The 72089-nt window shown below is 42.6% G+C and overlaps 3 pseudogenes and 1 gene segment (V, D, J or C); 3 read left to right on the top strand and 1 right to left on the bottom strand.

The window, feature by feature from the left end:
* The first annotated feature begins 8100 nt into the window (after window positions 1-8100).
* Window positions 8101-18594, top strand: LOC114229587 (L-lactate dehydrogenase A chain-like; annotated as a pseudogene).
* Window positions 18595-34231: 15637 nt separating this feature from the next.
* On the bottom strand, window positions 34232-34815 carry LOC129149016 (ribonuclease H2 subunit C-like; annotated as a pseudogene).
* A 28630-nt stretch (window positions 34816-63445) lies between these two features.
* On the top strand, window positions 63446-68917 carry LOC129149055 (T cell receptor alpha variable 19-like). The segment is given in 3 exon segments: window positions 63446-63494; window positions 63684-64078; window positions 68849-68917. Coding segments are annotated over 3 exon segments (513 nt in total).
* A 3079-nt stretch (window positions 68918-71996) lies between these two features.
* The window catches only part of LOC129149056 (nuclear prelamin A recognition factor-like), a 1285-nt pseudogene continuing 1192 nt past the window's right edge, over window positions 71997-72089 (top strand).

The raw sequence follows: 72089 nt of genomic DNA on the forward strand, positions 1-72089 counted from the left end.
CCCAGTCCTTCACCAGGACTGACCTTCCTTCTGGGCATCTTGTTGAATGTGGTACTCTCAGTGAGTGGTGCTGACTGAATGCTGATTAAGTCAGGAAACTACAGTTTCACAGACACTCCAGGGAATAACCTGAATGGCTCTGCCAAAGGGATTGACATCTGAAAGGGCAGGAAAGACAGGTTTTCCAATCCCCCCAGTTTCTCCAGATTAATGAGGGAGGGAGAACCTGTGAGGGGGAAATTCCTTTACTGAGTGCATGAGAAGTGGGAGCCAAAAGGGTGATCATAAAGGGGAGGAGACAAATCTGGGAAAAAGATTGGCCAGGATAAAAAGTCAGGAAAGAGATTGGATAGTTTTAAAGAAAGCCTGCCCTCTCCCAAGCACAAGAAAGCATAATATAGGCCCCAGTCTCCTTAGCATCCTGATGGGCTAGAAGGCAATGCTAATTGTGGCCCTTGCACCATCGAGCCTTGGTTGTGGATTATCATTGTAATAATCTGGTTATTATTTGACAGGAAAGGAGTAAAGGTAATCTATATCTATACTAATAAAAGGGTAATATGCTAATTAGACCGGATGTCATTCCAGACATCCTTCCTGATGAAGTTGGGGCCCGGGTGAAACCAGCCGCAACCCAGTTGCCTGTTGGTGGCAGGAGGAGGGAAACCAGATCCCAGGTGCCAGAGGGAGCCCGTGTTGGCAGCTGGGGGAAGGAAGGCCTACTCTTACACGAATTTTCGTGCATTGGGTCTCTAGTCCTATCTAATAAAAAAGTAATATGCAAATTAACCATAACTCCACTATACCCACAAGCCACGCCTACCAGCAAAGCCCATCAGCCAATCAGGATCAAGTATGCAAATTAACCCCAACCAAGATGGATGCAACCACTGAGAGAGCAGGAGGGAGGCTTGGTTTTCCTTGGTAATGGAGGAAGCCTAGCTTTCCACACACCCTGGCAGGCCGAGGTCTCCACTCCAGGCTACAAAGTTTCAATTATAGAAGATAAATCCCAACAGAAATGGCAGCAGCCACGGAGCTGGAGAGAGCAGGAGGCTATGGTTGCCCCCGGCAACGGAGGAAGCCAAGATTTCCCCTCACCCTGGATGGCCCAGGCCTCTGCTTGAGGCTCCAAAGTTTCAATTATAGAAGATAAATAAATTCTACCAGAAATGGCTGTGCCCATGGAGTGAGCAGAAGGCTTGGCTCCACTCCAGGCTACAAAGTTTCAATTGTAGAAGATAAATAAATTCCAGATAACAGGGCCTCCGCTTGGGACACTGGGAAGTGTGGCCAGACTGCAAACCACCACAGGCCCCTTGTCCAGGCCACCCCATGCCCCAAGGGATCCCTCACCCTGATCTGGGACACCCTTCAGGGCAAACCAGCTGGCCCCCACCCATGCACCAGGCCTCTATCCTATCTAATAAAAGAGTAATATGCAAATTGACCATCACTCCAACACACAAGATGGCTGCCCCCATGTGGTCAAAGATCCTTCCCCCATGTGGACACAAGATGGCCACACAAGATAGCCAGCAGGGGAGGGCATTTGGGAGGAACCAGCCCTGCAAGGGAGGCAGTTGGGGGCGATCAAGCCTACAGGGGAGGGCAGTTAGGGGTGACCAAGCCAGCAGAGGAGGGACATTGGGGGCAACTGGGCATGCAGGGAAGGAAGTTAGTGGGGACCCAGGCCTACAGGGAAGAGTAGTTGCGGGGGACCAGGCCTGCAGGGGATGGCAGTTAGGGGTGACCAGGCCTGAAGGGGAGGGCAGTTAGGGGCAAACACGCTGGCAGGGGAGCAGTTAGGTATCAATCAGGCTGGCAGGGGAGTGGTTAGGGGGTGATCAGGCTGGAAGGCAGAAACAGTTAGGGGCAATCAGGAAGGCAGGCAGGCAAGCAGTTGGAAGCCAACAATCCTGGATTGTGAGAGGGATGTCCTACTGCCCATTTAGGGATCGGGCCTAAATGGGCAGTAGGACATCCCTCAATGGGTCCCAGATTGGAGAGGGTGCAGGCTGGGCTGAGTGACAACCTGCCTCCCATGCACAAATTTTGTGCACCAGGCCTCTAGTAAATATATAAAAGGCTAATATGCTAAGTGTACTTCCCACTGTCCGACTGGTCCCTATGATGTGCACTGATCACCAGGGGGCAGACGCTCAATGCAGGAGCTGCCGTAACGCACACTTGCCATTTACAGAGAAACAGCAGCTTGGACCTGGCCGACAAAGCAACACTCGGCTTCCCCAAAGTGAGATATAGGCACTGCCACCACTCCAGAGTGACAGCCCACCAAATCATAGCCACCACTGCCAAGACCCCATGGCTAGACAGGAAATGGTCGCTGTGGGTGCCAGGTAATGACATCACATAGCAACGCCTGGCTTCCTCTCCCTAGCTACTAGGCTCCTTGCAGTTTCTTCAGCCCAGGACCATGACTTGCTTTACAGTCAGGTGGAAACATTTCACACTTTAACCAAATGTCTGTGAAGCATTTTCCCATGCCTCATCTCATTTGATCCTCACAGAAGTCCTGGAGTAGGTAGATAGGAAACTCAGTGGAATCCTATTTTCTTTTCATTATCCAGAAAACGGAGATTTAGAAAGCTTAGAAACTTGACCTGACTAAAAAGAAATAAGAAATGGTGGAACTTGAAAATGACCTCAGGTTTTCTCACTGCACAGAATATAGTCAAACACTGTTGCAGTTAAATATTTTACCCTTTGTTCTCCCTGTGTGATCTACAATAATAATCTGTTTTGTGTTGATAATTACTGCTGTGTTGCTGACAAGTACCTGAAAGAGAAGTTGGGGTGCTTTACTGGGCTGAAAAAGTTTAGCTAAATCAGAAAGTAAGTCTAATTAAGCAAGTTCATTCTACATTTATAAAAGGCTAAGTTGACTCGCACATGCATGATACATATAAAGCTCTCGCTGGCTCTAATCGGATGCATGTGTTTCGATCTGTTATTGTCAATTGTGAATTTGGTTGACACTTCTATTACAGAGAGAGAGAGCAAATAACAATATTAAAACATTTTTTCTAATTAATTTCCTTTCAATGTGCACATATTTGTGCACAGAGCCACTAGTACTAGATAATACAGGAATGCCATTTACACAGCTTTGCTAATTTAACACTCTCCAAATCTGTTCCCCACTGATCGATGGGGTAAGGAACTGGGCAAGAGCAGTTTAGACACATGCATAGTAAGGTTCAAGTGATATGGAAGGATGCTTGTCTATCAGTCACACCTGGAAGTGAGTCAGTGGCCAGAATAGGTCATTATGTTTCATGTCTCCCAACTTCTTTCTTTCTTTGTTTTGTTAATTCTCATCTGATGATACTTTTTTCCGTTGATTTCTAGAGAGAGTGGAAGGAAGGGGGAGTGACAGAGAGAGATAAACTTTGATGTGAGAGAGACACAATGATAGGTTGCCTCCTGCTTCCCCCTGACCAGGGCTGGTAAGTGAGAGTCTGAAACTGATGTACTTGCCCCTGATCATAATTGAACCCAAACCTTTTGGTCAGCAAGCCAACACTCTAACCACTGAGTCAAAGTGGCCAGGACCCAGCTTATTTCTGTTTCAAAAATTATATTTTTAAGAGAGGAAGGGAAAGGAAGAGAGAGATAGAAATATCAATGATGAGAGAATCATTGATTGGCTGCCTCAGCTGCCTCAGCTGCCTCCTGCACAATCACAACCCAGGCATGTGCCCTGACCAGGAATTGAACCATGTCCTTCTGGTTGATAGGTCAATGCTCAACCACCAAGACACACTGGCTGGGCCAAACTTCTTTCTATAATTTTTATCTAGGAATCATCTCTAGTCCACCCCTAAGCTAATATCTCTACTTAATCTCTTGATAAGACAAAATGATCATATTCTCATTAAATCTTTGTCTAGCTGGGTTAATTATGTGATTTTTGGGGCTGCTACTTGATATATGCACACACACATACATGTTTGTCTTTCCTACTATATATACTGTAACAGCCTGTGATTAGAGACAAAGTTTTTTTAACTTCTTAAGACCTAGCACAAGTTCCAATTTATAGAAGACCTTCAATAAAGGTACGTGCACTTATTTTGAAACCAGAGGCCCAGTGCATGAAATTCGTGCGCAGGTAGGGTTCCCTAGGCCTGGCTGGCAATCAGGGCAGAGCAGGGCCTTCCTTCCCTGGCTACTGGCTCCCTGCCAAGGCCTTCCTTCATTCCATGCTGCTCCCTGGTGGTCAGCACATGTCATAGTGAGTGATCGAACTCCTGTCGGTCAAACTCCTGAAGGGACGCTTTTGCATATTAGGCTTTTATATATATACTAGAGGCCCGGTGCATAAATTCGTGCATCAGTGGGATCCCTTGGTCTGGCCTGCAGGATTGGATCGAAACCGGCTCTCCAACATCCCTTAAGGGGTCCCTGCTTGCAAGAGGGCACAGGCTGAGGGACCCCACCAGTGCACCATCAGGGCCAGAAGGGATGCGGGAAGTTGGCCAGCAGGGGAGGGACTGCTGAGGGCTACAGGGTGTGTCTGGCTCATCTTGCTCAGTCCTGATCAGCCAGAACCTAACAGCAAGCTAATCTACCTGTTGGAGCGCCTGTCCCCCTGGTTGTCAGTGCACATCATCGTGAGCAGTTGAGTGGCCTTAGCATATCATCAGTATATTATGCTTTGATTTGTTGACTGGACCACAGGATACTTAGAATATTAGGGTTTTATTATATAGGATATAGACAAATTGGAAAAATCAAATTTAACACCAAAGGTGCAATTTGACAGAATATTTTATGATAGTGACCTCTATTAAGTGACATTTTTAAGAAGAAACCAGTTCATTTAAAAAAAAAAAAAGTGCCCCCTTTCAGCGTGATAGTTCCTCCACTCCTGATCATCTGTAGAGATCATCTGGAGAGAATGGAATGAAGGAGCTGGGGTTCTGGTGGCTGCTGATGAGCTAAGTGGCCTCATGGTTTTGGATCACTGGGAAGCACTCTAGGCCTTACTCTAAATGAGAAACTTTTTTCTCAAGTTCTGACATAGTTAAGACTTAGTTAAAATTTAAATAAGGGTTAGCAGCAGTTAGGAGATCATCTGAACTAACTAACTAACTAACTATATATATATATATATATATATATATATATATATATATATATATATATATATAGTATCTACACTAATAAAAGAGAAACATGCAAATTAACCATCACTCTGCTATGCCCACCAGCGAATCAGGGGGAAATATACAAATTAGAAGGAGAAAGATGGCTGCCGCCCGGCTGCTCCAGGTGGGGAGTGGCTTGAGGGGCAGAATGTCTATTATGAGTGGGAGGACAGGGTGCCATGGGATCTATAGGAGCTTAGAAGCAGCACTCTGACCACAACGAAGACAAAGACTCAAAGACAAAGATAGCAGACACTGGCCAGAGTCTGCAGTGAAGACGAAGATGGCAGACTCCAGTCAGAGTCTGCAGCAAAGACGAAGAAGGCAGACTCCGGCCAGAGTGAAGGCTTGGGTCCCAGGTTTCAGAGGAAAACCAGTGCTGGAAGCCAAGGGAAGGAAGGCCTATTGCACGAATCTCTTCATTCAACGGGCGTCTAGTATACTATAAGAACAGGGAGAACCCCCATATATTCATCTGTGAGGAACGTCTGAGGCTGTAATGAATGTAACATAGATGACTCTCTAAAAAGGGAACATCAACTAGGGTCAAAGTTAGGCTTGAAACTCCTGTTGAAAACAGATACATTACCTATTTACAGTTTTGGTTTTCATGATTAAAATTCTAAAATGTGGACCTTTATTTTCACTTTAAAATTATTCTAGTAGTATCTACCTTCTGTTATACCTCTTCTGAGACTAGAAAAACAGGGGAAAGAAAATGAGAAGATGAAATGGAAGAAAATGAATATACGTAGAGAGAGAGGAGGAAAGTGAACAAAAGAAAAGAGAGATGAAAAGAGAAAGAAATAGGACACGGTTACTTGAATTTCAAAATGTGGCTTATACTTCATAGTCACAGAGCAGAATCAGCCAGGTGTACCTGCAGGGTGTATGGGGAAAGTATTGAACAGAAGGGAGATAGAAATGAGGTCAGGATGGTCATTATATACATGTCCTATTTCTCTATCACTAAACTTTTGTTGGAGACATTATATTTGTACATGACAATCATAAGTCTGAGGTTTACAGAATTCTCTTAATTTCATTTACTAGTAAGAGTCTGTATAATAATAATAATCAGTATACCCAATGAGATATTTTTCTTTGTGAGAGTTTCTTGTAAATGAATTCACTTTTCAAACTATGTGTCCTGATTATTGGTGAAAGAAATTAGATCACTGACCTTTTTTTCAGCCTATTCTTGACTCATACCAGGCCCTCCTTTCTGAGATTTCCTTTCCTTATCTTTACTCCCCTTCTCATTACTGGGCACTTTAACTGGAGGCAATCCTGTGAGGGTATAAAGCCTAGAGGTTTTTTCTTTTTTCTTTTTATTGAATGTACTTGGATGACATCGATTAACAAAATTACACAGATGTTAGGTACACATTCTGCACCACTTCACCTCTACACTGCATTTCGTGTTCATCACCCCAAGTCAAATCTCACCTCAAGGTTTCTGTGTCTGTGATCAGCAGTATAGCAGCCTAAAGGGCACTGATACCAGTAGCAATGTCAGTCCCTGTGGGAAAACTGGAAGGAGATCTCTTGGCTCTCTGATCCCCTTGTTCTCTTCTTCTTTAAGGACAGATAAGGCTCAGCCTACTTGTTACTTTCTTCTCAGCTATTTGGGGACTAGAGGAGAGGCTTTCTCAAGAGAATGTTTCCTTCTTCGAGGTCCATTGATCTCTACAGACCAAGCTCTCTCCAAGACCCACAGTTTTATGCTCTTCATCCTGAAGTTTCTGCTACCTGACTCTAGATTCACATATGAGCCCCAATGGGATATGGTGCTCGAGTTCTCTCACTGTAGCTTGGCTGGTCACTGCAGAAGCTCCTTGGCTAAGCGCAGGGGATCAGGGATATTTTCAATCAGCCATCTCTCTAGAATGGCTTTCTTTCTAAGCCAGTGGTCACAAACTCATTAGTCAACAGAGCCAAATATCAACAGTACAACGATTGAAATTTCTTTTGAGAGCCAAATTTTTTTAACTTAAACCTTATAGGTAGGTACATTGTTATTAACTTAATTAGGGTACTCCTAAGTTGGCCTTTGCTAAAAACTCAAGGGGTCAAAGAGTCACTTGTGGCTCACGAGCCTCAGTTTGCCGACCACTGTTCTAGGCTAAATGATTGTTCCTTTGTTTATGGCCTTTTTTTTTTTTTTTTTAACTTATAGAACTAAATTTCTAAAGGGCCACCCAGAATCAATGATGATAGATGGAAAGATAACTTGATCTGTTAACATTTAAACATTTCATTAACATATCTGTCTAGGATTTTAAATTTCTATGAAGTCTGATATTTTCCTGTATGCTTTCTATTATTTTTTTTTTAAATCCGAGACCATCCTAAATTTATTTTAAAAAGATACTTTATTTTATTTAAAAATATTAAATATTGCCTTCATTAGGAATTTATTTTGTAATAGATATTAAGGTAAGCATCCAAATTTTATTGGTTAATCTCTAAAATGTTCTCCATTCATGAAGGTATCTTTTATTAAATATGCCTTCTTTCCCCCATTTTATTTTAACTAAATTTCCACCAGTAACTTGTATGTTTGGACTTTCTGTTCTGTTCCATTTTCTCCTCTATTTGGACCTTTTTAGTAACATGCTTTTAAATCTAGCATAGCTTTCCCCTTTGTCCTAGTAACTGTGGAGGAATTCCCTCTCCATTCTGGTTTAGAATTTATAAGCTTCCTGGAGCCCGAGATTATCTGCTATATCACATTTGGCCTCTAGAGGACGAAATGACACAAACTGAATTTAGTAGAAAGCCTGAAAGCCATCAGCCCTTTGAGGAAATGTTTTTGCTTAACATGCTGTGTAAACTCACTCACCGCTCTGCCAGTGTCCACGTGGCTGAACTGTCTCCAGAAAAGACCTCCAGAAAAGAGCCTTCTGCTTCTCACAGCTCGGACATGAAGCCCATCCTCACTTCTATGCTTGTGTTCATATTCACACTCCGTGAGTAAAGTCTCACTTTATTCTCTCTTTCTGTGGTCTTCTGATTTAGAATCAGTTTACGGGAGTATTCTCCCCCGTCTTTAAGATGATTCCTGATCCAGAATTGGTGTTACAGGAGGAATAAGAGCCCAGACAGTGACTCAGCCCGAGGACCACATCTCCGTCCTTGAAGGGGCCTCAGTGCAGGTGAAGTGCAACTACGTATATTCTGGGAGCCCTGAACTTCTCTGGTATGTCCAGTATCCCAGACAAAGCCCGCGGTTACTCCTGAAACAGTTCTCAAGAGAGAGCGTCAAAGGTTTCACGGCTGTCCATGACAAGAGTGAGTCGTCCTTCCATCTGAAGAAGTCATTAGCGCAAGAGGAAGACTCAGCCGTGTATTATTGTGCTGTGAGTGCCACAGTAGCTGGTTTTGCAAAGGAAGCAGATCACAAACCCCTTGGGAGTTACAGCAAAGGTTTCATTGTAAGTTCTCCACATGGCCACAGTGGGGCATTCTCTCCCTAGAGACTGACATTGAGTTTACCTCTTATATTCAATATCATCAGTTGTCAATTAGCTAGATCAATCTCAAAAATGTGTCCAAGCAAATTCTCATTACCTACATTGATTTTTAAAATAGTAACTGTATTTATTCTGTCCAGTAGTACCTGGAAATATACTTTTGCAATAAAATACAATATAGCACAGCATAAAAAAGCACTTGTTTTCTTGGCCCAGAGGGACTCTCCAGGTTTAAGTCCCATCTCTTCACCTCCTCTGCCACCCCCACCTCCCCCACATGTGTTTGTCACAACATACCTAAGCACAGTTCCTTAAAAGTATGATAGATACTGTTACATGACATGCAATCGCTGGTCTTTCTACTTCTAATGTCTTTCCTCCCCTAGACTCCAATACATCAATTAGGGTCCAATAAAAAGAAATATACAGTAGTTTTAACAAGGAGAGTTTAATATAAGCACTTAAAAATGACTAATAGAGAATTAATTACTGAGTTAAAAAATAACTCTAAAGAATATGTGAATAGCTTATGTAGGGACAAACTCCCATCTCTAGGACTAAGCCAAAGTTCCAAAGTACAGTAACAACACATTGAAATACATACCCTCCTCTCCTACCAAAGCTTCAGACCTCTCTGGGGAGTGCGTGGTGCGAGCCTGCTGGGTGGTGAGAAGTTGGCTGAGGTGCCAGAGGAAAAGGCTGGAAAACAGGGAAACACCTATCCGGGTTCCAATAAAATTTACAGAAAGCTGGTAAAGGGGTGCTGCTGAACTGTCCTGGGGTGCTCGTGAAACAAGGAGGACAAATCCATACACAAACATATGTGTCTATTTCAGTAAGGACTTCAGGCATCTCTATCATGGAAGATGTCTGATGGAATCAACATATCACCAGGTGTCTGGGCAGGCCCGCTGAGGAATGTGCCCATATCAGGGGCTCAGCATTAGTTTCTATAATTGACAGATTAGACACTCAGAAGTAGCATTAGCTAGGTCAAACTTGATAAGGGGAAATCAATGCTTTTGAGTTCATGCATAACTTCCATCCCTTTTAATAAGGCCACTTTGTTCATTGGATCATTGAGCAAGCATTGGGGTAACTGGAGAAAGCTGCTTACGTATCCACAGTGTATAGATTGTCCATTATTAAGAGCTTCCACTCCAATGGTCTTCCCCTGGTCGGTATTCACACAGAGCATAATTATCTTTATAGTGTGTGCCCAGAAAAACTCTTCCCTAAATTTCCTTGTCACTAATTTTCAAATCCTGTTCTTTCCAAGTATCTTACCACTCAGTAAAACCATTAGTACCTGCTCATAAATCAATGTAGATAAGTACTCTGGCCATCTCTCTAAATAATGTAGATAACAAGTGTATCACCTATGGATGAGGACAGGGGAGCGGGGGAGGGCAAAGAGTGGGGTGGGAACTGGGTGGAGAGGAGCTATGGGGTGGAAAAAGAGGAACAATTGTAATAATCTGAACAATAAACATTTATTTAAAAAAATAAAAATATTTTAAAAAAAGAAAAAAAAGAAAGACTTGGCAGATGAGCTTGCTCTTATTGATGTCATCGTAGAAAATTAAATGAAGAGAAGATGAATCTAAAGAATGGCAGTCTTTTCCTTAGATCACCAAAAATTGTTTCTGGCAAAGACTATAATGTTACTGCAAACCTGAAGCTGGTTACTGTCACAGCTGGGGCCTGTCAACAAGAGGGAGGAAGCCCTCTTAATTTGGCCAGTGTAACTCGAGCATCTTTAAATTCATCATTCTTAATGTTGTAAAATACATTCACAACTGCAAATTGCTTATTGTTTCCAACCCAGTGGATGTCTTGACCTATGTGGCTTGTAAGATAGGCGGCTTTCCCCAAAACCGTGTTATTGGAAGTGGTTGCAATCTGGAGTCAGCCTGGTTTGTTGTCTAGTGGAGGAAACACTGGCGTTCACCCATTAAGCTGTCATCGGTGGGTCGTTGGGGAGCATGGAGACTCTAGTGTGCCTGTGTGGAGTGGAGTGAATGTTGCTGTTGTCTCACTAAAGAATCTGCACCGTGCTTTAAGCACTGATTCAGATAAGAACCAGTGGAAAGAAGTTCACAAACAGGTGACTGACGGTGCTTATGAGGTGATCAAACTGAAAGGCGACAAATCGTGGGCCATTGGACTATCTGTGGCAGAATTAGCAGTAAGTATAATGAAGAATCTTAGGCAGGTGCATCTAATTTCCACCATGATTAAGGGTCTCCATGGAATAAAAGAAGTAGTCTTTAAAAAAAAATACAATATATATATATTCTACATGGAAGTAGAATTGCTGGATCATATGACAATTCTATTTAAAATTTGAGAAACATGTATATTGATTAGTTTGAAGAACTATAGTCTAGACCGCTTAATCACTAGCAAGTTTACTCACTTGACATAAATGAAGTTTAATTTCCTGATGTACAAAAATCTGGAAGAGTTTGTCACCCTCGCTACAGTGCATTGCTTAAGTCAGATGCCTAATAATTGATCTGAAAAAAATGGTCAAGCCACTACCTAGAGGTTGGCTCCTGAATTGCAGTGTGTATATCCTTTGTATGTTTCTTGTTTTGGTGAAAGAGTCAAACCTGCAATCGTTTAAGTATTTGCATAAATAAAGAACTTTTAACATACTTTTTTTCCTTTATTGATTAAGGTATTACATACGTATCCTTATACCCCAATTGCCTCTCCACTCCCTCGCTCATGCCCTCACCCCACCTGGTGTCTGTGTCCATTGGTTAGGGTTAAGCTTATATGCATGCATACAAGTCCTTTGGTTGATCTCTCCCCCTAACCCCCACCCTCCCCTACCTTCCCCCTGAGGTTTGACTGCTGATTGATGCTTCTCTGTCTCTGGATTTGTTTTTTTTTTTGTTTTTTTTTTTTAATGAATCTTTATTGTTCAGATTACAATTGTTTCTCCTTTTTCCCCACATATCTCCCCACCACCCAGTTCCCACCCCCCCCTCTGCCCTTACCTCCCCCCCCCCCGCTGTCCTTATCCATAGGTGTATGATTTTTGTCCAGTCTCTTCCCATACTCCCCACACAGACACCCCTTTCCCCCTGAGAATTATCAATCCACTCCCATTCTATGCCTCTGATTCTAATAAGTTTATCAGTTTATTCTGTTCCTCAGATTTTTAATTCACTTGACTTTTAGATTCACTTGTTGATAGATATGTATTTGTTGTTCATAATTTTTATCTTTCTTCTTCTTTTTCCTCTTTTTAAGGAATACCTTTCAGCATTTCATATAATGCTGGTTTGGTGGTGATGAACTCCTTTAGCTTTTTCTTATCTGTGAAGGTCTTTATCTGCCCTTCAATTCTGAATGATAACTTTGCTGGGTAGAGTAGTCTTGGTTGTAGGTTCCTGCTATTCATCACTTTGAATATTTCTTGCCACTCCCGTCTGGCCTGCATGGTTTCTGTTGAGAAATTAGCTGATAATCGTATGGGAGCTCCCTTGTAGGTAACTAACTGTTTTTCTATTGCTGCTTGTAAGATTCTCTCTTTGTCTTTTGCTCTTGGCATTTTAATTATGATGTGTCTTGGTGTAGTCCTCTTTGGATTCCTTTTGTTTGGGGTTCTGTGCGCTTCCTGGACTTGTAAGTCTATTTCTTTCATCAGGTGGGGGAAGTTTTCGTTCATTATTTCTTCAAATAGGTTTTCAGCATCTTGCTCTCTCTCTTCTTCTGGTACCCCCATAATTCTGATGTTGGTTCGCTTGAAGTTGTCCCAGAGGCTTCTTACACTATTTTCAACTTTCTGAATTCTCTTCTCTTCATGCTTCTCTGGAGGAGTGTCCTTGGCCTCTTTGTATTCCAAATCTTTGAGTTGATTCTTGCAATCCTCTAGTCTGCTTTTGGGTCTCTGTATAATATTTTTTATCTCAGTCAGTGTATGTTTAATTTCTAGTTGGTCCTCATGGAATTTATCGGCCTTTTCCATGAAATTCTTGAAAAACCTTATAACCGTGGTTTTGAACTCTATGTCCAATCGCTTGTTTTCCTCCATTTCTTTGGTTTGTGATCTGTTTCCTTGCCTTCTCATATTCTCTGCTTCCCTGAGTTGGTAGGGTAGTTTTGTGTACTAGGTGTCCTATTGGTTCAACGGGTCAGCCTCCCAGTTACTTGAGGTGGACACTCTTGGTGTACCCTTGTGTACTGTGTGTTCCCCAGCAGGAGCTACAGCAAGGGCTAGTTTTCTCCTCCTTTGCTTGGGTGGTTTTGGAGCAGTCTGACTGGAGCTGCAGTTGGTTAAGCTGCCACAGAACAGGCCATTTATATGTAAAAGCCGCTGTGTGGAGCCTGGGCGGGTTTGTAGAATGTGCGGGGCGGGGCCTCAGGGCGGGGCCTCAGGGCTGGGTGGGGTCTCAGGGCGGGGCCTCAGGGCTGGGCGGGGTCTCAGGGCGTCACTAGGCTGGGGCGTGGCCAACAGCGATGGCTGCCGTCAGCTGTCTCTGCCTTTCCACGTTTCCAAGTCCCTGCGCCCCGCGCTCCAGCGCAGTAAACAATGATTGCTGGGCGCACCACCGCAAAAAAGTCACTCTCACTTTCCGACCCGATGGCCGAGAGTCCAGCTTCTCCCCGTAGGTGTCTGGGTCCCCCGAGTGTCCCCAGAAACTGGATTTCAGAGTGATCGGGAGCTTGTCTCCCTGCGGGTTGTAGAAAAGCCGCGCACCCAGCCGCCCGCCGCCGGCCCGATTCGCGTGCCTCCGTACCTCAGCTTTTCAGCGATTGTGCTCCTTTCTGTTCTTAGTTGTCAGTCTTCCACTCAGCCAGCTTTCCTGTGGTTCTGGGTGGTAGACGTTTTTGTCTTTTAGTTGTGTTTTTGAAATTGTTGTGTGAGGCAGCAGATTAGTTGTTTAACTATGCCACCATCTTGGTTCCTCTCTGGATTTGTTTTTGTTCATCAGTTTATGTTGTTCGTTATCCTATCTAGTAAAAGAGTAATATGCAAATTGACCATACCTCCACTATACCCACAAGCCACACCCACCAGCCAATCAGGAGCAAGTATGCAAATTAACCCAACCAAGATGGCTGTGGCCATGGAGCGAGCAGGAGGCTTGGGTTTCCCTGGCAATGGAGGAAGCCAAGCTTCTCGCACACCCTGGCCAGTGTGGATTCCACTCAAGGCTACAAAGTTTCAATTATAGAAGATAAATAAATCCCCAAAAAAATGGCTGCAGCCACAGAGTGAGCAGGAGGCTTGGATTTTCCCACCAATGGAGGAAGCCAGCTTTCCGCCCACCCTGGCCTGCCCTAGCCTCTGCTCAAGGCTACAAAGTTTTAATTATAGAAGATAAATAAGTCTCAGATACGAGGGCCTCCACTTGGGTCGCTGGAAGGCATGGCCAACCTGCAAACCACCATAGGCCCCTCGCTCAGGCCACCCCATGCCCCAAGGGAATCCCCACCCTGATCCGGGACACCCTTCAGGGTAAACCAGCCGGCCCCTACCTGTGCACCAGGACTCAATCCTATCTAATAAAAGAGTAGTATGCAAATTGACCATCACTCCAACATACAAGATGGCTGCCACAAGATGACCAGCAGGGGAGGGACCAGGTCTGAAAGGGAGAGCAGTTGTGGGCAATCAGGCCAGCAGGGTAGGGCAGTTGGGAGGGACCAGGCCTGCAAGGGATAGGGCAGTTAGGGACAATCAAGCCTTCAGGGGAGGGTAGTTAGGGGTGATGAGGCAGACAGATGAGGGAAGTTGGGGCAACTGGGCCTGCAGGGAAGGGCAGTTAGGGATGACCAGGCCTACAGGGGAGGGCAATTAGGGGCAATCAGGCTGGCAGGGGAGCATTTAGGCATCAATCAGGCTGGCAGGGGAGTGGTTAGGGGTGATCAGGCTGGCAGGCAGAAGCGGTTAGGGATTATCAGGAAGGCAGGCAGGCAAGCAGTTTGGAGCCAGCAGTCCTGAATTGAGAGAGGGATATCCGACCGCCTGTTTAGGCCCTATCCTACCAGAATTGGGCCTAAACGGGCAGTCGGACATCCATCAAAGGGTCCAAGATTGGAGAGGGTGCAGACTGGGCTGAGGGACACCACCCCCACCCCACCCCCGTGCACGAATTTTGTGCACCGGGCCTCTAGTATTCCATAAATGGGTGAGATCATGTGATATTTATCTTTCTCTGACTGGCTTATTTCACTTAGCATAATGCTCTCCAGGTCATCCATTCTGTTGCAAATGGTAGGAGTTCCTTCCTTTTTACAGCAATGTAGTATTCCATTGTGTAGATGTACCACAGTTTTTTAATCCACTCATCTGCTGATGGACACTTAGGCTGTTTCCAAATCTTAGCTACAGTAAGATATTTCAAGGACTCAATAAGTAATTTTGCTATCCTCTAGTCTTTCTTTAAATTTTTTTTCTGAAAATAATCTATAATGAAAAGCCAGAAAACATGTTTTTGCTATTAGAGAGATCTATTTTCAAAATTATTAGCTTTGCTATGTGCTTTCCAGACACTTGTGAGCTTTGTTTTATTATTTGTTAAATAGGAGAGCAATATTGTCTTTAATATTTTACTGTGACAACTTACTGATAAATTGATTGACAAGCAGTAGATAATCCCTAATGATAATAACCTCAGTAGGTTCAGAAAATGCATTTGACAAATCCAACATTAATTCATTATTAAAAATTCCAGAAAATTAGGAATGGAAGGGAATTTCTTGAACTTAAAAAGGGCATCTACAAAACACTTACATAAAATGGCATATTTGATGGTGAAAGGCTCAATGCATTCCAGCTATGATCAGGAATAAGGAAAGAAGTTTGGCTCCCACCTCTTGTATTTAATATTTTACTAGAGGTTTTAGTCAGTGCAATAAGGCAAATAGATAAATTATTTTATCCTATCTAATAATAGACAAATATGCAAATTGACCATACCTCCAACACACCCACAAGCCACACCAACAAGCCACGCCCACCATCCAATCAGAGCGAGTATGCAAATTAACCCAAACCAAGATGGCTACAGCCACAGAGAGCAAGGTTTCCTAGGTAACAGAGGAAGCCAAGCTTTCCACCTGCCCTAGCCAGGCCTAAGCCTCCACTCAAGCTACAAAGTTTTGATTATAGAAGGTAAACAAATTCAAACAAATGGCGGCAGAATGGAGCTTGAGAGAGCAGGCAAGGGTTGCCGCCTGCAACAGGGGAAGCAAAGCTTTCTGCAAACCCTGGCCAGGCCCACCAGCTTAAGGCAACAAAGTTTCAATTATAACCCCAACACAAATGGCTACGGGCCTTGGAGGGAGCCCCAGGCTTGGCTCCACTCCAGGCTACAAAGTTTCAATTGTAGAAGGAAAATAAATTCCAGATACCGGGGCCTCCGCTTGCGTTGCCAGGGGGTGTGGCTGGCCTGCAAACCACCACAGGCCCCTCACTCAGGCCGCCTCACACTCCAAGGGAACCCCCACCTGATCCGGGATGCCCTTCAGGGCAAACCAACTGGCCCCCACCCCTGTACCAGGCCTCTATCCTATCTAATAAAAGAGTACTATGCAAATTGATCATCACTGCAACACACAATATAGCTGTCCCCATGTGGTCAAAGATCCTGCCCCCAAGTGGACACCAGATGGCCACCACAAGATGGCCAACAGGAGAGGGCAGTTGGGAGGCACCCGGCCTGCAAGGGAGGGCAGTTGAGAAGGACCAGGCTTGCAAGGGAGGGCAGTTGGAGGTGATCAACCCTGCAGGCGAGGGCAGTTAGGGGTAACCAGGTTGGCAGAGGAGGGAAGTTGGGGGCAAACAGGCTGGCAGCAGAGTGGTTAGGGGGTGATCAGGCTGGCAGGCAGAAGCGGTTAGGGGCAATCAGGAAGGCAGGCAGGCAAGCAGTTGGGAGCCAGCAGTCCTGGATTGTGAGAGGGATGTCCGACTGCCCCCTCAAGGGATGTCCGACTGCCCAATTGGGCCTAAACGGGCAGTTGGACATCCCTCGAGAGGTCCCAGATTGGAGAGGGTACAGGCTGGGCTGAGGGACCACCCCCCTCAGAGCACGAATTTTGTGCACCAGGCCTCTAGTCTTTCTATAATGGAATACTTATTCAGCAAGAAAAAAGAATGAACCCTACTTAAGAGACCATATAAGAATTCCAAAATAATTATGCTGAGAGATAGAAACTAGATAAAAGAATACATATGATTCCATTTATATAAAACTAGGGGCCCAGAGCACAAATTCATGCACCTTGATAAGAATTGTGGGCCACGAGGCTGCAGTGGGCACAGGGGTGGATCTCGGCCCCTCCATCCTCTGCACCTGCACCTGGCCTAAGCTGCCGCAGCTCCTGGTCCCCTGTCAGTTGACAACCCCGCTCCTGCTGCTTCCACTTTCATGCACTGACAGTGCCGGCCTAGCTCTCACCCGCTTTGGCACGAAGCGATTGGGGCCCGAGCCAGCAGCAGATACGAGTGGGGCCGGCACCGTCAGTGGGTATGAGCTTTGGCTGCTTCCCCAGTCACCCCTCAGGAGCAGAGGTAGGTGGAGAAGCACTCAAAGGGCGATCAGGCCTGGGAGCCACCGCTTGCACCAGTTAAAGACAAAAGGAGAACCTTAAAAGCAGCAAGAAAAAAGCAGTTAGTTAATTACAAGAGAGCTCCTATAACAATGTCAGCTGATTTCTCAACAGAAACTTTGCAGGCCAGAAGGGAGTGGCAAGAAATATTTAAAGTAATGAGCAGTAAGGGCCTACAACCAAGATTACTCTATCCAGCAAAACTATCATTTAGAACCAAAGGACATATAAAGAGCTTCCCAGACAAGAAAAAGCTGAAGGAGTTCTTAATTGCCAAACCAGTATTGCATGAAATATTGTCTTCTTTAAGAAAAACAAAAAAAAAAGATTAAAAATATGAACAATATGATGGCAATAAAGCATATCTATCAGCAATTGAATCTAAACAACAAAATAAATGAGCAAGCAGAACAGAAATAGATTCATAGATATAAACATCATTTTGATGTTTTCCAGATGAGAGGTAAGTTGGGGGGATGGGTGGAAAAGGTGAAGGAATTAAGAAGTACAAATTGGTTGTTAGAATGGTCATGAGCATGTAAAGTAAAGCATAGAGAAAATAGTGAATATTCTAATAACCATGTATGGGTACAAGATTGATCACTTAATAAGGTATATAGTGTTTTATCACTGTGGTGTACACCTGAAACTAATATAATATTATATGTCAATTGTAATTGAAAAAAAAAAAGTTAATTAAAAAAAAAGAGCCATGCATTCCATTTCAGTTTCTCTCCACCAGGGGGTGCTGTTCCTAAACACAAACACATTTCCTATGTGAATTGTAGGCTTAGGTTTATCATTTCACTTCATGTTAAGAATCAGAACATTATTTAGGAGACATTGTAGAGATGAACTCGTCTCTGGGCTTCGTGATTGTCGTATTCTTAGTGTTTGGTAAGTAACATGTCTCTTAAAATATGGATTCTTTATTCTATTAAATTCGCAAATTCTTGAACCATAATTGTATTTCAGAGTGTCATGCCCAGGATAATATAGATTTCTTTTCTTTTTCTCCAGGACAAACCCATGGAGACTCAGTGACCCAGATGGAAGGCCAAGTGACTCTGTTAGAAGGGGCTCCCCTGACTGTGAATTGTACTTATTCAGCCACAGGCTATCCCACTCTTTTCTGGTATGTTCAGCATCCCGGAGAAGGTCCACAGCTCCTCCTGAAAGCCTCAAGGATCAATGAGAATGGAAGCAGCAAAGGATTTGTAGCCACATACCAAAAACAACCAAAGGCCTTCCACTTGGAGAAAGCCTCAGTCCACCAGACAGATTCTGCAATGTACTACTGTGTGCTGGGTGACACAGTGACAGGAACTGCAGGGGGAGCTGAGCACAAACTTGGGAACCTGGACCTATTGTGAGAAACCACCAAGAAACACTGTGATGTTTGCTGTACACTTGTGGAAAGGTTTTGAAATCAGAAGCACTAATTACATTTGAATAATTTAGGTAGATGGTGCTGTGTGTGTGTATGTTTGTATGTGTCTGTATGTATGTATTTTGAGGGCATTTGAGGAATGGAGAATGAAAGTAGAAGGACTGAATGAGTAAATACTTAAGTAACAGGCTACCCATGCTCTCTACCAGTGCCTTTATCACAAGCAATGATTACTTCTCAAGACCAGCAGAAAATTGGCAGTTAATCATTGATGAATCAAAAATAGCACAAAAAAAGTAAGAAAGCCAAAATAATTGAAATAGAAAAACATAGTATCCTTTATAATAAATAGATAATATGCATATTGACTGTCACACCCTCGCACAAATTGCCACCCCCATGTGGTCACAAGATGGCTGGCAGGGGAGGGCAGTTAGGGGTGACTGGGTCAGCAGGGGAGGGCAGTTGGGGGGGACCAGGCTGACAGGGGAGGGCTGTTGGGGGTGATCAGGCCAGCAAAGGAGCAGTTAGGCATTGATCAGGCTGGCAGGGAGTGGTTGGGAGCCAGTAGTCCCAGATTGTGAGAGGGATGTCCAACTGCCAGTTTAGGCCTGATCCCTGTTGGATCGTCAGTCAGACATCCCCTGAGGAGTCCCAGATTAGAGAGGATGCAGGCTTGGCTGGGGACTCCTGCCCATTGCACAAATTTCATGCACCAGGCCTCTAGTATATTATAAATATTAATTAAATTTTGAATAATATTTTAGGAAATATATTCAAAAGAATCTACTGACAGTAGTCTATATGGTTCAGCCAAACAGTCTCCTAGGTAAGTTTTATGTCTATATATAAAAGGCTAAGTGTCTGTCCTTTCAACTGATAGCTATGACATGCACTGATCACCAGGAGGCAGAAACTCAATGCAGGAGCTTCCATGATGTGCACTGGCTATTTAAAAATAAATGTCACCAGGTCTGTGAACAAACCAACACTTGGCTTCCTCCAAGTGGGACATAGGCCCCACCACCACCCTTGAGCGACACCCGACCAAATCGCAGCCAACACTGGCAAGACCCATGGCACAAAGTGTGGCCCATAGTACAGCCCAGCTTGGAAATGGTTGCTGTGGGTGCTGGGTAATGACATCATGTAGGAATGCTGGGCTTCCTCTCCCTAGCGACTAGCCTCCTTGGAGTTTCTTCAGCCCAGGAACCTGACTTGCTTTACTAGTATAGCCAGGTGCAAACATTTTACAGTTCAACCAAATGTTTGTGAAGCATTTTCCCATGCCTCATCTCATTTGATCCTCACAGAAGTTCTGGAATAGGTAGATAGAAGACTCAGTAGAATCCTATGTTCTTTTCATTAGCAAGACAATGGAGATTTAGAAAGTTTAGAAACTTGACCCAACTGAAAAAAAGTAAGAAATGGTGGAACTTGAAAATGACTTCAGGTTTTCTCACTATGCAGAATATAGTCAAACACTGCTACAGTTAAATATTTTACCCTTTTTTCTCCTTGCCTGATCTATAATAATAATCTGCTTTGTGTTGATATTTACTGCTGTGTTGCTGACAATTACCTGAAAGAGAAGTTGGGGTTCTTCCCTGGGCTGGAAAAAGTTCAGCTAAATCAGAAAGCAGGTCTAATTAAGCAAGTTGACATATATACATGGCTAAGTTGACTCATGCATGTGCGGTACATATAAAGCTCTTGCTGGCACCAATCGCACATGTGTGTTTTGATCTCTCAATGTCAATCATGAATTTGGTTGACACTCTATTATAGAGAAATAGTGAATAGCGATATCAAAATATTTATTCTAATTAATTTCCTTGAATGTGCATGAATCTGTGGATTGGACAGTAGTAAATATATAATACTAAAAGAAATGATTGGGCAGAATACCTGTTTTCCTCATACATAGTGCATTACAAAGTTTTTAAAATTTTCTTTATCATTTAGGCTTTCTTTTATTTTTAAATGACTTCTTTAATTATCAAAGAGACAGTTTCCTATATTTAAAAGTTATTTACATTTTTTCCTCAATTGTCCAGTCATATATTTGCCTATTTCCTACTGTTATCTCTTTTAAATATAGATTTTAGAGAGCATCTTCTACATTAATGAGATTGTCATAAGGCTATCACACATATGTGTCTTTAAAAAAGGTTTATTATTACTCTTCTGATTGTATTTATGGCCCCTTTTCCTTTTTTGCCATGCAGAATTGTAAAAATAGCTTTTAATATTAGTAAATTTATCAAAAAATTTTTTGTGGATTCTGAGTTACATTAAAAATTTATAGCACTCTAAAATGAGAAAAATTTACCTCATGTTTTCTTTAATTTCTTTTAGATTATTTTTGTCTTTAATATTGTAGTCTAGATATTTTTTGGGTGTGTGTGTAGTGAGGTTATGTTCAAAACTTTATATTTTTCTTTTTTTATTTTGAGGCATCTACCCAGGTTCAATATCAATTCTTGAGTAAGTCATTTTTCTTCATTGATTTTAAAGATTATCTTTGTCTTTTTTTCCCATTTTTCATTGTTTCTTATTAAGATTTTCAATCTAAGCATTTTTAAATTATTATTTTATTTTATTTTGGAGAGAGAGGAAGGGAGAGGGAGAGAGAGATAGAAACAGCGATGATGAAAGAAACATCAATGGGCTTCTTCCTGTACCCCTCAACCCCCAAATGGGCATCAGTCCTGCAGCCCAGGTATGTGCTCTGACCGAGAATCAAACCAATTACCTCTTGGTGTATGGGATGGTGCTCAATCCACTGAGCCACATCTACTGGGCTGTTTTTTCATACAAAAATTATACTTTAATATTAGTGTCGCTTCATGCCAACAGCTTACTGGGTCTATAAAGAATATATATCTAGTCAACCTCTAAGACTTCTTAGAAATATATACAGAGAAAATGATTTGAGTGGAAGAAATGCCATTAAAGAAGGAGGGAATAGTAATAAACTACTTCATTATTTTACAAGATGTGCAGTGAGGTGTCATCTCAGGCAAGGTCTACTATTTGCCTGTTTTTCCAACATCATGAGTTGTTTGGGATGGATAAGACTCAGACTAAGTAGCTGACAACGTGCTCACAAATAGTTCACACAACAATGGGAAGTAGAAAATGAATTCTGGAGAGCAAGGACAACGTTGTAACTTCTGAGTTCTCATAGGCGAGGAATTAAATAGACAAGAGTTGGATTTAGAGTTTGGAAGAGTCCTAACTACTTGAATGCCTTGAAATCTGCTGCTGCCTCAGTGATTTGGGTCCTGCCATTGCTTTAGGGGAGAATTTTTGAATTTTTTCTGTTACCACATAGATTTCTTGGTGAAGTTTGTAAATATCCATTGCAGTAACTATTATTGCCTCTCTGAAGGTATTGTTGATGAATGGTTGTATTTCATATATAGTGCTCTTAATATAAGAAGAATGGGTATGCAGAGTTCTGTTGTACTGGTGTTCTTTCTCATTCTTCCTCTCTTCTACCCTCTCTCCTTTCAGTTTTGTCTCTCAAATTTTCTGGGCTGATTCTGTGGTTTTATCCTTCCCAGAAGGGAATCAACCATTTCTATGGGCTATAATATCATTACTATCAACACTTAAAATAATTTTATTGGGAAATATAACAAATATTCACAAAAGTATATAAACCTACACACAATGAATCTATATTATTTTGGTGTATACAAATATAAGGCTATTATTTTTTGAATATAAAATCTATTTTTTAAAATCACTCTCTATATTAGGGTTCTCCAGAGAAACAGAACCAATAGGATCAATAGTGTGTGTGTGTGTGTGTGTGTGTGTGTGTGTGTGTGTGTGTGTGTGTAGGCCTGTGAGTGGAGAGAGACAAAGATTTTAGGGAATTAGCTCATGTAATTGTGGGGACTGGCAAATCTAAATTTTCAAGCTGCAAGAAATATATTTTTTTATATATTAACTCTGATATTAGATACATATACATTTATAATTATTATGTACTCTTGATTAATTGACCCATTTATTATTACATAACTAGATGCCCGGTGCACAGATTCATGCACCAGTGGGGTCCCTTGGCCTGGCCTGTGACTTCTTGTAATCCGGGACCCCTTTGGGGATGTCAGACTACCCGTTTTGACCTAATCCCCACAGGCAAGGCTGAGGGACCCCACGGGTGTACAAATCTGTGCACTGGGCCTCTAAATTATATCCATAATAGCCCAGCGGCCCTTACAGCGGACCAACCAGAACAACGGCTTGCTATGACGTGCACTGACCAACAGGGGGCAGATGCTCAATGCTCGAGCTGCCTCCTGGTAGTCAGTGCGCTCCCACAGTGGGAGTGCAGCTCAGCCAGAAGCTGAGCTCACAGCTGGCAGCACAGCGGCGGTGGTGTGAGCCTCTCCCACCTCTGCAGCAATGCTAAGGAGCAGTGAGCCAAGCGGTAAGGAGTGAGCAGATGGGCGGTTAGGAGCGAAGGGTCCAGGATTGTGAGAGGGATGTCCGACTGCCAATTGGGCCTAAACCCTCGGACATCCCCTGAGGGTTCCCAGGTTGCAAGAGGGTGCAGGCTGGACTGAGAGACCCCCTGTGCATAAATTTTGTGCATCAGACCTCTAGTATTCATACAAGATCTTTGGTTAATCCCTTCCCACCCTCCCCCTTCCACCTTCCTCCTGAGATTCATCAGTCTGTTTCATGTTTCCATGCCTGTGCATTGAGTGTCTCCCCCTGGTGGTCAATGCACATCATAGCTACCGGTCGAACGGTTGAATAGTCAAACGGTTACTTAGGCTTTTATATATATAGATGACTTTCTTTTTCTACTTTGACAGTTTTTTGTTGTTGTTGTTAATCCTCACCAGAGGATATGTTTTCCATTGATTTTTAGAAAGAGTGAAAGGGAGAGGGAGAGACTCAGAGAGAGGAACAGCAATGTGAGAGAGACACATATATTGGTTGCCTCCTGCACGCACCCCATTCGCTTCTGTTGAGGATTTAACCTACAACTGAGACACATGCCCTTGACTGGAATCAAACCTGCGACCCTTCAGTCCTTGGACCGATGCTTGATGCACTGAGCAAAATTGGCTAAGGTGATTTTGACAGTTTTTGGTTTAAGGTAGAGTTTGTCTGATATAAAAATAACTACTATTGCTCTCTTGTGTTTACCATTTGCATGAAATATAACACTTAAGCTATTTCATGTTATATAAATATAAGAATATATAAATATAAGAATAAGCTATGTTCTGCCTAACATGATCTTCGGATAATACGTCGCTCCCTTGTCTGTGGGAGTGAAGGTGTGTACCTTATTTATAGAGGGAATCTTCTTTATAATCTCTATCCAAATCTCTTTTATACAACCCTTCACTTTTTGCCTATGTATGTCCTTAATGCTAAAGTGAGTCTCTTGTTATCAGCATATAGATGAATCTTGTTTATTAAAATCCATGCAACCACCCTATGTTTTTTGACTGGGATAAGCAAGGCCTTTTAAAGTAGTTTAAAGTATTCATTGTGTAATCATGATAATCAAGGATTGGAGGAAAATCCTCTGTTCTGCTTTTCCAATCTCACAGAGCAGCACTGACTGGGTGTGGGCTCCCTCCCCCCACATTTTTTACTGTCCCAAGGGATTGAGCTTTGCCTATAATTCAGCACTCTGTATGAGGTGAGATAGAGACAGGCTCCATAGAGGGTGCCCTTGAGAGGCTAGGAGGCTAGGTACACACTCTAAATCACTTCTCTCTCCCCCTCCCCGCTCCAGCCCAATGTGGGAGAAAGCATGGGCCTAGGTTGTCTTCTTGGTATTGAGCTTACCTGATTTTCTGGAGAAACTGATACAGGTAAATTGAAATATTCTTACCTGAATAAATGTAACTGCTCTCAGTTTGTGCTCCTCTGGGGTGCTTTTACTTTTTTAGCTGGATTCTGAATTTCTCTTCAAGGTATTTTGGTACTAATGTCATTGTTATGCTGGTATTTCTGGGGAGGAAAGAGAACTAGGTTTCCTACTCTGCCATCTTGGCGACAGCCTGCATCATGTCTTCTAAATTTTTCAAAAATTGTTAGGTAAGTGTTACCTCACCTATTTTCAGATGAGACTGTTGAGGTTTAACTCTCCTATGTTTTAAATACTAATTTACTATGCTTATACAGCCATATAGAGACTTATCTATATATATAAAAGCCTAAGCCACTGAACGTCCAAATGATCGAACGATCGATCCACTGGTCACTATGAAGCACACTGACCACCAGGAGGCAGAAACTCAACACAGGAGCTGCCCCCTGGTGGTTAGTGTGCTCCCACAGTGGGAGCACCACTCAGCTGACTGACCCATCCCAGCGGCCCACCAGCCTGGTGGCAGCCACTCACTCCCTCAGTAGTCCTGCAGGTCCAATCTCCCAAGAATGGGTCAGGCACTGACTGCCTGGTACTATAGGCATGATCCCAACAGCACCGGCCTCCTGTAAGTTGGCCTCAGGCACCTCGGCCTCTTCCCCTCCCTAGACATTCTGCACGGAAGAAACGATATAAAAGCTGCTGCCAGGTGGCTCCTGACAACCAGCACGAATGTCAGTGGGATGGATCAGGATCCCAGGCCCGCAAGGGCATCCCACCACCTGCCTGGAGGGCTAATCGCTTCACACCCACTCCTCCTCCACCTCTCCCCTCCAGATGGGCACCAGACACAGGGCTCATGGCTGGCGAGTGCTGCTGCAGTGACTTGAGCCTCTCCTGATTGGGACTGTTGGGTGCCAGCCTGTGGCAGGTGCAGCAGGGCTGGGATGAGCGGGAGTGGCAGGCAGGAGTGGCAGGCTGCATTAGACTGCCAGTTTGGGACCCCACCTATGCACGAATTCATGCACCGGACCTCTAGTATGCTATATAATGTTGCAAATAATGAGGAGGAAACTTAGCAAAAAGCTTAATCAGAGGTTTTGTGTTACTGTAGATTTGACCTCAAAATGGCAGTGTTTGTATTGACCCTGTTTGTACATATTATGGTGTATAGGATACCAAAATCTGCTCTCTGTCTGGGCAAGTTGTCTCTGATTTGCTAAGCATAAACTCTTAAATATACTTTGTGTAATGTTTTAAAAAAAGGTGTTGAGTAGACAAGCCACCTTTTGGAGGCATCCTTGTGCAGAAGAAGAATGGAGAAGCATCTGAGGACCTTGATGGTTTTGTGGCTTCATTTTTTTTGTAAGTTAATAAAGAGTTTTAGCCAGGTTCACACAGGAGCTCCCACCAAGGAATATTTTCTTTGCATTTGCAGCAAAGGGTGGAAGTGGGGGAGAAAATAGGGCCATTTTATAGTTCACCTGGAATTCATTGTGGGGAGAAGGGAAGGGTGCAAATTAGAAATCATTAAGAATGAAAGGTCGATCTTTCAAATCTCACTTTGCTTTCTGAATAGGGTTGAATGGGCAAAAACCAAGTGGAACAGAATTCTTTATCCCTGATCATCCTGGAGGGAGACAATTGTACAATTCAATGCAATTATACAGTGAGCCCCTTTAACAACTTAAGGCGGTACAAACAGGACACTGGGAGAAGTCCTGTTTCCCTGATAATAATGACTTACAGTGAGATCCAAAAGTCTAATGGAAGATACACAGCAATTCTGGATCAAATCACCATGCAGAGCTCCCTGCACATCACAGTCAACCAGCTCAGCGATCCAGCCCTGTACATCTCTCCAGGCACTTGCAGCCAGTACCCAAACCTGCACTTGGGAGATTGTCAAGGAGATTTCCTGGTAGAATGTGAAGCAGAAGAGAAAACGTGCCATTCTTAATTGTACTTCTCAAAAGAAAACATTTTACACATTCCTTTGGTTCAGACAGGATTATGGGAAAAGACTTGTATCTCAATCAAGCCAAAAAGAGCAGGCAGACAAAAATTTTAAAGAACTTGGAAAAGAGCCCTCGCTGGTTAGCCTCAGTGGATAGAGCATAGGCCTAGGGACTGATGGATTGCCAGCTCAATCCCAAGTTGAGGGCATGCAGGAGGCAGCCGATCAATGATTCTCTCTCATCTTTGATGTTTCTCTCTCTCTCTCCTCTCTCCCATCCTCTCTGAAATCAATAATTATATATATATATACACACACACACACACACACACACACACACACACACACACACATATATATATATATATATATATATATATATATATATATATATATATGTTTTAAGGGCTTGGAAAAGAGAAGTTTTATAGTGTTTGCGTATCCCAGCCTCTCATCCTGGAGATTCAGCCACAGGGCTCTAAAAGCACCTGCCGTCTGTACCACAGCCCTGCAGCTGGTCTAGCCTGTGTGTGGGAGTGAAGGTGTGTACCTTATTTATAAAGGGAATCTTCTTTATAATCTCTGTCTCCAAATAGAAGTTGCGGATAATAAGTCATTCACTTGTCTGATGAATCTGAATTTATACTGAATTAAATTTCATTTTGTCACTATTGAGGTGTTGCTCCTCAATGCAGAGTGTACTGATCCTGGGCCTGTTTGCCCAGAGTCCCTTCCACTGCTGTACCCTTCACTGCAAGAGGTCAGACCCCTTTGTGGCTCCGGCTTCCAGCTGATAGAGCAAGTTTTACCCTCATCAACAGCATTTTATTCATTTGTTCATAATCTTCATAATATTTTCTGTATCTGTGGGCCACTTATACCATTATTTTCTAATTTAATATTAAGTTAAATTTTATATTAAACAGACTTTTAAAATAACTATATAAAAAAGTATTCTTGTTTTAATTGATCCTATCTGTGAAACCATATATTTGATATGCTGGTTTTTTATTTTCTATTACAAAGTGAAATAACATTACATATGTAACAACTAAAAAAATTAAGCTATGTTCTGCCTAACATGATCTCCTGCATCAATCACTCTTTAGGAAATACTGATTTAGCCCATGCCCTTCATTTAAAAGATGGAAAAGTTAGTATCTACAGATGCTGTATGTCTTCCTCAAAGCATGACATAGCAAAATGGTGTACATCACACAGAATAAGAATAAAGTTTTATAAAATAAAATATATTAAACAAAGTTTGAAAAACACAGTTCTGGTCCATGAGACCTTCTAACTGGCCTCTTTTCTCTCAAGACAATGTATTCCCCACCTTCTAACTGGCCTCTTTTCTCTCAAGACAATGTATTCCCCACATCTTTGATACTCAAAATGTGGACCAGCAGTATTGAAACTTGAGCATAATCTCAGGCTCCAATTGAGCCTGATTGAATTTGAATCTGCATTTTAACAAGATTCTCAGGTGATTCTATCCCTGAAAAGTTTGAGCAACACAAATCTAACCGGTATCTAGAGTGATTTTTCAAACTGTAAATTTGAAGCTGCCTCTACTTGCCTAAATGTGTCAATGGTTTTATGTTGCTCTTAGAATAAAATAACAACCCCAGGCTGTGATGTACAAGGTTCTCCATTATTTGAATCTTGCCCGACTCTTCAATCCCAGCTCTTAACTCTCTTTCCCTGGCTCTCTGTGCAGCAACAACTCTGATCTCCTTTCTATTTTCTGAATTTGCCATGTCCTTTCCCACATTTGGTCTTATCCTTTCACATCTGAAATTTTCTTCCTCCAGATTTTGGTGAGCCTGGCTCATTTTCATCCTTTGGTGCTCAGCTCAAATATCATTTACTGTAGAAAAAGCCTTTTGACTTCTGCTTATCTTCTTGACTTCCTAACTCCCTATCACAACAACCTGTTTACTTCCTGTTGGTGGTAATTATAACATGCAGTTATATTGTAGACATATATGCCAATGTGTTCATTGCTTATAGTTTCAATTAGAATATAAGCTCTATGAGGTCAGAGTTATTGATTTTGTTCATGGCTTTATCCTTAGTGCATAGAGTAGTGACTGGCTTATAGTAGTCAGCTGAGAAATATCTACTGAATGAAGTTTCTTGGCGCTGCTCTCTCTCCCCTTTTTCCCTTGACCTCATTCCCACCTTAATAACTCATCTTTGTGTATGTTCTCCTTGGTTGGGTATGTGGTACAATTCAGTTCTCTCTGGCTCTTACCTTCAGACTCAGATCTTAGCCTTCCTTTGCTCAGTGGGCTCTGTCAAATAATTATACCCACTCAGGGTCTCAGCCAGTCCTCACTTAACCAACATCACTTTATCAGGTGTAAGCTGAATGAACTCAACTTGAAGGCTAGTAACCCCACAGTGAACTATATAAAAGAAAAAAAAGACATATCCAGAAGATTTTGAAAAGTATAAAAGTTAACTTCAAGTCAAATAATTATGAGCACATGTCAATGTTTTATTTCAAACTAGAGGCCCGGTGCACAAAATTCGTGCACAGGTAGGGTCCTTAGGCCTGGCCTAGAATCAGAGCCCATCAGATTCCCTGCCTCCCGGCTCCCACCTCCTCCTTTCCTTGCTGCCCACGCACCGCACCATCACTGTGTAGTTCCCTGACTCCCAGCCTCCCGGCCTCCTCCTTCCCTTGCTCCCTCAGGGCCCCGCCACTGCTGGTCGCCTGCCATGTTCTGCGCTGCCCCCTTGTGGTCAGTTCACGTCATAGTGAGCAATCAAACTCCTGGTCTGCTGGTTGAACCCTTGAGGGGACAATTTGCATATTAGCCTTTTATTATATAGGATTACTGCAAAAAAAAAAATCCCCTCAGTAAACATATTTAAATAATTAGCCTTGGTAGACACATTTTATAGGAGATTTGATTTTTTTAAGTTGGATTAAAGATTACTATGGTTCAAGAACTAGTTCATAATTATTCTACCTTTGATTGTCTATCTACTGGTTATCAGGTTCCTTACACAATTAATAGTAATTTAAGTATGTAACACTAATTCTCCAGTAGTCTTTATTTCATTAATGTATATCAGAAAATTGCTCAAGCATTTAATTAGAAATGATAGTTAAATCTCATATGGGACTAGACATTACATCCTTGAAAAGAGGCTCATTCTGGACCAGTTTTGGAAAACTTACATTTCTCAAGAGTAAAGTCTTTATTATAGTATCTATAAAAGTGTCAGAATTATTAGGTCTCTGATCTTGCCCTTCTTACAAGATAATAAATTGTTTCTTTGATGCTGTCAGTAAAGACACAAGACTCCTGGGTCAGAGACAAAGGCTTTTATTACTTACTAGATACCTGGTCCACAAATTCGTGCACCGGTGGGGGTCCTTCAGCCTGGCCAGCAATCAGGGCCTATGGGGGCTGGCCAGCAGAGGAGGGACCTCAGGAGGGCTCCAGGGCATGTCCGGCCCTCTTGCCCAGTCCCCATTGGCTGGACCCCAGTAGAAAGCTAACCTTCCAGTTGGAGCGCCTGCCCCCTGGTGGTCAGTGGACATCAGAGCTACTGGTCGAATGGTTGACTGAAAGGTTTAGACACTTAGCATATTATACTTTAGACACTTAGCATATTATACTTTAGACACTTAGCATATTATGCTTTTATTGTTTAGACACTTAGCATATTATACTTTTATTATATAGGATGGCATAGCAGGGAGCATGACTATCGGCATGTATCACTTGCCCTTAAGTCTCATGGGGTGGTATAATGGGTACAGATGGATGATATTAGTGCAGCAGGACTGTGTCATAGATGAGAAACACTGAGCTTAGGGAATTCACTGCATTTTCTTTAGCAAGTAGCAAGCTTGCTCTTTGTCTCAGAGAAGACATTACCTCATTCCTCAGTGTTGCATGTTGCAAGCACAACCCTGAGAAATGGTTACAGGTTGAGAGGCATGGCCTTACATTATTGCTATACCCAGCAAGCCCATAGGAGTATGAGAGACTTGCAATCTACTTCAGGGTCCTACGTGTTGTTAGTTTCTAGAAAGTTTTCTTGTGAGTATGAAACTTCGTCAGCTATTCTGATTAATCTGATTGAGACTAGATCTATTCTATTATTCTCAAACCATATTTAATTAAAGCTGACTAGATCTATTCTATTATTCTCAAACCACATTTGATTTGGAGACTCAAAGAAGCAAGTTGAGATCAATCTGTAGCATTAAATTCAATCATGCCTCCTAGGATCTCAGAATTCATCAACTGTGAATAAGTCCCAGGATATAAACAGTTAGGATATAGCATAATAATCATTATGGTCCTTGCAAAGTAATTTGGGATACTAATCTTTGGTTTAATTGCCAAAAAAGGACCAAAAAGCAACCACCTTTTCAAATGGAGAGATATTCTGTCTCCCCAGACATAAACATATAATCTGAAAAGGCATAGGTGAATCCAGTTTGGGATTTATTATTGAACTTGACTAGAATCAGCATTACATCAATTTGGTTAAGCTATAGGAGCAGCATTACTGAGTATCTGCAATCTTTACAGTCATTCATGGTATATAACTCAAGACTGCTTAGACACCAGAAGCATATATACTAGTATTTGTACCAGTTCAACTGAAACAAGTTTGTGGTGATTTATGTGTTTGTACACAAATGGGGATGGGAATCTCTGTTGGGAAGCTTCCATTGATGGTGTCAGGCACAGCAGAATAGTTCAGGACAGGCCTCATTAATAGATTTTCTGTTTTCATAGAATGTGGAAGAGGATAACAAACCAGAGCAAGTCAGATTGCCAACTGCAGCTGTTGTTTGGCTCCAGCAGACCATATTGAATCTAGCATACAAAGAGCATTTATCCCCTCTCGCTGCTGGGTCCACGGTTCTTTCATTCCAGGTGCCTGGGTGGTTGCTCTTTCTCCACCACCACAAAATTGGTGTGACCATTCTAGTAACTATAGCTCTGCTTTTTGCGAGTAATTTCTAATCACATTATTTTTGTGTGTGTGTGTAGGAGGATAAAGAGCAAAAGGGACAAGGACATTTTCATGCTGTTTTATTTTATTTATTTATTTTGTTAATCCTCAACTGAGGATATTTTTCCATTGATTTTTAGGGAGAGTGGACAAGAGAGGGAAAGGCAGAGAGAAACATCGGTGTGAAATACACTGATTGGTTGCCTCCAGCATGTGCCCTGACCAGGGCCTGGGCTGGGAGGAGCCTGCAAACTAGTTACCAGCTCTTGACTGGAATCAAACCTGGGTCCCTTTGTCTGCAGGCTGACCTTCTACCCACTGAGCCAAACCAGATAGGGCTGAAAATTATGGCCTTTATTCATTTGCACTGATTAAATAATTAATGAGATGTGTTCCAGGCTAATTATAAGTATGAGCCTCTGGTCTAATGTCTTTTTTTCTTTTTCTTAACACCAAAAAGGAGTAATTTCTTACGCACACTTTGATGCTTTCATCTAGCAGCATAAGACGATATGAAGCTCAGCTCCATTGAGGCAATAGTTAGTTGATCTTAGTCTTTCTACCTGATGAACGGCTTTAAAAAATAATGTAGTTTCTCAACAGTATTTTAAAGTTTAGAGTATTGTCTTCTGTGACTAACTTATCAATGAGGTAAGTTACTCTTCGATTGTTACTTAACTCCCATTTCTCATTTATTTTAGGACTAACATCACCTACTACAGAAGGTGACATCATCACAGATTCAGGAAGGAAGAAACACGCATGCTGCAGTTTTCGCATCTCATCTCTGAAATGAGAAGGAAACACAGTTAGCTCTCTTGAATCTTTGGTCTTGCCTCTGGCCCCCAGAGGGCGATGTTACACAGGTAAGACATTTATTTTTGTTGGAAGTCATCACCATGCACTTAGCCCCTCCTCCCTGCAGCTGGCTGTTGTGTCCTCATTGATGTCTGAGTACATAGGAACCTGTAATAAGAATAAGAGGCCAGAAAAGATCCAAGTTCATTAAAAGAAAGCCTTGTCAAGGCAAAGCACGTAGCCAATTTAGCCTCGGAAGGCTCAGTGACCTCAGCTCTTGTCTTACCTGCTCTGGAGCCTGCAGCCCTTATACTGGTTAGCCATGGTCCTGCTACTCATCCCTGTGCTTGAGGTGATTTTTGCCCTGAGTAAGTAACATTCCATTCCCTTTCCTATTTTCACAATAGTGAGCATGTTCTAATTAGAACCTGAATAGAGAAACCTTTTCTTCGGGGCCAAGTCTACACTGCTTTTACTTACACAGCATTGACGTTTCAGGAGGAACCGGAGCACAGTCAGCAAACCAGCCTGATGGCCATGTCACTGTCTCTGAAGGAGCCCCACTAGAGCTGAGATGCAAATATTCATCTTCTTCTTCACCGTACCTCTACTGGTACGTGCAACACCCCAACCAAGGACTCCAGTTTCTCCTCAGGTACATTTCAGGGGACCCCGTGGTTAAAGGCATGAAAGATTTTGAAGCTGTATTTAGGAAGAATAAAACCTCTTTCAACCTGAAGAAACACTCAGCCCACTGGAACGACTCTGCTGTGTACTTCTGTGCTGTGAGTGACACAGTGACTGAGACTGCAGGGGGAGCTGAGCACAAACCTTCTGAGACACTCGGACTTTCTGTGACTCAAGAACTCAGCCTTGCGCCGCCTGGGGAGTTCTCATGAAGGTTTTTTTTTGTTTTTGTTTTGTTTTCTTTGAAGCCAAAGGGAAGGGTAGATGGAGTTTGGGGAGTGCTTCAACATCAATGCTGTGCTACATTCAGATCACATTTGAACTAGATGGAGGTGTTCTAATGAATTTCACCAGGAGGGACATTCCCTTCACCAACTTCCCATCCTACCCCCACACTGACAAAATTACATCATAAGGTGTCATAGTTTGGAAGTGAAAAATCGCAAGAGCATTTTTATAAAAAAACACACATTTCTAGCATTTATTATTCATAATTATCACTCACTCAGGTGTTAATCAATATGTAGAAATTGGAAGTACTTGATTATAATGTTAGCTGTAAAGCTGTTCTGAATAAATTCTCAATTAGGGCAACCTATACAGCATAAATTATTAATTAGTACAGTATAGATTCTCAACCTAGATTTGAAGCTTAATTTCTAGCACATACATAATACCTTACTGTGCAATGTTTATATGTTTTAAAGTAAATTTGACACTATCATACCTTGATTTCTAATTTTATATTACACAAAACCAATGAACAAATTGAACACAATTGTTTTTTTAACAAGAAAATTTTATTTTATTTCTATATTTGTTTTATTATTATTATTTTACAATTTATTGATTGATATTTTTAGAGAGAAAGAGAGAGGAAGGGAGATGATAGAGAGATAGAAACATCAATAAGAGAGAAATATCATCAATTGGCTGCCTCCTGCACTTACCCCACTGGGGATCAAGCCCCTAACCCAGTGATGGGCAACCTTTTGAGCTTGGTTTGTCAAACTTCGCCAAAAATACTGAGCATAACTCGGGTAGTGTGTCACTTTGAGGAAAACACATTATTTCGCGATATTTATAGTTTAAATAACATAAATGTATAATTGTTATATATAACTAGAGGCCCAGTGCATGATTGAATCATGCACGTGTAGGGTCCCCTACACGCTTTCGCTTTTCGCGGTGGAGCTGGGTGCCTGTCCGCTGGTCACCAGGCCTTTCAGAAGCCTCCGGCTCAGCGAAGGCTTCTGAAAGGCCTGGTGCCGGAGCAGACAGGCACCCAGGTCCCCCACTTTTGTTTTTTTGTTTGTTTTGTTTTTGTTTTTGCTGTGAAAGAGCTCATTTATTGGGGTGGTGGACTCAGCGGATCCAAAGTGGAGAGCTGGTGAAGGGATCGGTGGCTTCCAGTTTCAAGCGCTGGTTCTCAGTCCTGCGGCACCTGTTTATGGATCGCTTCAGCCAGGCTGGGCCAGGTCAGGGCCGCACGCACTTTGGCATCCGGGCCAGGGATGCTCTCCAGGCCCCACAGGGTGAAGCGGCTGAAACTGGCGGAGGCACGAATAAAGCGGTCGAAGTCCCGCTCCAGCGCCTCCAGGGGTTCCACCAGCTCCTGCTCGTCCTTGTCGGATCCCGCTGAAAAGTCCTGCTTCCCCACTGACTTCTCTTCCATCACCATCACATATCCCAGCAGGCCAGGCGGCACCTCCACCTCCTCGCCCCTCAGACTGCGGCCCCGAAACGACACTTCGAGTCCATCGGGACCCTGACAGATGGCCGGGGTGAAAAAGCGCCCCACAGGGGCGGACAGGTTAACCCGGACTTCACAGGCAGGAGGTGCAGCATGTGTGTAGAGTGACGGGGCATAGGTGGATGCGGTGCTTCTCCATGTCTTCCTCGTCGCTGCTCTCCATCCTCTGCCGGGTTTCCGTGGCTCGCTGACTGAGGCCAGAGCTCGCTCCCCTCCTTTTGATGGTCCGTGGCCGCTACGGGGGGCTACCCTGCTGTTGAGAGGCACAGGGGGCGGGACCCCCTCAGCGGCCCCGGATCTGGCCATTGAGAGGCACAGGGGGCAGGAGTCCCGCCCCCTGCACCTCTCAACAGCAGGGTAGCCCCGCTCAGTGGTAGCGGATCCGTGCCTCTCAATGGCCGGATAGGCCACCCCGAGTCCCACCCCCCAGCCTCCTGCCGCCCAATGGTGGGCGTAGCGGAGTGATGGTAATTTACATGTTATTCTATTATTAGATAGGATTGTATTTAATAAACCAAAAACTAAATATTTAACTTACCTGCTTAGTGACTTCTTTGTTCATCCATCAGTCGGTTTCTTTTGTTGGTCTTGATATTATTTAGCTTGTGTGGGGTGCCGTGAACTAAGATAGGTGAGGGGGAGGGGGAATTCTTTAACTAACCTGCCTATTAGTGACTTTTTTGTTGCTGAATTTCATTGGCTAAATCTTCAATTGAAGGTTGGTATTTTGTACACTTCAGGCCCAAGCAAGCGCTACTAACTTCATCTGTCAATCTGTTTCTTTTGTTGGTTTTGATAATATTTAATGCTGAGAATAAGGCCTCACAAAAGTATGTAGAGGGAAAAATTGTGAGTAAAGCCATTGCTATATTTTTCGGGTGCTAAAAGTGTCTGGTAGTCGGTTCCAGGCACTCCAAATTTCCTGTTCATAGTGGCACTCTTCTTGATTCTCCAAGCAGGCACCTTTCCAGATTCTCAAGCTTTGACCTCAAGTCGACAAACACCTGAGCCCAGATACTGTCTTGAAATTCTGCAAGTTGCATCTCCAAATCATCAATTTGCATCCATTGGAAACCATTTAATTCCAAACTACTGTAGACTACTACATCAGGATACTTAATTATTTTCATGGTCTGTTCTAGACTTCTAAATTGACTAAATCTATCACTAAACTGGTCAAGTAACGAGTCTAAAACATGCTGGTACTTCATATGCAAGAGTTCCATTTCATTTTGTACAGCTGCACTGGCCTTCTCAAAATATTTTGTTACTCGAGGAAAATACTTACAAGTTTTAGTTTCTACATCTCGCTTGAAAATTTTAACTTTACTTTCAAAAGCTTTTATGTATCCAAACATAACGTCAATACTTTTGCCAAAACCTTGTAACTTTAAGTTCAGTTCATTAATATGAACAGAGAGATCTGTAAAAAACATCAGGGTGTTGACCCACTTATCATGATTAAGCTGAGGAAAGTTTCCCAGATCCTTATCGTCAAGAAATGCCTTAATTTCTTCAAAGCACTCCACAAAGCACTCAAGAACTTTGCCTCGGCTCAGCCATCTTACATTATTGTACATCAGCAGTCCACTGTAGGTAGAATCAACCTCCAGTAAAAGTGCCTCAAATTCTCGCTTGTGAAGGGGGCTAGCAGCTATTAAATTAACTATTTTTGTAACAACTGACATTAAATCGTTTAAGTCGGTGAATCCTGCTTTGGCACATAAAGCCTCCTGATGGATAATACAATGAAAAGGCACAATCAGATGTCCAATAGCTTCTGTAAACAATTTGACAAATCCGACTTTTTTCCCCACCATATTTGGTGCCCCATCTGTCGTCACTGACACAACTTTAGAGATATCAATGCTTAGGTCATGAAATGTTTGTATAACAACCTTACATATTTTGCTTCCTGATTTACTTGTTGACACTGATACTAACTTTATCAACTCTTCTCTCATTGTGAGACCATCAGAATATCGACCAATAATGGCCAACTGAGCATGTGATGTGACATCAGTAGTTACATCAAGAGAGATCAAAAAATATTTACACTTCCTTATGTCTTTCTTTAATTGATGTTGTACATTTGTGTTCAGTCTCATTATTCGGTCTTTTTTGATATTTCTACTGAGTGGTAACTCAGATATTCTCTTAATAATTGCATATTTTTAAAAATATATATTTTATTGATTTTTTACAGAGAGGAAGAGAGAGGGATAGAGAGTTAGAAACATCAATGAGAGAGAAACATCGATCAGCTGCCTCTTGCACACCCCCTACTGGGGATGTGCCCGCAACCAAGGTACATGCCCTTGACCGGAATCGAACCCGGGACCCTTGAGTCCACAGGCTGACTCTCTATCTACTGAGCCAAACCGGCTTTGGCGATAATTGCATCTTTATTCTGCATATCGGGAAATAGAACTGGTGCACATCTTAGGAGAGTTTCTTTAATAAATTCTCCCTTACTGAGCACTTTCCCATGCTGAGCTATAGAGTGAGCAATGCTCAAACTTGCGGATGTTAAATTTGTAGAGCCTTTCATAAATTTAAGGATGTAATTAGATTGGCTCTTATAAAGGTGTAGCTGCCTGGAAATGTATTCCTTCCTTTCATCCTCACTTTTTTCCAAGAGCTGGGAATGATTAGTTTCAAAATGTCTATTTATATTCCACGTTCTGCTTACTACCATTTCAGTACATAGAACGCAAAATGATCTGCCATTTTTTTCTATAAAGCCATACATCTCGGTCCATGTCTCTTGCAAGGGTCAGCCACTGCTACTACCACTTCCTTTACTTAACCTTAGTTTTTTTATTGTTTGGGTTCTCCATCAGGGGGGCAGTGACAGAAGATAGAATTATAGATAGCTTGTTAGGCCTGCAGGCAATTAAGGGTTAACTAGCCTAACTAACCACAAAATGGTGCATATAACTGTCTTTTAGGAAAGGGCAGGGTTAATAAGCAGAAATAGGGGTTAATAAGGATGCACAACAGTAATAGTGGTGAAATGGAGTCTGCACTATGGAGCAAGATGGAGTTCCTTATGTGAATTAAAATGGCTGCCGCTATTTCTAATGGCGGGAAACGGCACCCATAGCACACCACAAACCCTCGCCTCTCCCAGCCTCCCCTCACTTATCTCAGTAATGATGGATTAGAAATCCATGACAACCCAGAACAGTAGATAATGGTTGCTGTGGTTAACTGTTATTTGGTTACTGGTAATGGCAGGGCCCCCAGAGATGCGACCCCCGCTGCGTTCCGCTGCTCCCTGCTCTGCTGGCGGAAGTGAGGGCAAAGATCCCGGTTTAACCGGAAGTCCCAGAACTAGACGCTCTGTGCCAGACTTCTGTTGTTTTGGCCTACAGACCTCCGGCACAGAGTGTCTAATAGGGGAGGATGAAACATTTGCGACTAGAGTCTTGGAGTTAGAGTCTAACTCCAAGACTCTAGTCGCAAATGTTTCATCCTCAGGAGCAGCAAATGTTTCATCCTCGGCATGCGGCTGCCTCAGCGGCCGTGTGTCATCAGAAATGGCTATGTGTGTCAGTGCTGACACGCATGTCATGGGTTCGCCATCACTGCCTTAGGCTCTCCTCCTGCTTTTTAATTTTTTTTTTTTAGAAGCTGCTCTACTTGGGTATTTTTACCTTGTCTTCTAGCTCACTGATGCTGTCCTCTGTTTCTTCTAGTCTACTCTTGATGCTTCCTATTGAGTTCTTTACAGCAGCAATGTCATTTTTCATTTCTTCTTGGTTCTTCTTCATTTCCTCTTGGTTCTTACACATATTGTTGAATTTGTCTTCCATTCTTTTCATCCACCTTATGACCATTTCTCTGAATTCTTTCTCTGACAGGTTTCTTGCCTCCATTTATTTACTTCCTTTTCTGGTGATGCCTGCTTTTCTTTCATATGCAGGCTATTTCTTTATCTCCCCATGATCTCTCTTCTCCGGGTGTCTAGTTATGTAGTTCTCTCTCTCCTGTGTTGAGTTAAAGGCACAAAATACAACACAACAAGGTACAACACACAAGGCACTGAACACAAATGTATTCACGATATTAATAACCCCAAATAAAGGTGACCACCAGAGAAAGGCGAATTAGAGGATAGGAGATAAAGGAGAAGAGAAAAAAAAAGGGAGTGCAAAAATGAAATTGGGAAAAGGAAAAAAAAGTAAGAGAGAAAAGAGAGAGAATAAGAAAAAAGAGGGGAAAAAAACTATATACATGGGGAGAAATCTCCAATAGAACAGCCACTAATCCCAACACATGCCAGCAACAAGTACCTAGAGATGAATGCAAACTACAAAAACAACTAATATCAAGTGAGGCGAGGGAAAACAGAAGCAACAAACAAACAAAAACAAGACAAAAAAAAAAAAAAACAAAAAGCAAAACAACCTCACAAACAAGCATAAAAAAATTGACATAATCAACAATCAAGCAAACAACAACAAAAGGACAGGGAGAAAAAAATTTAAATAGTGAAGAAAGAGAAGAGAGAGGTGTGTATGGATTTGGAGCAGGGAATTGGAAATTAGATATATAAGTAGGGCGAAATTTTAACAGGGGGTAAAAAGAAGGAATAGGGAAAATCTAAAGCAGGAATAGGGTAAGAGAAACCAGACAACAAAAGGGGAAAAGTGAGGAAGAGAGTGATGGCATAAAGGCAAAGTTGAGATAGAGTAAAATGATGCTAAAGGAAAGATGAAAATAGAATGTAGAACACTAATCCCAAAGTAAAATAAAGAGAAAATAAAATGACACTTAAAAAACCACACACATAAAATAGTAGTAGTAATAATTCTCATTGAAAATAAAAATGTAATAATTAAAAAGGTAAAATCAAGAGAGGAAAAAAAAATTAGTTTCTTAAGTAAAAGATGAAAAAAAAAAAAATAAAAATGTGCAGTAGTGAAGGTCATTCACTTCCTCTACTGTTCTGTTTGGCTCGCCTGTTTCCTAGTCAGGACAGTATTGAAGTTCCCTGCGTTCCACTGCTCCTCAGTGTTGTAAACCAGTCCTGATTTTTAAGCAGGCAGTACGTCTTTATTTCTTATATTCCTTTATTTGTATTTACATAAGAGTCAATTTATGATTCAACCTCTGGGTGGCAGTGTTTCTGGATTGAGCTCCAGGTCTATAGGTCCTCTCTAGCTAGTGTTTAGATTTTGTTTTCCCTGTGGCACTTAATACTGGTTTGGGGGAGTGGGTTGCCCCAGAGCTGGTTCTTTGATGGTTATTCCCCACTCTGATCCCCAGGTTCCAGAAAAACAACTTTTCCCCGTAGTCTCTTAGAGTGTCCCCAGTTGGGTGATCCTATGTATTGGGCTTAATAATTAGAAGCAAGGATTTAAAGAGGGAAAAAAAAAAAGAGCCAGAGTAAGTGTGCGAACTCCGGGGCTGCACGCAAGTCTGTGCGGTCTTCTTTTCCCCTTGGGTCTAAGCAGCTGGCACACTTTTAAAATTTTTAGGCTGTCCTTTTGCACCCAGATCAAAATGGGTTGCTTTTTAGAGTTCCCTTCTGTTAGCAGCTCTGAGGACCCCCTTCCACATTCACGGATCACGCCAGCCCCAACAGCCATGGATTTTTCTAGGCACAGACTTCCCCAGGTTCTCCAGCTCCTGCTGTGTGGGCGTTTCTCTCTCCTGCCGGGACCACAGAACTCACCTTATCCCAGGCGAAATCTGACCTTTCCGTGAGGGAGTGTAGAGCTCCTCTGAATCCATGTGCTTGTGCCACTTGGGGACCGGTGTTCTTGGGTTCACAGGTGTTCAGTGGGTGCCGTAGTTATAGATTCCCCGGGCTTTTCAGGCTTCTGATAACATCCACTTTCCCCTTCAAGATGGCGTGGTCTCCGTGTTTGAGCTGGTGCCTCTGGGAGGGAACTCAGCAGCAGTGGGGGCTGCCCGGTCAGGGGAGCCCTGTCCAGCAGTCCCCCACAGTCTCCTGGAGTATAGCTGTCCTTCAACTCACCAACAAACACTCCCCGTGTGATCACACACTCTCCCTTTGTTTTCTCACTCACACACTATCTTGCAGTCTGCCTTCCCATCGGCAGCCATCAGTTTATTCCCACATGTGTGTTTTTTTTTAATTCACAGTTATTCATTTTTGAAATAGCATATCCCACTGTCTCCCAAATGTTGAATTTGCCTCCTAGAAGTCATCCCGAAAATATCACAGCCTCCACAGCCCAATTCACCTCTAAAATCCTAATTAAAAATCCATCTTAATCTCTTGCTCCCTAGCCCACTTGACACACCCCATCACTCTCCAATGAAGCCCTTAATGCTACAATGATAGTGGCATTGTCTCAGAAATTGGCTACTAAGATCTCCATTTGCTTTTATTTAATTACTTTTTAAAATAAATTTTTTACTGATTTCAGAGTGGAAGGGAGAGGGAGAGAGAGATAGAAACATCAATGATGAGAGAGAATCATTGATAGGCTGCTTCCTGCACACCCCCTTGCAGTCCGGGCATGACTGGAAATTGAACTGGACCTCCTGGTTCATAGGTAGATGTTCAACCACCTAGCCACACCAGCTGGGCCCCATTTGCTTTTTTACTAAAGAAAAAGTTCTTAGTATGACCTACAAAAATTTGAATAATTTAGGATCTTGATACTTTTCCAACTTCATTCCACAAATATGCTCCTAATCTCCTCTCTCTCTTTCTGTCTTCAATAACATTGGTATTATTTTATTAAAAGCACTCTGTTCTGCCCTAGCTGTTTTGGCTCAGTGGATAGAGCGCTGGACTGTGGACTGGAAGGTCCCGGGTTCAATTCTGGTCAGGGGCACATGCTCGGGTTGCAGCCTAGATCCCCAGTGGGGGATGTGCAGGAGACAGCTGGTCAATGATTCTCTCTCATCATTGATGTTTCTATATATCTCTATCCTTCTTCCTTCCTCTCTGAAATCAATAAAAATACATATTTTTTAAAAGTACCCTGTTCTTCCTATATGACTCTTTTATAAGCTACTAGAGGCCCAGTGCATGAAAATTCATGCACTGGAGGGGGGCGGGGTCCCTCAGCCTGCCCTGCCCCCTCTCACAGTCCAGGAGCCCTCAGGGGCAGGAGGTGACCCGGCAATCAGGGGAAGGTGACGCCCCCATCACACCTTTGCTGCTGCCACTGCTGGCAGCCCTGGTTACCTGAGCCTCAGGTGGCCCTGGGCGGCTGGGTAGCCACCATCTGAGGCTTGCCTGAACCTCAGGCCTGCCCTGGGCAGCTGGGCAGCCGACATCCAAGGCTTGCCTGCACCTCGGGCTGGTCCTGGGAGGCTGGGCAGCAGACATTCAAGGCTTGCCTGTGCCTCGAGCCGACCCTGAGCAGCTGGGGCGTTGATAGGACTGGAGGACTCCAGAGGCAGGCGTGCGGCACGGCCAGAACCACCTGGGGGTGGACCCAGCCGTGCTGCGCGCCTGTTGCCCTGGCAGGGCTGAGGGGACAGGGCACCACCATCTTGTGACTGTAGGTGCTGCCATCTTTGAGGGCAGGTCAGTCAATTAGCATATTCCCTCTTTATTAAATAGGATGGTTGATGATTCTATTTTTACTTTTTTCCATTTCCTAAAATTCTTACTCTTCCTTCAGAAGAGTAAAACCATTAAGTGCTGGTTATTCTGTACATCTGTCCAAGAGTCAGTAACTGAAGGAAGCTTATTGTGCATGCATAGAACCACAGAGCTCTGTCTTTCCAATCTTGGAGTTTTCCCTTTATTTACCAATTAGAGACCCGGTGCAAGAAATTCGTGCATGGGTAGGGTCCCTAGGCCTGGCTGGTGATAAGGCCTGATATGTGAGGTGACTGGCGGGGTGATCAGGGGGGCCCCTCTTGGCACCCACCTTGGCTGGCATGGGGCCTGAGGGCTGGGGGCAGCTCCTGCATTAGGTATCTGCCCCCTGTTGGTCAGTGCGTATCATAGTGACCGGTCGTTCCACCTGTTCAGTTGATTTGCATAATAGGCTTTTGTTACATAGGATTATTTGGTTAACATCTATTTTCATATTACTCTGTGAGCTCCTTAATGACAGGGACCATGTTTGTGTTTCTTGCCCCTGAATCCTGAGCACCAAAGTATCCTAGCCGTTAGGATCATCAAATCTTCTTCTTCCTTCTTTCTATCCAGTAACTCATTCAATATACTTCCTATATTTTAAGCCTCCTCAAAGAACTATGATAATATTTTAGAAAGAGCAAAAATAAAAGATAGTTGAGTTTCTCAGACAGGAGCTCATGGGTCTCTGGAGGATTATGAATAAATTCTTAGAGTGTAGCAGAGGTTGGCAAATTATGGCCCACAGTTTACACAAGCCTGCTACCTGTATTCTTTAAATAAAGTTTTATTGGAAAACAGCCTTGCCCACTGATTTATGCATTGACTATGGCTGCTTTGTGCTGTAACAGCAGAGTTGGGAAGTTGCAACAAAGACCAAATGACTTCAAAAGTTAAAGAATTTACTATTTCACCCATTACAGAAAAAAATTAGCCAATCTCTGGGGATAGGACTTAAATGGGAATACTTGGCGTTTTGGTTTTGATGTAAAACCTGTGAACCTAAAATGTTTATATTTAACTCCAATTTTTGTGTACATAAAGTACCATAAAATTTAAAAAGTAGTCAGTGTGAGAATTGTCTTTTAAAAACAACAGTACCTACCAGATATGTCCACTCATTCATTTACTCACTCATTCTTCAGATAGTTTTTGAACACCAGCTATGAATTAGGAGACTGTATGTTTTCAGAAATTGCATACTGAGACTCAAGGGCACCAACACCTGTTTGAAAAACAGGAGACAGATGATTCTAAAATACAGCCATGACAGTGATGGTATGTATACAAGTAAAGTGGGAAAACAGATGGGCACTAACTCAGCCTGAAGAGCTGGGTGGGTGCTTTCACAAGAAGGTGGCATGTCAATTGGTTCTGAAAGAATGACTAGAAGTTACCTAGGCAAAGGCAGAGGAGGGAAGAGAGAATATTCTAAGCAGAGGGGCTCATCGCCTGATTCCAAGGGACCTGGAGGGAGGAATATATGAAGAAGAGAACTTAGATCATGCTTTTTTAAAACTCTCAGTATACCCTACGATCCTAAAACTAGCTTAACACTTTAATACTTGATGTGAACAGACATTAGAGGCTGGGACTAGGGAGACTTAAGGGAGCCACATTGCCCTGAATGTTAAAGAGGAGACTGAGGAATTGCACACTGTCTCAACCTCATACACCATTGTGAAGCCTGCAGAAGGTGTTTGGTGCTTCCTTCCTAGAGCTCTACCTCTCACCCCAGACACGATTTCCCTTCTATGTCTAAAATTTAAGCTCCACTCCAAGGTAAATGTCAAATTCAAAGCAGACTGCAGGACAGAAGAGGAACCAGGAGAGGGCGCTGCTGCCCTTGGATGGTGGTCTGACACACCTCTTCCATTTCTGAACACATCTTTTTACAGCGTGTGACATGAACTTGCAGGGCAGTTTGTCTTGCTTAACACCTGAGCCAAGACTATTCCAATTAGGGATCAAGAGAGTAGAGGGACAGCCCTCTCAGCTTCAGTATTACCAAGGCTGCTGCTTCTCCGTCAGCCATGCTGCCTCCTTCCTGCTTGGGACTTGTGATCTTGTTGATATTGAGTAAGTAACCTTTATTCAAGATGTTGAAGGTGTTCTATTCCTTGGTTTTAGGATAATTCTTAATCCCTACCAAAGTGGAGATTATCCCTCTTCACTTGCAAATGTAACAAAACCTTTACTTTCTTTTTTTTTTTTTTTTTAGGGGGGACCAGTGGAGGCTCAGTGAACCAGACAGAAGAACCTGTTACCCTCGTAGAGGGGGCATTTTTGACCCTGAAATGCACTTACAAGACTACCTACTCAGATTTTCTTTTCTGGTATGTCCAATATCAAAACAAAGAGCCTGTTCTCCTCCTGAAAAGCTCATCGGATAATCAGGAGGTGAGCAACAGAGGTTTTCGGGCCAGTCTTGTGAAGGCAGACAGCACTTTCCACCTGAAGAAATCTTCAGTGCAAGTGTCAGACTCAGCTGTGTACTACTGCGCTCTGGGAGACACAGTGAGGGAGGCTGCAGGGGGAGCTGAGCACAAACCCAGAGGGGCTCACATGGGGCTGAAGGGGACCAGCCTGGTTATTTTAGGAGCCACATTGAGCTTCAGTGTCTGTTATCAGGAAACATACAGGTATTTGCCATTGAAACGGAGACTATGTTTTCCAACTACAAACAAAAATACTTAATGTGGCGAATATGTCAACTCACTGAGTATGTAGGGCACAGCATTTTCTGTTCTTCCACAGAGTATATCTCATTTTACCCAGTTAGTTAATATAGGTATGATGTTAACATGATGTGGAAGTTTCATTGATTTTATGTGATTTTTTAAAATAAATTAATAACTTATGTCAAAGCAAAGAACTATAATGGCAAGTTTCTCATTATCTATATTAGCGGCTCAGTGCACGAATTCATGCACATTGAAAGGAAATTAATTAGAAGAAATATTTTAATATTGCTATTTGCCCTTTCTCTATATTAGAAGTGTCAACCAAATTTATGATCGACAATGGCAGTTCAAAACATATGTGTGCGATTGGCACCAGCGAGAGCTTTATATGTATCATGCATGCGCTGATTTAGCTAAACTTTTTCCAGCCCAGTGAAGCACTCCAACTTCTCTTTCAGGTAATTGTCAGCAACACAGCCGTAAATATCAACATAAAGCAGATTATTATTGTAGAATACTCAGGGAGAACAAGGGTAAAATATTTAACTGTAGCAGTGTTTGACTATATTCTGTGCAGTGAGAAAACCTGAAGTCATTTCCAAGGTCCACCATTTCTTACTTCTTTTCAGTTGGGCCAAGTTTCTAAACTTTCTAATCTCCAATTTCCTGCTAATGAAAAGAAAATAGAATTCCACCAAGTCTCCTATCTACCTACTCCAGGACTTCTGTGAGGATCAAATGAGATGATGCATGGGAAAATGCGTCACAGACATTTGGTTAAAGTGTGAAAGGTTTCCACCTGGCTATAAAGCAAGTCGTGTTCCTGGGCTGAAGAAACTCCAAGGAGGCTAGTCGCTAGAGAGAGGAAGCTGGGCATTGCTACTTGATGTCATTACCCAGTCAGTCGGATACTTAGCATATTAGCCTTTTATATATAGACTAGGGGCCCAGTGCACGAAATTCGTGCACTGGGGGTCAGGGGTCCCTCAGCCCAACCTGCCCCCTCTCACATACTGGGAGCCCTCAGGGGATGTCCTACTGATGGCTTAGGCCCGCGCCCCACTGGGAGCGGGCCTAAGCCACAGCCTGGCCTCCCTTTGTGGGAGGCAAACGGGCTGATCAGGGGAAGGCACCAGCCCCATCACCCCACTGCTGCAGCCACTGTCAGTCACTGCAGCCACCAAGGTGTTTTCATCAACACAGACTCCAGTCCCTTCACCAAGAAAAAATGATAACTTTCTTTAAGTATTTTCAAGATGTGTCTTTCATAGGATATGCATTTCTTTATTTATTTATTTATCCTCACCTGAGGATATGTTTCCATTGACTTTTAGAGAATGTGGAAGAGAAAGGGAAAGACAGAGAGAAACATCAAAGTGAGAGGAACACTTTGATTGGTTGCCTCCTGCATGAGCCCTGATCTGGGTCCCGGCCAGGGAGGAGCCTGCAACCTAGGTACATGCCCTTAATCAGAATCGAACCCAGACCCTGCTGTCTGCAGGCCGAGGCATTATCCACTGAGTCAAACCAGCTAGGGCAGGATATGACATTTCTTAGCTTTCCATTAGCGGACCTTCATTTTTTTCTCCAGAAGTGTGGTGGAAAAACCCTAGATCACCTTTTTGGATTCTTATTACCCAAGTTACTAAGAATATTACCAGTGGCATACAGGAAGCTTAGCCAATGTGCAGTCAGAAAAGATGTTTCCTCTATAGTTCACACCAATGGAGGGCTGGGCCCTGCCCAGGCCTAAAGCATCTGGCCGAAGCTTTAGGCCTGGGAAGGCCCCTCCAGCTCCCTCTGATCACCGGCTCAGCCCCTGCCCAGGGCTGCCCAGATGGAAAGCCTCTTGGGCAGGAGTGGACCCCCAGCTCCCTGCAATCAATCGCAGGGGGTCCGCTTGTGCACCAGGCCGAAGCAACCCCCAGCTCCCTGCGATCGATTGCAGGGGGTCTGCTCCGGCACCAGGCTAAAAGCCGGAAGCTTTCGGCCTGGTGCCGGAGCAGACACCCAGCTCCCTGCGATCGATTGCAGGGGGTCTGCTGGTGCACCAGGCTGAAAGCCTCCGGCGGAAGCTATTGGCCTGGTGCCAGAGTGGACACCCAGTTCCCAGCGATTGATTGCAGGGGGTCTGCTCCAGCACCAGGCCGAAAGTCTCCGGTGGAAGCTTTCGGCCTGGTGCCGGAGCAGACACCCAGCTCCCTACGATCAATTGCAGTGGGTCTGCTCCGGCCCCAGGCTGAAGCAGACACCCAGCTCTCTGCGATCAATCGCAGGGGGTCCGCTGGTGCACCAGGCCAAAAGCCTTAGGTGGAAGCTTTTGGCCTGGTGCCGGAGTGGACACCCAGCTCCCTGGGATCAATAGCAGGGGGTCCACTAGTGCACCAGGCGGAACAGTTCCCTGCGATCCGTCGCAGGGGGTACGGTAGGGCCCCTATGTATGCAAATTAACCACCATCTTGGTTGGGTTAATTTGCATACTCACACCTGATTGGCTGGTGGGCGTGGCTTGGGTGTAGCAAAGGTGCGGTCAATTTGCATATTACTCTTTTATTAAGTAGGATTAGAGGACAATGCTGTGAGTCAATTATTGGTGTTTTCCAAATTCTTCATCCTATTTACTATGGAAAATCAAGTATCAGTGTAGGATTTGCTGAATGATAAGACCAAAGCGGCAAAGTGGATTGCTCTGAAGTCCAACCTTGCTGTAGTCTCCTCTTGCTCTCATCCCCATTCAAATCTGGCAGCTCTATAGGTGACTCTGTAAATAGGTCAAAGCAACACTCACCCACATATAGTGTCTGTTGCTTCCAAAATCCAGTGTTGTGCCTCTTTTTCTGTGGTAGGTGGTGTGAGGTGCAGCTACATGTCTTTCACCTTGAAGGGGATATCTCAGTATTCTTTGGACCATTGAAACCCCGGGAACTTCACTGAGATGACAAGTCTTTGAATTGTTTTAGGGTTTACGATTACAGCTGATGATTGCTCAATTTTCTATGTTCAAGTGGCTTCTTCTACTTTAAGCATCTCAGGACACCTAGAGCTGTACCTTTCCCTCCATTTCTAACAACTGTACAATGTATTTATTTTTACCTTGGCACCTATCATAGGGCAGTCAACTTTGGGTTGCTTCCTCTCCCTATTGGGCTAAATGTTCCAGAGAAGAGCCCTTGTGTTCTATCTGGTTTTGAACTAACCTTCTAACACAGAGCTCAGCACACATATATACTCAGTAAAGAAATATTACATAAGTTCATGTAAGAACAAATGTAAAAACTAACAATTCTTTTCTTGAGACAACCATCATACTTAGTATACCACAGATGTCGTTTATGTGTACTTCCTATTTCATCACACAGAATATTAAAACGATGTATACACAGGGGTCAAAATTTAATAATTTTGTTTTATTTATCATGGATGTTCTTAACTCAATTTTTGTTTTTTCTTTTGCAAGTATGTGGTAGTGCTAAGTGACTACTAGCACATTTCAGTGTCATCAATTTTACTTGTGTTAAGATGTCAGTAATTTCGTTTGCTCCATCAATGTACATGTCAACACAGTGAAAAATCCAAATAATATATGTCATGAGTTTATGATACATTTATGAATCCTATATATAAAGAACATAATTCTTAGAATTTCAGATAGAAAGGAAAAAAAGCTACCTCTCCAGATTACATTTTTTCAAAGGATGTATGAAAGAAAATTCTTTCTTTTCTAGTTAGTGTTGTATTAAATTTAAAAATTATTTTCCAGCAGTGCAAACTTTATAATTTACATTTCCCCATTAATATTAATTAACATTAATTCCTATGAATTTGTAAAATATACATTTCCTCTTTACTTTAGGTTTCCTATAAAATTTTTTATTTTCCTTAATTTGCTTAAATTTCTTTCTAGACATTAAATTTTTTTGGTATTATAAATAGAATCTTTGTTTTATATCATGCTGTTATTGTTGGGAGATTGTTTAATGACAATTTATGAGTAATATCTTTTAAAATAAATGCCATTGTGTTTTACTATTGGGTATAACATTTGCTGATGTTTTTGAAAAGATATTCTTTATCTTGTAACAGAATTAGATATGTTATATTTAGTTAATTAGACTTTATATCAGAATATATTTTGAAGTAGATTATTTTTTGTTATCTTGCAAGGTTACATGAATTTTGTACTTTCCAACATGAAGAATTATATTAATGGACATTCTAATGTTCAATTGTCCTTGAGTTCCTGGAATAAAGCTTGTATGTAATTAGTATATATATTTTTTTATTTTATTTTTGAATGAGAAAAGGTTTCCCTTTCATTCCAAATAGCTAACCCCTCAGTTCTTTTCCCCAAGGAGAGCAATGTTTATGTTTTTTTCTTCAAGGATACTTTTTGTATGTATGGCCAAAAAATATGAATATTAAGAAAACTAGATTCTTGCCCTCTTTATTTTAAGACAGTGGATACGTCCCTTAATTTCTTAGAGGTAGGTGATATCATTTAGCTACTGTTCTAAGTTTCCTCACAAACTTTTCAAACTATCTAACAGGTAACAGATAGATGAAAATGTAAACTTTTTAAATAGTTTTCTTAAATAGCTCAGCTCCTTGCTCAAAAAGCTTTAATATTTCTACTGACCAACATCCAGATTTTTTTTTCTGAAGACATCCAACCCAAATCAATTTCCAGACTTATCTCCTAGCACTCTCTTTCTAATCCATATTGTTTCAACCAATATTCTCTTCCCTCTTTCCTTTTGTTGTTCATTATATTTCATAAATGAGTGAGATCGTGTGGTATTTATCTTCTTCCTTCCTTCCCCCTTCTCCATCTCTCGCTCTATTTTATGCATAAAATATCTTAAAATCAATTTTTTAAAACAGTTATGAAATACCCTAGAGACTTTTTGCCATTCTTTTTGACTGTGTAGAAAATAGTACATTCATCGGGCATTAGAATGAGAAAGAACATATATGCAAATTTGCATAACCCATGGACACAGACAACAATGTGGGAAGGCCTGGGATGGGTTGGGGGCTGGGTGAAGGGGGGCACAGTTGGGGGAAATGGGAACATCTATAACACTGTCAACAAGAAAAAAATTCCAAAATATAATGGCTGAATTAAAGAAAAAGAATTAGAAAAGATCTTAGGACTCTTTTGATCAAACTTCATTTTCTTTTATTTATTTATTTATTTATTTATTTATTTATTTAAATTTCTTTATTGATTAAGGTATTACATATGTCTCCTTATCCCCCCATTATCTTCCACTCCACCCCCCACTCATGCCCTCACCCCACTGGTGCTCATGTCCATTGGTTAGGCTTATATGCATGCATAAAAGTCCTTTGCTTGACCTCTCCCCCTTACCCCCACACTCCCCTACTTTCACTCTGAGGTTTGACAGTCTGATCCATGCTTCTCTGTCTCTGGATCTGTCCCTGTTCATCAGTTTATGTTGTTCATTATATTCCATAAATGAGTGAGATCATGTGGTATTTATCTTTCTCTGACTGGCTTATTTCACTTAGCATAATGCTCTCCAGTTCCATCATGCTGTTGCAAATGGTAGAATTCCTTCTTTTTTACCGCAGTGTAGTATTCCATTGTGCAGATGTACCACTGTTTTTTAATCCACTCACCTGCTGATGGGCACTGGGGCTGTTTCCAAATATTAGCTATGATGAATTGTGCTGCTATGAACATAGGGGTGCATATATCATTTCTGATTGGTGCTTCTAGCTTCTTGGGGTATATTACTAGAAGTGGGATGGCAGGGTCAAATGGGAGTTCCATTTTTAGTTTTTTGAGGAAACTCCATACTGTTCTCCACAGTGGCTGCACCAATCTGTATTCCCACCAGCAGTGTAAAAGAGTTCCTTTTTCTCTGCATCTTTGCCAACACTTGTCGTTTGTTGATTTGTTGATGATAGCCATTCTGACAGGTGTGAGAAGATACCACATTGTTGTATTGATTTGCATTTCTCAGATAATTAGTGATTTTGAGCATGTTTTCATATGTCTCTTGGCCTTCCTTCTTTCTTCTTTCAAAAAGTATCTATTTAGGTCTGTTGCCCATTTTTTTATTGGATTTTTTATCTTCCTTTGTTAAGTTGTATGAGTTCCCTGTAAATGTTGGAAATTAAACCTTTATCGGTGATGACATTGGCAAATATGTTCTCCAATGCAGTGGGCTTTCTTGTTGTTTTGTTGATGGTTTCTTTTGCTGTGCAAAAGCTTTTTATTTTGATGTAGTCCCATTTGTTTATTTTATCTTTAGTTTCCATTGTCCTAGGAGCGGTATTGGTGAAGTAATTGCTTCGGCATATGTCTGAGATTTTGCTGCCTGTGGATTCCTCTAGTATTTTTATGGTTTCCCATCTTATGTTTAAGTCCTTTATCCATTTTGAGTTTATTTTTGTGTATGGTGTAAGTTGGTGATCTAGTTTCATTTTGTTGCATGTATCTGTCCAATTTTCCCAACACCATTTGTTGAAGAGACTGTCTTGACTCCATTGTATGTTCATGCCTCCTTTGTCAAATATTAATTGGGCTTAGTGGTTTGGGTCTATATCTGGGTTCTCTATTCTATTTCATTGATCTACATGTCTGTTCTTGTGCCAGTACCAGGCTGTTTTAAGAACAGTGGCTTTGTAATACAGCTTTATATCTGGTATTGAGATCCCACCTACTTTGTTCTTCTTTCTCAGGATTGCTGCAGCTATTCGGGGTCTTTTTTTATTCCAGATGAATTTTTGGAAAGTTCGTTCTAGGTCTGTGAAATATGCCGTTGGTATTTTAATGGGGATTTCAATGAATCTATAGGTTGCTTTGGGTAGTATGGACATTTTGATGATGTTGATTCTACCAATCCATGAACATGGTATGTTCTTCCATTCGTTTATGTTTTCCTCTATCTCTTTTTTCAGTGTCCTGTAGTTTTTCACATATAGGTCTTTTATCTCCTTAGTTAAGTTTATTCCTAGGTATCTTAATTTTTTTGGTGTGATGGTAAATGGAATTGCTTTTTTAAGTCTCTCTTTCTCTAAGTTCACTATTGGTATAAAGAAATGCCATAGATTTTGGCATTAATTTTGTATCTTGCTATATTGCTGAATTCATTTATTAAGTCTAATAATTTCTTGATGGAGTCTTTAGGGTTTTCTATGTACAATATCATGTCATCTGTGAATAAGGACAGATTTACTTCTTTATTTCCAATTTGGATGCCTTTTATTTCTTCTTCTTGTCTGATAGCAATGGCTAGTACCTCCAGTACTATGTGGAACAGGAGTGGTGAGAGTGGGCATCCCTGTGTTGTTCCTGTTCTTAGGGGAAATGGTTTTAGGTTTTGTCCATTGAGTATAATGTTGGCTGTGGGTTTGTCATATATGGCTTTTATTATGTTGAGGTATGATCCTTCTATTCCCACCTTGCTAAGAGTTTTTATCAAGAAGGGGTGTTGGCTTTTGTCAAATGCTTTTTCTGCCTCAATTGATATTATTATGTGATTTTTATCTCTCAATTTGCTTATGTGATGTATCACATTTATTGTTTTGTGGATATTGCACTATCCTTGCATCCTCAGGATAAATCCTACTTGATCATGGTGTATGATCTTTATGATGTATTGCTGGATCTTATTTGCTAGAATTTTGTTGAGGATTTTGGCATTTATGTTCATCAGAGATATTGGCCTATAATTCTCTTTCATTGTGTTGTCTTTATCTGGTTTTGGTACTAGGGTAATGCTGGCTTCATAGAAGGAGCTTGGAAGTGTTCCTTCCTCTTGAATTGTTTGGAATAGTCTGAGGAGGATAGGTTTTAGTCCTTCCTTGAGTGTTTGGTATAACACCCCTGTGAAGCCGTCTGGCCCCGGGATTTTGTTTGCTGGGAGCTTTTTGATGACTGCTTCAATTTCTTCCATAGTTATCGGCCTATTGAGATTTTTAGATTCTTCCTGATTGAGTTTTGGAAGGTTGTTTTTTTCTAGGAATATGTCCATTTCCTCCAGGTTGTCTAGTTTGTTAGAATAGAGTTGTTCATAGTATTTTTTTTTTAACAATACTTTGTATTTCTGTGGGATCTGTTGTTATTTCACCTCTTTCATTTCTGATATTGTTTATTTGGGTCCTCTCTCTTTGCTTCTTGGTGAGCCTGGATAGAGGTTCATCAATCTTGTTTATCCTTTTAAAGAACCAACTCTTGGTTTCATTGATCTTTTGTATTGTTGTTTTTGGTCTCTATGTCATTTATTTCTGCTCTGATCTTTATTATCTCCTTCTTTCTACTCCAGTGATGGGCAACCTTTTGAGCTTGGTGTGTCAAACTTTGCCAAAAAACTGAGCATAACTCGGATAGTGTGTCACTTTGAGGAAAAAACTAACTCCAAGACTGTAGTCGCAAATGTTTCATCCTTAGGAGCAGCAAATGTTTCATCCTCGGCATGCGGCCTCGTGTCATCAGAAATGGCTACGCGTGTCAGTGCTGACACGCGTGTCATAGGTTCGCCATCACTGTTCTACTCACTCTGGGCTTTTCTTGTTGCTCCCTTTCTAGTTCTTTGAGTTGTAGAGTTAGATGTTATTTTTCTTGTTTTTTGAGGTAGGCTTATAGAGCTATAAACTTCCCTCTCAGGACTGCTTTCATTGTGTCCCATAGATTTTGGATTGTTGTGTTTTTGTTGTCATTAGTTTCCAGGATGTTTTTAATTTCTTCTTTGATCTCATTGGTAACCTGGTCATTATTTAATAGCATGCTATTCAGCTTTCAAGTGTTTGAGATTTTTGGATAGCTTTTATTGTAGTTTATTTCTAATTTTATGCCATTGTGGTCTGAGAAGATGCTTGGTATAATTTCAATCTTCTTGAATTTGGGGATACTTTGCTTGTGACCCAATATGTGGTCTATTTTTGAAAAATGTCCCATGTTCACTTGAGAAGAATGTATATTCTGTGGCTTTGGGGTGAAATGTTCTGAAGATGTCAGTTAAGTCCATCTGATCTAGTGAGTCATTTATGCTTACTGTATCTTTGCTGATTTTTTGTCTAGAGGATTTATCCAGTGATGTCAGTCGTGTATTAAAGTCCCCTACTATGATTGTATTGTTGTTGATCTCTCCCTTGATATCTTTCAGGAGTTTTGTTATGTATTTGGGTGCTCCTGCATTGGGTGCATATATGTTTATCAGGGTTATATACTGTTGTTGTATCAATCCCTTTAGTATTATGAAGTGGCCTTCCTTATCTCTTGTTATGGCCTTCACATTGAGGTCTATTTTGTCTGATATAAGTATTGCTATCCCAGTTTTTTTTTTTTTCATTTCCATTTGCCTGAAAGATATTTTTCCATCCCTTCACTTTCAGTCTGTGTGAGTCCCTTGTTCTGAGGTGAGTCTCTTGTAGATAGCATATATATGGGTCATGTTTTTTTGTCCATTCAGCCACTCGATGTCTTTTGATTGGAGCATTTAGTCCATTTACTTTTAAAGTTATTATTGGAAGGTATTTGTTTGTAGTAATTTCAATTTTTGTATCTGTGTTCTTTCTTACCTTTTTATTTCTTCTTTTTACAGCATTCCCTTTAGCATTTCTTACATTGATGGTTTGATGGTGATAAACTCCAATAGCCCTTTTTTGTCTGCAAAGCTCCTGATTTCCCCTTCAATTTTGATTGATAGTCTTGTTGGATAGAGTATTCTTGGATTCAGTCCTCTGTGTCGCAACACTTTGTATACCTCCTTCCATTCCCTTGTGGCTTGATGTGTTTCTGTTGAGAAATCACTTGATAATCTGATGGGGGATTCTTTGTAGGTAACTCTCTGTCTCTCTCTTGCAGCCTTTAAGATTATCTCTTTGTCATTAATATTTGCCATTGAAATTATGACATGTCTTGGTGTGGGTCTTTTGGGATTGATCTTGCTTGGGACTCTCTGTACTTGTGTAACATTTTTCTTCCCCATATCAGAGAAGTTTTCTGTTATTATTTCTTCAAATAGATTTTCTAATCCTTGCTGCTCTTCTTGTCCTTCTGGCAGCCCTATTATACGAATGTTACTTCGTTTCATGTTGTCCCAAAGCTCCCTTAGGCTCTCCTCCTGCTTTTTAATTTTTTTCTCGAGTTGCTGTTCAGATTGAGCTTGTTTCTCTACCTTATCTACTAACTCACTAATTCAGTCCTCTGCTTCTTCTAGTCTACTGTTGAAACTTTCCATGGTGTTTTTGATTATAGCTATATTACTTTTCATTTCTTCCTGATTCTTGCATAGGTTGTTGATTTTCTCATCCATCCAATGTATGAATTCCATGACTATTACTCTGAATTCTTTTTCTGTCATATTGCATGCTTCAATTTCACTAGTTTCCTTTCTTGGTGACTCCTCATTTTCTTTCCTCTGGGGATTGTGTCATCTCCCCATTCTGACTATCATCAGAAGGTTCAGACTTCAAGTTGTGTGGACCTGGGCTGTGTGCAGTGGGAGCTTCATACCACCTGAGTGTCACTGAAGTGCTTCGACACTATGACGTGTGGCTACTGTGGGTTGGTGAGGACCAGGCTGGCCCAGGGTCAGTGTTACCAGCGCTCAGTGTGGTCTCATGTGCGCACTTAGAATCAGGGACCCCGCCTGCACCTCGCTGTTGGTGTGTGCCGAAAATCAGAGTTCCCTAGCCTGTGCCAGGAGTCAGAGTTCCCCTGTGTTTGCATCAAGAATCTAGTATCAGAATCTCTGTTGCTTCATGCAGCCTCTCACTGAGAATCAGGGTCCCTGTGTGCGCATGTACCAAGAATTGGAGTCACTGGGATCCCAAGCGCATGCAATAAAAAACAGAGTCAACTCAGTGGTGCTCAGTGCTGCCTCCTGCCCGCCTGGAGAATCGGGGTCCCAGTCAGCTTGGGGGACTGGGTTGCACAGTAGCACTGTGTCAGCAGGAGGTCTGCTACTGCGCTATAGAAAGCAGACTTCCACGTGTGCTTGCCCAGAATCGAAGTCAGGTGACACTGCCGTCCTGCGTGGGCTTCGGGTTTGGTCACACGATTGCATTACGGAGAGCAGATTCCAGGTGTCCGAGCGTGCGCAGGCTCAAATTCCTGTAGCGGCACTGCGGCCCGTGCAAGGGGCAGGTCTAGCAGTTAGTATGGCGCTGCCCATGAGCCTGCAAGGGGAGGATAGGCTCCTTGACTCACAGACATCTGCGACTGGGATGTCTGGATTCTTGTTGTCTGTTGGTCTGCAGCTGTGGTCCCTGGTCTCTGTCCCCAGTGCTGCTGCAGGGTCCTGGTTTGTGTCTGAGACCAGACTGGGTGGTGCTGAGGCCAAGATCCTAGTCTCAAGCAGTTCTGTTTCTCATGTTGACGTGGTCTCTGTGCCCACACTGGCTGCCCAGAAGTGTCCGCATTGTGCGCGGGGCTCCGCCATCTCAGACTGCCCGGTTTGGCAGCCCCTTGGAAGACCTGCAGAATCTAACTGTCCCTAGCTCATATACACACACACCACACATGTCTACACACTCCTCTATCGCTCCCTCACTCTCACACTCTCTTCCTCCCTACCTTCCTACAGGTCGCCATCCTCAAGTCCTCAAACTTCATTTTAAAGGTGAACAGTAGAATCACTGTCTAATAATAGACACCAGGATTTGAATCTGATTTTGTCATTTACTAGTGTTATTTCCAAGCCTCAATTTCTATAATTTCCCCCATCAAAGTGAGATATATATGTTCTCCACTACCACTGAAACATTTTTTTGAAAGTGGGTCCTTCTATTATCACATACATAACAGTTTTCCATCCATTTATTCTTGCCCCTAGTAAGAGAAATACATGTGGAATATAGTTTTCTTCATACAGTTTTGATGCTACTGAAAATTTGTTTGCAGAGATAATTGGGCATTTGTATTTATGTGCATGTTTGGTGGAAAAGGTGAGGGAGAAAAGCTTGCATAGGGCTGTGATTCCCAAGTGCAGACTTACAGCACCAACATCACCTGTGAGAGAATCACCTAGAGCACCTCTCAAGGTCTGGATTATTAGAACCTATCCTGGCTTACTCCATCGGTCTCTGATGAAATGATGAATTTTTATTTTTTTTGTTATCCTCATTTTATTTTGCTTTTTAAAATTTGTATTTTTAATGAACATCATCTGTATCAGCCACAGATTGATGTGTTACAGAAACTTCAAATAATAATGTTTTAAAAAAGGTGGAGTTCATTTTCCTCTCACATAAAGAAGCTCTACATATGCCGTTCAGGGCTGGCATGCTAGCTTTATCATGTTATAAGGGATCAAGCATCTTTCTAGCTCACTGTCTCTGGTTCTTAAGGTGTCACTCTTGTTCTTATACTTTCAAGAAACTGCCAGAGATCCATCCATTTTATACACCTTCCAGGAAGAAGCAAAGAGTAAGTCAAAGGACAAATGGGTACATGCTGGCTGAGTCAATTATTTCCAGAAACTCCACCCAGCAGCTTCTTATATTTCATTTACCTGAGTGGTATTCGATGTCCCCACACCTCTCCCACCTGCAAAGGAGGCTGGAATTTCAGGATTATTTGTTTATTTTTTTACCTCAACATGTTGACTCCCACATAAAAATTGTGGTTCTTTTAATAAGAAGTATGAGAGAGTGGGCATTGTGTAGGAAAACAGCATACCCTCAGTTTAGGGTATATTAGGTTTCACATGTGTGTTTTTTCAATTCACAGTTATTCATTTTTGAAATATCATATCCACTATGTCTCCCAGACCTGTTGAATTTGCCTCCTAAAAGTCATCCCGAAAATATCACAGTTTCCATAGCCCAATTCACCTTTTTAATTACAATTCTAATTAAAAATCCATCTTAATCTCTTGCTCTCCAGCCCACTTGACACATCCCATCACTCTCCAATGAAGCCCTTAGTGCTATAATGACAGGGGTCTTATCTCAGAAATTGGCTACTGAGATATCCATTTCTTTTTATTTATTTTTTAAAATATATTTTTATTGATTTCAAAGAGGAAGGGAGAGGGAGAGATAGATAGAAACATCAATGATTAGAGAGAATCATTGATAGGCTGCCTCCATTATACCCCCTTGCAACTCCTGCATGTGCCCTGACTGGAAATTGAACCAGACCTCCTGATTCATAGTTGGATGTTCAACCACAGGCTGGGCCCCATTTGCTTTTTGACTAAAGAAAAAGTTCTTAGTATGACCTACAAAAATTTGAATAATTTAGGATCTTGATACTTTTACTGCTTCATTCCACAAACATGCTCCTAATCTCCTCTCTCTCTCTTTCTCTCTTCAATAACATTGGTATTATTTTATTAAAAGAACCCTGTTTTGCCCTAACAAGTTTGGCTCAGTGGATAGAGCATCAGCCTGCAGACTGAAGGGTCCCAGTTTCGATTCTGGTCAAGGACATGTACCTTGGTTGCGGGCACATCCCCAGTAGGGAGTGTGCAGGAGGCAGCTGATCAATGTTTCTAAATCCCTCTCCTGTCCTCTCTGTAAAAAATTAATAAAATATATATTTTTTAAAAAGTACCCTGTTTCTCCTTTATGACTCTTTTATAAGCTATTGTTGATGATTTTTTTTTTTTACTTTTTCCCTAAAATTCTTTCCCTCCCTTTGAAAGAGTAAAACCATTTTAAGTGCTGCTTATTCTGTACATCTATCCAAGAGTCAGTAACTGAAGGAAGCTTATTGTGCATGCATAGAAACACAGAGCTCTGTCTTTCCAAACTTGTAGTTTTCCCTTTATTTATCAACTAGAGTCCCGGTGCACAAAATTCGTGCACTGATAGGGTCCCTAGGCCTGGCCAGTGATAAGGCCTGATATGTGGGGCAACCGGCGGGGCAATCAGGATACCCTCGCTGGCACCCACCTTGGCTGGCATGGGGCCTAAGGGCTGGGGGCAGCTCCTGTGTTGAGCGTCTGCCCCCTGATGGTCAGTGCACACCAATTATTTGGCTGTTTGGTCTATTTGCATATTAGGCTTTTATTATGAAGGATTATTTGGTTAACATCTATTTTCATATTACTCTGTGAGCTCCTTAATGACAGGGACCATGTTTGTGTTTCTTTCCCCTGAATCCTGAGCACCAAATTATCTTAGCCGTTAGGATCATCAAATCTCCATCTTCCTTCTTTCTATCCAGTAACTCATTCAATATACTTCCTATATTTTAAGCCTCCTCAAAGAACTATGATAATATTTTAGAAAGAGCAAAAATAAAAGATAGTTGAGTTTCTCAGACAGGAGCTAATGGATCTCTGGAGGATTATGAATAAATTCTTAGAGTGTAGCAGAGGTTGGCAAATTATGACCCACAGGTTACACCTGCCTGCTACCTGTATTCTTTAAATAAAGTTTTAATGGAAAATAGCCTTGCCCACTGATTTATGCATTGACTACGACTGCCTTGTGCTATAATAGCAGAGTTGGGTAGTTGCAACAAAGACCAAATGACTTCAAAAGTTAAAGAATTTACTATTTCACCCTTTACAGAATAAAAGTTAGCCAATCCCTGGGGATAGGACTTATATGAGAATACTTGGAGTTTTGGTTTTGATGTAAGACCTGTGAGTTTAAAATTATATTTAACTCCAATTTTTGTGTACATAAAGTACCATAAAATTTAAAAAGTAGTCAGTGTGAGAATTGTCTTTTAAAAACAACAGTACCTACCAGACATATCCACTCATTCATTTATTCACTCACTAGAGGCCCGGTGCATGAAATTCATGCAGGGGTGTGTGTGCTGTGTGTCCCTCAGCCCAGCATGCACCCTCTCCCATCTGGGACCCCTCAAGGGCCTAAACGGGCAGTTGGACATCCCTCTCACAATCCAGGACTGCTGGCTCCCAACCGCTCACCTGCCTGCCTGCCTGATTGCCCCTAACTGCATCTGATTGCCAGCCTGATCACCCCCTAACCACTCCCCTGCCAGCCTGATCAATGCCTAACTGCTCCCCTGCCAGCCCTATTGCCCCTAACTGCCCTCGCCTGCTGGCCTGGTCACTTCTAACTGCCCTCCCCTGCTGGCCTGGTCACCCCTAACTGCCTTCCCCTGCTGGCCTGGTAACCCCTAACTGCCCTCCCCTGCCATCCTGGTCGCCCCTAACTTCCCCCCTCTGTAGGCCTGGTCACCCCTAACTGCCCACCCCTGTAGGCCTGGTCACCCCTAACTGCCCACCCCTGCAGGCCTGGTCACCCCCACCTGCCCTCCCCTGTAGGCCTGGTTGCCCCCAACTGCCCTTCCTTGCAGGCCCAGTCACCCCTAACTGCCCTCCCCTGAAGGCCTGATCACCTCCAACTGCCCTCCCCTGCTGGCCTGATCACCCACAACTGCCCTTCCCTGCTGGTCATCTTATGGCGACTATCTTTGACCACATGGGGGCGGCCATCTTGTGTCTTGGAGTGATGGTCAATTTGCATATTACTCTTTTATTAGATAGGATTCTTCAGATAGTTTTTGCACACCAGCTATGAAGTAAGGTACTGTATATTTTCAGAAATTGCATACTGAGACTCGTAAGATTAAGTTCCTGATCTCAAGGGCACCAACTCTAGTTTGAAAAACAGGACACAGATGATTCTAATACACAGCAATCACAGTGATGATACATATACAAGTAAAGTGGGAAAACAGATGGGCACTAACTCAGCCTGAAGAGCTGTGTGGGTGCTTTCACAAGAAGGTGGCATGTCAATTGGTTGTGAAAGAATGAATAGAAGTTACTTAGGCAAAGGCAGAGGAGGGAAGAGAGAATATTCTAAGCAGCATGGTTCATCCCCTGGTTCCAAGGGACCTGGGGGGACTATGTCAAGAAGAGAACTTAGATCATGCTTTTTCAACTCTCAGTATACCCTAGGATCCTAAAACTAGCTTAACACTTTAATACTTGATGTGAACAGACATTAGAGGCTGGGACTAGGGAGACTTAAGGGAGCCACATTGCCCTGAATGTTAAAGAGGAGACTGAGGAATTGCACACTGTCTCAACCTCATACATCACTGTGGAGCCTGCAGAAGGTGTTTGGTGCTTCCTTCCTAGAGCTCTACCTCTCACCCCAGACACGATTTCCCTTCTATGTCTATAATTTAAGCTCCACTCCAAGGTAAATGTCAAATTCAAAGCAGACTACAGGACAGAAGAGAAACCAGGAGAGGGCGCTGCTGCCCTTGGATGGTGGTCTGACACACCTCTTCCATTTCTGAACACATCTTTTTACAGCGTGTGACATGAACTTGCAGGGCAGTTTGTCTTGCTTAACACCTGAGCCAATACTATTCCAATAAGGGATCGAGAGAGTAGAGGGACAGCCCTCTCAGCTTCAGTATTACCAAGGCTGCTGCTTCTCCGTCAGCCATGCTGTCTCCCTCCTGCTTGGGACTTGTGATCTTGTTGATATTGAGTAAGTAACCTTTATTCAAGATGTTGAAGGTGTTCTATTCCTTGGTTTTAGGATAATTCTTAATCCCTACCAAAGTGGAGATTATCCCTCTTCACTGCTAATGTAACAATGCCTTTACTTTTTTTTTTTAAGGGGGGACCAGTGGAGACTCAGTGAACCAGACAGAAGGCCCTGTTACCCTCATAGAGGGGGCATTTTTGACCCTGAAATGCACTTATCAGACTACCTATTTATCTTTTCTTTTCTGGTATGTCCAATATCAAAACAAAGAGCCTGTTCTCCTCCTGAAAAGCTCATCGGATAATCAGGAGGTGAGCAACGGAGATTTTCGGGCCAGTCTTGTGAAGGCAGACAGCACTTTCCACCTGAAGAAATCTTCAGTGCAAGTGTCAGACTCAGCTGTGTACTACTGCGCTCTGGGAGACACAGTGAGGGAGGCTGCAGGGGGAGCTGAGCACAAACCCAGAGGGGCTCACATGGGGCTGAAGGGGACCAGCCTGGTTATTTTAGGAGCCACATTGAGCTTCAGTGTCTGTTATCAGGAAGCATACAGGTATTTGTCAGGGAAATAAAGACTATGTTTTCAAAATACAAACAAAAATACTTGATATGGCAAATATGTCTACTCATTGAGCCCGATTACCCAGTTAGTAAATACAGGTATGATGTCAAAATGATGTGGAAGTTTCATTGATTTTCTGTGATTTTTCTTAGTGCATTAATAATTTATGCCAAACTAAAGTACTATCAGGGCAAGTTTCTCATTATAAAATAAAAATAAAAAGTCTCAATTCTACTTTAGTGTGAGCAGAGTTTGTTTTAGTGGATTCGATAATTTCTAGAGTTTCCATGGTAAGCCACCTGGTGAAACAGAGCACAGGTAAAAAAAGACTGTGGAACATCTGGCTAGTGTGCAGTAGTTGAGCATCGACCCATGAACCAGAAAACCGAGGTTCGATTCTGGTCAAGGCACATGCCTGGATTGTGGGCTCAGTCCCCAATAGGGGGCGTGCTTTTTCATCATTGATGTTTCTATCTCTTCCCCCGCCCCTCCACTCTCTGAAATCAATAAAAACATATTTAAAATAAGACTATGAGGCTATCCCCACCCCTTATCTTAACAATATTGATTTATAAAGAACAATTACACTTAAAATTTTGTTGCACCTTGCCTTATGTTCTCATGAACTTATATCTAGAGAGGCAAAGCACAAGTCCCAATGTTTAAGGCTACAAAATGATTACTGGTTATGATACAAGGGACAAATGCCAATGGATACTTTTAATAGGATTTCTATTGTTTTTTATAATGCTCTTGTTACAACTTTTTAGCCTAAGGATTTTTTCCTATCCCAATTTTTACATAATTAGTATGGGTGGTTTGGAAGAGCAAGATGATTTTCAGAAATGTAGGTATGGAGTTATAACAGAAATTCCTGTACTTAGGCACTAAGTAGAATGTAGAATTTTCTGAATTTTTGTTTACGCACACACACAATAAATGTTTTACCCTTGCTGTTACTGAACATGGCACACACATGACACATTTTGTGACTCAGGAGGCATGATGTGAAATCATTCATTAACAACAAAATATTTCTCATGTAAATATTTTGGATTCCATGCAAAGTAGAAACAAAGGCTGAGACTAAAAGGTTTGCTTTCCTCTGAGAAAGTTAAAACATCATGATTGCTTTTTACATTGCTTCTCTTGGAAGAGAGAAGGAGACATAAATAAGACCGAAAGATACATAACCACATTATCCATTGTATTCACCATAGTTCATAATAAATTATATTCTATAAAAGTCCCACATTTTCCATCAAAGAGGAATGAACTGAACAGGATTTTATTTCCCCACTGTTTATTTACAGTCTTATAACTTATAACTAGACAAAATAGGTCTAGCTCAGGAGGCCAGCATTTCTCACCTAACAGGAAGCATGTGACACAACATGTAGCAAACTTGTGCTATATCTGCAAATTCTATTTCCTGTAGGGGGGCAGAGCATATCACAGCCCAGTATCTCTGCCTGTACCTCTTGAGCACAGGGTAAGAATTAAGATCTGGATTTGAGATAGAATATAGGACATTTTACTCAAGAGAAGACCTGCCAATATGCTGATTGCCAGTGTGCTGAAGGCAGTCATAGCCTCCATCTGTCTTGGTAAGGATGGCCACAGACACAGTGCTCAAGCTCCTCTCAGTCCCAAAGGTTGTGGGAGAAGCAAATCTTTGTTGTCTGAAGAGGTTTAAAAGGAGGATAATGGGCAATGGAACCAGAGTGCTGGGTCCTAAGCCACTTCATCCCTTTTACACTCATGGTTACAGTCTATTTCTTTTCTCTTTCTTGCAGGATCCAGCATGACCCAGAAGGTAATTCAAGCCCAGTCTGCAATTTCTGTGGTGGAGAAGGAGGCTGTAACCTTGAACTGTGTATATGAAGTTAGCAGTTACAATTATTACTTATTTTGGTACAAACAACCATCAAGTGGGAAAATGACTTACCTTATGCACCAGGAGTCTTATAATGAGCAAAATACCACAGAGGGTCGATATTCTCTGAACTTCCAGAAATCAGCCAGTTCCATCAACCTCACCATCACAGACTCGCAGCTCGGGGACTCAGCGGTGTATTTCTGTGCTTTGAGAGATGCCACAGTGATGTGGGTGCCTGTCAGGGCCCCACAAAATCATCAACATGAGATAGAGGCCCTGGGGAGGGACTCCATCACATACAGGATGAAGCAGGTGGGGGGTTGGCAAGGAAACCTTAGTTCAATTCATATAGAATGTGTAGATATAACATCCATTAAAAGCAAAGGGATCTCCTGTGCTTTAGAATAGATTAAGATAGAATATATAGCACATTAAATATTTTAAAAAGGGCAATAAGAAAATGTAATCTTTTGTTGGTTTTACTGAGATGAGAAAATGATCTAGTTATCTTTAGACCAAATAGGTGACTCCACTGATGTGTTGTTAAATCTTCAGAATCATTCATGCATTTATGAATTAATTATCATGTCAAATGCTTTGATCGACTTGTAATAAAAAATGTTTTCATTGATTTTTCTAAAAAAAATAGTATCATTACTCTGTTCGGGGCATAGGTTATGGCTTTTCTGAAATGGGAGTAGTCTTATTTTCCTTATTATTTAAGCAAGCAAGGGTTTACAGAAGCCAAAATAGCAGGGTTAAAATTTCCAACAGCAGTTTTTACATAAGATGGATGCTTCACTACTTCTTCACTATCCTCCCTCTTCAGGTGTTCCTGGAAATACCTGAGGTAGACCCCACACCAGAGCCTCTGTTCTTGCACATGATATCTCGACTGAAAAATTGTTCCAGTGCCCTGGGCTTCAGTTTTACCTAAATAAAAAGAATGCAAAGTAACACAAATTTAAAAATTTAAATAAATAAAACAAAAAGCTACTGCTTGTTCAATGAACTGTCCAGTTTCCTGAATCACTTAGATTACTCTTCTGGACCTGATCCACTGTGATTTTTTTTAAAAGAGGGAATGAAGTAGAGACTAAGAACATATGACATGTGATACAAATAAGCTCTGAGCCTGTCCCCTTATCCCACTTCATTTTGCTACATGTAGCAGTTGCCTTTGGTCTGGCCCCTAGTGCAACCTGTCCATGACCTATACTGCATCCTCTACTGTGTTAGCCCTCATTCTCATCTTCTTCCAGACAATGGGATGCAGGTCCAACAGCTTAGTGCCCCCCACATGTTGTCTTTTGACTTCACAACAAAAGTTTCCTTTTCTTTGAAAAAGAGCATTAGTGTCAGATTCCTTAGGAGTGAACAGTATTCTTCTCAGAGCAGGGTGGAATCCGTGTTTCACACCATCATTACCCTGCAATCTCCAGTCCTTCTCAGCATATCCAAACAGAAAGAGACAAGGTTAGCTGGATGTCACTCAGTCAAATGGACTTCCTAAAGAAGTGAAAAACCTCTTTGTTTGTTGTTCACTAGATTTATAAAAATACAGGGGCTGCCCTTTTGATGTAATCGCCAATTTACAGGTAGTACAAAAGATAGAGGAACATATTAAGCTCATCAGAATCCTCTCTAATAAAAGAGTAATATTAACCATCACTCCGCTACATAAGCCACGCCCACCAGCCAATCAGGGCGAGTATGCAAATTAACCCCAACCAAGATGGCTACCAGAAGGGAGGCTTGGGTTTCCCCGGCAACAGAGGAAGCCGAGCTTTCCACACACTCTGGTGGTCCCAGGCCTCCACTAAAGGATACAAAGTTTCAATTATAGAAGATACATCAATCCCAAGAGAAATGGCTGCCAGGCAAAGAGCAAGCAGGAGACTTGGCTCCGCTCCAGGCTACAAAGTTTCAATTGTAGAAGGTAAATAAATTCCAGATACCAGGGCCTCTGCTTGGGTCGCCAGGGGCGTGGCTGGCCTGCAAACCACCACAGGCCTCTCACCCAGGCCTCTCCACACCCAAAGGGAACCCCACCCTGATCCAGGACACCCTTCAGGGCAAACCAGCTGGTCCCCACCCGTGCACCAGGCCTCTATCCTATGTAATAAAAGAGCAATATGCAGATTGACCATCACTCCAATACACAAGATCAAGATAGCTGCCCCTATGTGGTCAAAGATCCTGCCCCCATGTGGACATAAGATGGACACCACAAGATGGCCAGCAGGGAAGGGCTGTTGGGAGGGACCAGGCCTGCAAGGGAGGGCAGTTGAGAGGGACCAGGCCTGCAAGGGAGGGCAGTTGGAGGCGATCAACCCTGCAAAGGAGGGCAGTTAGGGGTGACCAGACCGGCAGAGGAGGAAGTTGGGGGCAAACAGGATGGCAGGGGAGCAGTTAGACATCAATCAGGCTGGCATGGGAGTGGTTAAGGGGTGATCAGGCTGGCAGGCAGAAGCAGTTAGGGGCAATCAGGAAGGCAGGCAGGCGAGCAGTTGGGAGCCAGCAGTCCTGGATTGTGAGAGGGATGTCTGACTGCCCGTTTAGGCCCAATCCCAATGGGATCGGGGTTCGATTCTGGTCAAGGCACATGCTTATTGTATAACTAGAGGCCCGGTGCACGAAATTCATGCACAGGGGCAGGGAGTGTCCCTCAGCCCAGCTTGCACCCTCTCCAATCTGGGACCCCTCGAGGGATGTCTGACTGCCTGTTTAGGCCCGATCCCCATTGCCAGCCTGATTGATGTCTAACTGGCCCTGGTATCTCTAGTTATACAATAAGCAAATTCCATAGTATGGAAAACTCTGTAGGACAAACTTTGGTTTTCCTGCAATAAACTACAAGGAATGAAGTGGAGACTAAAAGAGGTTTAAAAACCATATCACCCAATCACAGTGTGTGGCCCTTCAGTGGATTCTGAATCCAGCAAACTAAAATAATTGACATTTTAACACATGTTAGATACTTGATTGTATTAAGAAATTAATTGTTAATTTTAAGTGTGATGATGGCATTGTGACTGTGATTCTAAAAATAAAAATTCATAGACATATATTAAACTAATCAAAGAAAAAACAATATGATATCTGGGATTTAAAAAAGATAGAGAGATGAGAAAATACAGGTGGGGCTATAAATGATACAAGATTGACTATAAGTTGATAATTGATAAAACTGATGGCTACATGTTCTAGACTGTATACTTTGTATGTATTTGAAATTATCATTGATAAAACTAAAAATTGAGAAACACTGATGAGAGAAAGACATCGGTCAGCTGCCGCCTGCACACCCCCTATTGGGGATTGAGCCTGCAACCCAGGCATGTGCCCTGATGGGGAATTGAACCTGCTCGGTGCATGAGATGATGCTCAACCACTGAGCCACCCCGCCCAGAGCCTTGTTTCAATTTCTTCATGTGTAAAATGTTGGTAATAGAACCTAACTCATGAAGCTGAGTAAAGAATTAAATAAAAATATATGTATACATAATATATACTTTATATACAATTCTTACACAAATATACACTTGAGTGGCCAGATTATTATGTTCTCTGAATGCATAATAATCTGGCCACTCAGTGTATATCCTATATAATAAAAGGCTAATATGCAAATTTTCCCCTTGACCAGGAGTTCGACCAGCAGGCAGGCTGGCTAACTGCCCATGTCCCTTCCCCCTGGCCAGGCTGGCCAGATCCCACCCATGCACGAATTCATGCACCAGGCCTCTAATACACACACACACACATACACACACACACACACACTGAGTGGCCAGATTATTATGCGTTCAGAGATCATAATAATCTGGCCACTCACTGTGTGTGTGTGTGTGTGTGTGTGTGTGTGTGTGTGTGTGTATATATATATATATATATATATATATATATATATATATATATATATATTACATAGCATGGCATCTTGACATAGTAGGGACCCAATTCATGATTACCATCCTATATAATAAGGAGGTAATATGCAAATTAACCCTAATTCCCTCACAAGATGGCTGCCTACAACCAGGTTGGCACGGGGGTTAGTGAGGGACGACCAAACAACTGAATAAGCAGGCTGCATGGGGCAACCAGATCGGCAGGGGGGTTAGTGAGGGACGACCAAATGACTGAACAAGCAGGCTGTGTGGGGCGACCAGGCTGGCGCGGAGGGGGGGGGGGCATGAGGGGTGACCAGGTCAGCAGGGTGGGTAGTTGGGGCGACCAGGCTAGCAGGGTGGGTAGTTGGGGCGACCAGGCTAGCAGGGGGGAAGTTGGGGTGACCAGTACAGCAGGGGGGCAGTTAGGGGTGACCAGGCCAGCAGCAGGGGGGCAATTGGGGCAACCAGGTCAGCAGGGGGGGCAGTAAGAGGTGACCAGGCTGGTGGGGGGGCAGTTTGTTGAGACCAGGCCAGTGGGGGGGTGCAGTTGGGGGCAACCAGGCCGGCAGGAGGGGCAGTTGGGGGTGATTAGGCTGGCAAGGGGGGCAGTGGGGGGTAACTAGGCCAGCAGGGGTGAGCAGTTGGGGGTGACCAGGCCAGCAGGCAGGCAGGTGAGCAATTAGGAGCCAGTTGTCCAGGATTGTGAGAGGAATGTCCGACTGCTGGTTTAGGTCTGATCCCCAGGTTAGAGAGGGTGCAGGCTGGGCTGAGGGGAACGCCCCCCCCCCCCCCCCCACTGCCCCAGTGCACAAATTTTGTGCACCGGGGCTCTGGTCTATAATAATAAAAGTGTAGGTCCTTCCGGACAAAGCTGGGGCTGTGAGGGAAGCCCGGGTCCCGGGTGCCAGATGGAAGCTGGGGCTGGCAGCCAGGGGAAGGAAGGCCTACTCTTGCACAAATTTTGTGCATTGGGCCTCTGCTTATTAACAAAAAGGCAGAGGTTCTAGGGTCTACATCAGGTTTTCAATGCTGTACTCTTTTTATAACACCACACTGTTCCTTGATATGTTTTTCAAGAACAGAACCACAGCTCACTTTACTGAAAAGGCAGAGGCCATCTTGGCACTTCTTGAAAACTCATCCTAAGAGGGGTCTAGACGCCTCTGGTAAATTTCCCTATTTGCAGCCCCCCGACCCCCACTGTCCTGACAAGCCCCAGGTCCTGATGCAGGAAGAGCAGGTGATTGATGTGTAACATAAAATGGTGTTCTCAGGGGGCAGGCAGGGCCACTTTATTCCCCTGACTAGGTAAGTTACCCAATAAATATTTTTAAAACTTCAGTTGCACCACCTAATTTTACAAAGCACTTTCATAAGCATTATTTCATTCTCTCCTCATAATAACGCTGTGAGCAAGACAAAGTACACAGATTTAACCCCATTTTATAGATTAAAAAACTAAGGTTCAGAGAGGTTAAGTGACTTGAGCCAGGGTGCTCAGCCAAGGGTAGAGCCCATTCTCAAACTAGCTCTCTCTACTGAATTACCTGGCTCTGAGTTTATATCCCATCAGTCCAAAAGGGTAATATTTTTTTTTTTTTGAAATGTGCTTACACTTTTGTATCTCTCACAGCACTGGACAAAGCGCTTAGGGGCCTGGGTAGAGTTGAGTTGTCCTATTTCAACATTGCCCCCACTCAGCTCAAGGACTGACAAAGGCACACTGCCGCTGCTCTTTGGGACTTCCACACAGAAGCTAGGATCACTGCATCTCCAAAATATTTAGTTTTGAGGAGCAGAGAGGAGGGAAAAGCCCTTCGAAGGTCAGGACAGCCTTACTTTTGCTTCTGTATCCTAGGCTCTACGTTGAGAAGAGGTTCAAAGGCGGCCAGCAGAGGAGGTGGCCACAGGCGTCAAGAACCACAATTTAATCACGTCTCACATAAACCAAATTCCAGAGGCCATTTCTTAAGTAATTCAACTTTCAGGCAAAATGGAGACTTTTTAATTTTGAGACTGTTTTACAAAATTTAAGATATATTAATTTGACACTGAAGTTTATTTATTCCAAAGGCTAGACAATACTAACTCCTTCTGGAAGCTCATCAGAGAATTAGTGTGATGAAAGGAAAAGGAAGTAAGAAAGCTCTGGGCGTGTGTCTGGACACCCAAATCTGAAGGTAAATGTAAATGTTGCCTCTTCCCTCACATTCTGCACTCCCACCCAGTAGGTGTTAGACCTCTGAGCATTGGAGGTTAAACATGTTGGAAAACAGGCCTCAGAAAGGAAGAGGGAGATGAAAGGACAAAAATAAATCTAAACGCTGGAGGTAATATATTCAGACAGGTTTTATTCACCTAGTGATAAATGTGTCAGTTATTTCCTGGGCCCGAGCTAGTGGGAATATAGGCAGGATTAGGGATAAGATCTGTTTTACTTATCAGCTCCTCACTCGACTGAAAGCAACCTGAGATAGGAATCATGTCTTGTTTTGGCTTATGCGATTTTTACAGAGCTTTGCACATTGTAGACAACTTAGTAAATTTCCAGAAAGAATGCTTGCGCTTAGGGCTTCCCAAGCCTGCACGTTAGCATGAGAACAGCTAGGGGATCTGCTTAGCCAGGGAGTCCTGCCAGCATGATCACTCTATTTAAGAGCCTAATTTTGATAAGAGTCAAAACCAAGTTAATTTCAATTTGGTGATAGAATCTACTAAGGGTGAATATTAATTATTTGAAGAAAACTATTTTTGTGTTCAGCTGATTTAGTCATAGCCATTGTTACTATATGGACAGCACAGCCGCTGAGAGCCTGTGCAGGAAAATATCACAGCAGTCTGCCACAACAGATGCCTTAAATGGTTTATAGAAGCTGGGAACAATGTTTCGCTTTCTTACCACACCATCGGACTTTGCATACAGCAAACCCAGTCCTAGAGAAAGAATAAACTATGAAAATGGCCCTTTTCAATTTTCTGCTGGGTTTGTTTTACTAGCACAGATAATTGCAAAGGAAATGAGACAAACAAGCCAACAGACACGGAGCAAGCAGTACCTTTAACTGAGATTCCTGAATTCCCTAATTAAACAAATAAATAGGAGACAGCTAAATACCATATGCATGCCTCTGGAATGAAGACAGATGGGCTAATAATAGGAAGCATCTAAACCGGCTTTCTAAAAACAAATACTAAATTGGATTTAAAAAAAATGATGTGTCAGAAGTAAAAAGATAGTGTGTCAAGAACCAGGTTGCCTACCCAAGGTTACCTGTCCCTCATAAGGCTAAACGTGTGAGGTTGCTGGTCCCCAAGTATGGTCCAGGAACCCCTAAGAAGAGGGGATACCGAACTCAATGAGTGTCCTCTCTTGTGTGGGCAGATCTAAGTCAAAGATTCAAAGTGACCCCCCTGCAGTCTCTCTCGCTCCCTCGCTCCCTCTCTTTCCAAATCCCTCCCCTCTGGTGCGCTCATCCACAAATTGCTTCTGGATCCCCAAACTCCTCTTTCATCTCATCAACAAGAGACAGCTACATTATTTTTGGTAAGTTCTCCCTACACTAGAAACTGCCTCCAGAAAGCAAGCTTGGGCAATGTTTAGAGCTCACCCCATTTGTTTTCCTTATCTCTGTGCTACCTGTAGTCCAATGTCCAAAAATTGTTTCATTTATTTTGTCCAGGCTTCTGGTTGGAAGGTCAATTCCTGTAATACCCTCCCTTTGTCAGTGAAATATAAGTCACAGTAATTTATTTTATTTGTATTTTACAAATGTATCATTCCATGATGGATTGGGGGAAAAACTGGCTATTCAACCACAGATTATTTGAGAAGAACTATCTATATATATAAAAAGCTTGTGGCTGTCACAACCAGGGCGACCAAACAACCTGTCCATCTCCCTGGCCCTCAGGCTCTGATTGATCAGGGGGTGGCTAATGGGGGAACTGGGGTCCCTCAGGCTCCAATGAATCTGTGGCAGCAGCGACTGATGAGCGAGCGGAAGGCAGACTGCTTGGTCCCTCCTCCTGGCCCTCAGACTCCAATCAATCAGTGGCGGAGGCAGGGTGGAACTTGGGACTGGCTCTCTTAGTAGTCCTGCAGGTTCAATCTCCAGAGGACAAGCCAGGCACCCACGGACCAGCACCGCCGGCATGATCCCGACAGCGCTGCCGGCTTCCTGGAACTCGGCCTCAGGCACTGTGGCCACTTCCCCTCCTTAGACGCTCCACAAGGAAGAAAGGATACCGCCAGCAGTGCCAGCGGCAACCAGCGTTGACTGCTCTCCCCATGCTTCCTCCAGGTCACTCGCTGGCCCTCACCCACCCCACTCCAGATGAAGTGTGAGCACTGAGCACGGAAGGAATATAGTAAAAAAAACAAACAAACAAAAGAGAATGCCACAGTCAACGTCCGGAGTCCAGCTCAG

Source organism: Eptesicus fuscus, chromosome 5 (assembly GCF_027574615.1).
Source record: "Eptesicus fuscus isolate TK198812 chromosome 5, DD_ASM_mEF_20220401, whole genome shotgun sequence".
NCBI classification, from domain to species: domain Eukaryota; kingdom Metazoa; phylum Chordata; class Mammalia; order Chiroptera; family Vespertilionidae; genus Eptesicus; species Eptesicus fuscus.